At 40.9% G+C, this 72,089-nt stretch overlaps 1 long non-coding RNA gene and 1 pseudogene across 1 annotated transcript; one reads left to right on the top strand and one right to left on the bottom strand.

The window, feature by feature from the left end:
• Nucleotides 1-19,825: 19,825 nt before the first annotated feature.
• Nucleotides 19,826-61,799, bottom strand: LOC714722 (transmembrane protein 132B-like; annotated as a pseudogene).
• LOC114670996 (uncharacterized) lies at nt 32,859-37,801 on the top strand. The gene is made up of 3 exons (XR_013401759.1): nt 32,859-33,096; nt 34,070-34,239; nt 36,747-37,801. It is a non-coding gene; the product is annotated as an uncharacterized LOC114670996 (long non-coding RNA).
• Nucleotides 61,800-72,089: the final 10,290 nt, after the last annotated feature.

Here is a 72,089-nt window from a genome sequence, read left to right as displayed (position 1 = left end):
AGTCTAAAAGGGGGAGGAATCTTCAGTGTTTCTTTTGTAGAAGAAATGATGCACAGCGTAGACAGAGAAAAATGGTAGATCTTGAATTAACTGGCAAAAAAATCCTATAGGCAGTAACTAATATCTGGACCAGTAAATTACCGGGACAAAATAAGTGGCTTTGTTGATGTGAAGAGATTTAAATGGGCGTAAACAGCTGCAAATGAGACAGGAGAGCACTCAAAGAATATAAATAAGAGTAAGGTAATTAAAGTCAAGTGTAGTCGGAAAAAACATGCAAAAGGCAATGAGTGGTCGTATTTCTTGAAGGGTCTCTCCCCCACACTGAGTACACAGCAAAATTCAGATGAAATCCCTGAATGAAGAGATCTCAAAGGCTAATCACAAAAGAGCTCTCTAGAACCACATGGAGAGGGAAAGGAGGATTTCCAAGAAGAAGTGGCCAAGGAGGTCTTGGGGAAAAATAAGAGAATTTCTGCCAAGAAAGTACGTCTACCATTGACACAACCAAGAACCAAGAGATTTTTAAGCCTGTTAGAAGCCAATGTAGACCCACCGAGTTTCTGTATTAGGCAATGTTAAGCCATTTGGATTCTGAGACACTTTTTCTTCCTTTATGTTCAATTGAAATAGAATTGGTTATTCCCTCGGTGAATATTTAATGAGCTCTCCTTTCAGTCTCCCCATGTGCCAGGTGCAAGGAGACCAAAAGAAACGAGGTCCTTTCTTCCCTCATGGAACTTAACAGCATAGAAAACAAAGATTTCTTCCTCAAAGGTTGTTTATAAAAAGCAAATTTGCACATGTGAAACCTGTTATGAAAAAGCACACTGAGAGCGACAAAAAGTGACAGCATGCATCAATAAGATTGGACATTAAAACACCAAGAGAAATACCCCAGAAACGTGCTTGTCTGACAGCAGTATATAAAGCAACAAACGGGATGAGTCAGGCAGCTTCAGAGGCCTCGCTGCATCCAATGCTGGTACCCGACAAACAGCCAGTGCTCATGGTGATGATATTCAGACGCACAAACACACACACACATGCACACACAGTGATACACACACACAGACACACACACACAGACACACAGTCACACATACAGACACAGAGTCCCACATACGAACACACACAGGTACGTACACACACAGACACACAGTGATGCACACACACACAGACTCAGATGCACACACACAGACACAGTCACACACACACACACATGCACACACACAGACACACACAGTCATATACACAGACACACACAGAGACACAGACACACACATGCACACAGATGCACACACACAGTCTCACACACACACAGTCACATACCCACATACATACACACAGACACATGCACACAGACACACAGACACACATAGGCATACAGACACAAGACACACAGTCACACACACAGACACATACACACACAGAGTCATGCACACACAGACACCCACACACAGAGTCACACGAGCACTCAGATACATTATCATACATTCCTCATCTTCTGCTTAAAGGACAAGAAAGCACAACACATTAAGGATACTCCAAAATATGGTTGTATTCAAGTTTTGTTGCTTAAAGTATATATGTGTCAGAGGTGTTGGAAGCAGTGCAACTCCCATGTTGAATAGGGGCGGGGTAAAAAGAGGCCGAGACCTACTGGGCTGCATTCCCAGAGGTGAAGGCATTCTAAGTCACAGGATGAGATCACAGGTCAGCACAGAGACAGGTCACAAAGACCTTGCGGATAAAAGGATGCAGTAAAGAAGTCAACCAAATTCCACCAAAACCAAGATGGCGACAAGGGTGAGCTCTGGTGGTCCTCACTGCTCATTATATGCTAATTAGAATGCATTAGACACTCCCACCAGAGCTATGACAGTTTACAAATGCAATGGCAACATCAGGAAGTTACCCTATATGGTATAAAAAGTGAGGAACTCTCAGTTCCAGGAATTGACTACCCCTTTCCTGGAAAATTCACGAATAATCCACCCCTTGTTTAGCATGTAATCAAGAAATAGCCACTCAAAATGGGCAACCAGCAGCCCCTGGGGCTGCTCTGTCTGTGAAGTAGCCATTCTTTCGTTTCTTCACTTTCCTAATAAACCTGCCTTCGCTTTACTCTGTGGATTCACCCCGAATTCTTTCTTGCGTGAGATCCAAGAACCTTCTCTTGGAGTCTGGATCAGGACCTTTCCAGTAACATGCATATTTGGTGTATATTAGAATCACATGTTGTTAACAACATTAGATACATGGGTTTTCCGAGCTGTGATCTGATATCTGTTTTGCCTTATTTGTTGTCAAGCATTACACATAAAAGTTACTCAGGCCAAGATGGTGAAACCCTGTCTCTACTAAAAATACAAAAATTAGCTGGGTGTGGTGGTGGGTACCTCTAATCCCAGCTACTCAGGAGGCTGAGGCAGGGAATTGCTTGAACCCAGGAGCCGGAGGTTGCAGTGAGCCAAGATCGTGCCATTGCACTCCAGCCTGGGCAACAGAGTGAGACTCTCAAAAAAAAAAAAAATTATTCAGGGCCAGTGTGTCTCACACCTGTATTCTCAGCACTTTGGGAGGCTGAGGTAGGAGGATCCCTTGAGCCCAGGAGTTCAAGCCCAGCCTAGACAACATAGGAAGACCCCATCTCTACCAAAAAAATAAAATAAAAACGATAGCCAGGCATGGTGGTGTGTGCCTGCAGTCCCAGGTATTCAGGAGGCTGAGGCAGGAGGATTCCTTAAGCCAGGGAGGTGGAGGCTGAAGTGAATCATGATCACACCACTGCACTCCAGCCTGGGCAACAGAACAAGACCATGTCTCAACAACAACAAGTTGTTTGTTGTTTAACCCAGGATTTCTTTCTCCATCTGATGTGGTCAGTGACTCAGGTATATGAAGATATTGAGCAGGAGTCACCAGTTCAGTAGGGGCTACTCAGTAAGTCAGAAATAAGATTCAGAGAGGGGGTGAGCAGAACTAACCCATGACCTCAAGTTCATTTGTAGGATAGATTCCAGGAGACACAACTGCAAGGATAAAAGCTACCACACCAAGAAGGGTTAACCCAGTCATCAGTTCTTGACACCCAAGGTCATTCCTGATGTTCCTGAAGCTCACCTGGGCCCAGCGGGCATGCATTTGGAAGGGTGGCACAAGGGTCTAATGTCTTGTCAGCGCGTACTTCAAAATGAAAAAACTCATTTTGGTCACTGAAGGTCTCATTTACAGAAATAGATTTCCAATAAGGAGGCATTGGTAACTTTATTCAGAGCTGTGCGGAGAAATGCCTTCCAGAATCTGAAGTCGCTAAACGGCTTTCTAAAACCAGAACTATTAATGTACTATTTGGAAGCTTTGGAAGAAACTTTTCGGCCTGATTGAGTTAAATACCAAAGTTGAAATTCGGAAAAATGCTATTAAATTATAAACTTAATGCAGGTAAAGGGTAGAACGAGTTCCCCCTCACTCTACTGCAGATGGTAAAATACCACCTAACATTCTGTATCATTTTGTATGGCTCCAAAAATCGAGAAGAGTGAGCAGGGCTGACAACTCTCTCCATGAGACTCTGAGCATCCACGTGGGGAGTGCATTCGTCAGACATTTGAACCTGAGCAACTCCATCTTAAACAGGAACTGGGTCAAATGAGGCTGAGACCTACTATGCTGCATTCCCAGGAGGTGAAGGCATTCTAAGTCACAGGATGAGATAGGAGGTTGTCACAAGATACAGGTCACAAAGACCTTGCTGATGAAACAAGTTGCGATAAAGAAGCCATTGGAGGCCGGGCACGGTGGCTCACACCTGTAATCCCAGCACTTTGGGAGGCTGAGGCGGGCAGATCACGAGGTCAGGAGTTCGAGACCACCCTGGCTACAGTGAAACCCTGTCTCTACTACAAAAAAAAAAAAAAAAAATTAGCCAGGCGTGGTGGTGGGTGCCTATAGTCCCAGTTACTCGGGAGGCTGAGGCAGGAGAATGGCGTGAACCCGGGAGGCAGAGCTAAGCACAGATCACACCACTGCACTCCAGCCTGGGTGACAGAGCGAGACTTGTCTCAAAAAAAAAAAAAAAGAAGCCAGCGGAAACCCACCAAAACCAAGATGGCGATGAGCATGACCTTGGTCGTCCTCACTGCTACACTCCCACCAGCACCATGACAGTTCACAAATAAATGCCATGGCAACATCAGGAAGTTACCATATATGGTCTAAAAAAGGGAGATGTGAATAATCCAACTCTTGTTTAGCATATCATCAAGAAATAACCATGAAAATGGGCATTTAGCAGCCCTCAGGGCTCCTCTGTCTGTGGAGTGGCCGTTGTTTTGTTCCTTTTCTTTCCTAATGAAATTGTTTTCACTTTTCTCCATGGACTCTCCCTGAATTATTTCCTGCGCGAGATCCAGGAACCCTCTCTGGGGGCCTGGATCACGACCCCTTTCCTGTAACACTCTGACCCTCCCCAGTGTCAGGACCTGTGCCAGTGCCCAGAGGCTGGAGTTCTCAAGAGGTTGCCTCCTCTGGTTTTCTGAGAATTGTTAGGCCAGCTCCTGCAGGAAGGTGGAATTCCTCTCCTTTGCAATTACATCAGCGTCTCTTGACTCTTGTCATCAGAGAAGTAGAGAGTAATCATCTTAAAATTAAAACTGTGAGTTCCCAGTAAATTATAAAAGGTGACTCTTAGTAAAGGAAAATAAAGCTTTAGGGGAAGGGCAAAGCAGATGGAGTGAAACAAAGTATGATTAGGAATTTCAAATACAGGATACAAAATTAAAATAGTGGCTGGTTTATAATATGCATGAGTGAATTAACTACAGATCACTGAACACATTTCCCCTCTGAGGACATTTCTCTCTTCTTCCTCTTTGTTCATAAAGAAACACTAATGTGTATGAAGGAAGGAAAAAAGAAAGGGAACGAGAAAGAGGGAGGAAGAGAGGAAAGGAGGGAGGCAGAAAGAAAGGAAGATTTTCCCTATATACTTTTCAATTTTGTCAATAAAAAGCATATACTTCTTTAATCCTTTAACATGAATCTTGCTAATTGCAACAACTTGTTATTTCTCATAAAGGATGCATCATTTTCTGTGATACGAGTGACAGGTAACAGGATAAAAATAGTAATAAAGAGAAAAAATGTGATGAGAATCAAGATGTACAGCAGTTATTTTAACTTTAAAAGTCAAATAATTCGCTCACTCATAGGGTTAACTAAATGTTGAAAGCACTCTCTCATTCCTCTGCTGGGTGGATGGTGTATAGAAAATGCAAACATCACTTATTTTTTACAGAATCATTAATCATGGTTCAGGGTTAACATATGAAGACCTAGAGATTAGGTCTAATTATTACTTGGCATAAAATCCCTTCAAGAAATATGTTTTCATAAGAAAAAATGTACATTATGAAAATATTTTGACCTTTTGCCTCTGCTCCATAGGACTTCAGGGAGCAAAGTTATGTAGATGTCCTGGTTAAAATGGATTTTTTTTTTAGGGTCAAGACATTGAGGGTACAAAGAATCATGCATCCTAGGAGGTTAAGGCAAAAAAAAAAAGGATGTTAACAGATTTTTATGTTCTTGTTTTTTCCCCCTTCACTTCCATAAAAGCTTGATTTACAAACAAAATATACCTACCAGGGAAAAAACAAAGAAAGAAAAGGAGCTGATTTTGTCTTCTTGGACCCTTGGTGCTGAATTTTTGTCTGTTTACTGGTAGTTAGAAGACACTAAAAGCTGAGAAAGCATCACAATGGAATAATCAAGAAATTGATAATCATATGGGATGAAATAAATTAAAAGCTTACATTTCATAGCCCATTACACTGTGGTCTACATAACATTAAATTATCCAAATGAAATTGTAAAAAAGATCGGTTAATCAGCATTTAGTAAAGATGTCAAATTGTACCCCCCCACTCCTTCCCAAACACCACTAAAATACAAATATTGATTCTGTTTGTAAGTCATAAACCCAACAGACAAAGGGAAAAGGAGAGGATGTAATACAAAACAAACAAGAAACGGAAGTTGGCAAACAGTGAGGGCCCCAGCCAGTTAAATCCTATACCAATGGGGAGGGAGCGGGAGTCACACAGCAATCACATTTATTCCACAGAGTTCAGCCCCCTCCCCAGTTCCATGCACCTGGATACTGTGGAGGAAAAGGTAAAAATTGAACATGAGCTCAATTGAACATGGACACAATGGTCACCAAGGCCCGGAACAGGTTGTGTGAGCCCCTTGAGGCGTTCGTCCAGCGTTTCAGAGGAATCTCTATTTCAATCTATTCCTATACGTTAGTTATTCAAAACAATAGACAGCAGCAAAAACGAGTTGACTTTTTGTGTTCCTTGAGCCAAGTCGCGAACGGCCCTGGTGACTGGGCCTCATGCCAAACAACTCGTTACAAAAAGAGCTCAGGTCCCAGACCACGCCAAAGCTTCATGAGACCTCTCCTCGGCTGGGCTGTGCAGGGACGAGTGGCCGACTCTGGAACCCAAGCTGTTGCTTCCCGGTCTGGTGGTGAATCCTCCAAAGGCTGGTGAGTGTAAATACGTACATCTTTTCCCTTCTCCCCTTCCCAGTGTAATGTATTATATCATTTGCTTATTCTATGATTTGCTTACTGTATCTGTATTGCCATATACTTGGGATAAAGGCTGTTTACCCTTAAAGGTATTGCGTGTGTGCCTTTTCTTCTCCCCTCGCACGTTTCCTGCACAGAACAGATACTGCCTTCACTGATGTTGGATTCTTCTCTGCAGACTGCGAAAGAGAAAGCCTCCAGTATGGTTGGAAATGAGCGTCCATACTGAGCAGATGCCAGGGTGCGCTGAACACTGGGATGCACAGTCTTTCCTCAGCCGTGCTCCAGGGTGATGAGGGCAGATCAACACCCTCCTCGCAGGAGACCGGATGCTCCTTCTCTGAAGATATTGACCAAGGCAAGAAGAAATGCCTAAAGCAACCGGCATGAGGGCCTCTGGAATGAAACAGCCCAGCAGACCGCCCCACAGGGATCAGCCCCAGCAACTAGCCACAGACTCCACTGCGCAGTTCCCACTTTCTGATATGGACGAGCAACAAAGACCACCACACACGAGGACACCCTTCAACATAAATGACACCAAACAAAAAATAAAACAAGCAGACACACATTGGGAGTCCAAGGCAGGAGGACAGCTTTGAGCTCAGGAGTTTGAGACCAGCCTGGGCAACATAGTGAGACCTCATCTCTACTAAAAATAATAACAATAGAATAATCAGCTGGGCATAGTGGCATGCATCTATGCATTCTTAAGAAAATCACAGAAGTTTGTTTTCTCAGCCTCTCTAGCAGTCACAGGTAGCCATGCTGACCTAGCTTTTGGTGAATGAGATGTAAGATGTCTGCCAGAAGCTTCTGGGGGTGGGGGGCAGGGGGGAATTCTCTGATAAAAAGAAAGATGCGGTGTGAAAATTTTGTCTTCACCCACCCCCCTCCTTTGTGGTATGTGAGATGTTCTTCTGTCTGGAGCTGCAGCAGCCTCTTGCATCCATGGGGAGAAAACCTGAAAATGCAGCCATAGACTGATAAAAATAGAATAAAAAGAAAGACCTTAAATGCCTAAGGACATAGCTGAGCAACTAAAAGTTCCAGTAAATCCCCTTCCCCTGACTTGTTCTCATGAACACCATTGGTATTGCTGTTTAATCCACTTCCCATTATGTTTTCCGTCTCTCCAAGCTCAGTGCAAACATCTGAAAGAAATGCCTTTTCCCACAGGCTTCCCCTCCCTTCCCTGGTCACTCCTGGTCATCCATCCAGACTCAACTCATCCGTTCCTTTTTGGGAAGCTTTCCTTGATGTCACAGAGAAATTGCTCCCTCTGCCATTTTCGTAAATGATTTAGATTTTTTGTTTTTTGAGATGGAGTTGTGCTCTGTCACCCAGGCTGGAGTGCAGTGGCGCGATCTCGGTTCCCTTCAACCTCTGCCTCCCCGGTTCAAGTGATTCTCCTGCCTCAGCCTCCCAAGTAGCTAGGATTACAGGCATGCTCCACCACACCCTGCTAATTTTTGTATTTTTAGTAGAGACAGGGTTTCACCAAGTTGGCCAGGCTAGTCTCAAACTCATGACCTCAGGTGATCTGCCTGCCTTGGCCTTCCAAAGTGCTGGGATTACAGGCATGAGCCAGTGCTGCTGGCCAATAAATGATTTAGAATCTTTAATTGCAACATTTATAAGATTGGTATTACAGTTATTCATTTACTATCTACATAGATAAAAGATGGGCTCCATACAAGTCAACATGCATTATGATTTTGACACCTCATCTCCCATCCTCCTTTGTAATCTCACAGCCCCTTGAATATGTTTAGATAAATCAGACGCCCACTCCAGTCTCAGGCCACGTGCTCTGGAGGGTGACATCACCCCAGGCTTCATGGGGACCATGTGACTCAGGTCTAGCCAATCAGTGCACAGAATCCCTTTGGGGGTTTCCCTCATGTCTGGCCATATAAATGTGTTCATGAATGCACATGTGATTGTGGACACCTCAGAATAGAAGGTTGATGGCCTGGGGAGAGTAACGTCCTGACATAAATCTCGGAGCATTGTCAGGGCCTCACACAATATACACATATTTCAGAAGATATCCAGGTACGTGTGTTTGGTGGGGGAAGTTTATTGACAATCTCATGTCCTCAGGGTTAATGAAGACGGGACTCTTTCTGTCCAGGATGAGGTCCTGTCCGTTATAAGCACATGCCAAGTGGAATTTACCAAGATTCTGATTTCCCCAACCTAAGCACCCGAACATACCTTAAAACATAATTGATCACCTGACATATTTGCAACCACTGCCCTCAGCCAACCACTTTTCCTGGACCTCATGCCCAGCAACATCTCACCATGCCACCTGCATCAGCCTGAGGACAATTACACATCAATAACCTATCAAAGTGCCCAGCTGATGTGAAACTATGCACATTTCCTACTCTGGGGGCACAGGCCGTCATCTGAGGGCCTAAGGAATGTAGAGCCTGTGAGACCTGCCCAGGATCTGTTTGCAATTAGAGTGAATCCCAGTGTGGCAGGGTCCCCAGGACCACGACCAGGTTCAATAATTGATAAAGATAATTCACAGGACTCAGCATAGAATCAACCCCTGACTATGACTTATTATTGAAAACGCAAAGCATAATTAGCAAAAGGAAAATGTGCATGAGATGAAGTCAGGAGGAAGCGAGGTACAAACTTTCAGAGTCCTCCTCCAGTGAAGCCGACGGGAAGCACTCAGTTCCTTCTGTAACGTGTCTCAGCATGTCTGAAACGTTGTCTTTCAGAGAAGCTCATCAGAGAATCAGCACCTGGAGTTTCTATTGAGAGCTGGTCACATTGGCAGTCTCTGCCTGGCACATACCAAAATTCTAGACTTTGCCCCAAAACACAGGAGGTCACCATAAACCACATTGTCTGCATAAATAATCTTGATGCACTGAGCCATTCTTATTAGGAAACGGTGGGAACTCTCTTGAAATCCAAGTTCCAAGATGGCAACCAAGCGCCAACCTTGTCAACAGGCCGTTCCAAGGACAGCAGTCTAGGGCAGTTATGTTAACTCTCTTCTGCACACCCCAGATGTCTAGGACCTCTGGGGGTAATAATAACTTTCATTTTTGCTAGACTTAAAATTAGAGGAACTACAGGTGGCCCTTATTACCTTCACAAAAGAAGTGTGACTTGGATTTGGCACAAAAGAAGACTAAACTTAGAGATGATAAAAGATAAACCATGTCCTTCTGAGCCCCTGAATACAGCCGCAGCTGAAACTCAAATGTACCTTGGATGCTTGTGTTGTAAACCAATAAATTCCCTGTCTTCTATCTAGAAATAATGTGATTTTTTTTCACTTGCTAAAGAAAGAGACCTAATTTTAAAATTTTATACAGTTAGAACCACATATTGTTTACCATAGGACAATGTAGTTCTTAGGAAACACCATAAGCTATTGAAAAAAGGTTTGAAGAAAGTAAAGAAGGAAGGCAGGAGTTAAATAATGGCCAGGGTAAGAGGGAGAATGAAATATAGGTTTTGTTTGTTTGTTTTGTTTTGAGATGGAGCCTCACTCTGTCACCTAGAGTGGAGTGCAGTGGCACAATCTCAGCCCACTGCAACCTTCACCTCCTGGGTTCACACAATTCTCCTGCCTCAGCCTCCTGAGTAGATGGGATTACATGCACGTACCACCAATGCCCAGCTAATTTTTGAAATTTTAGTAGAGATGGGGTTTCGCCACGCCTAGGCTGGTCTCGAACTCCTGAGCTCAAGCGATCCACCCACCTTGGCCTCCCAAAGTGCTGGGATTACAGGCATGAGCCATCTAGCCTGGCCAAATGTAGGTTTTAATTAAATAGCCAATCTGAGAAACCAGGAGAGCCTATATAAAGAGCCTGAAAATTTCCTTAGAAATCTTATCCTTCTGCCCCCAGAGGATGCCACCCATGAAATAAAATACACTGTGGATTACACTGCCATCTCTGAACGGAAAACACAACCTTTAAAAGATCATTAGTGTGAAAAGAAAGTAATTGGATTGTTGAATGATAAAAAGAAGTAGGTTTTGATAAGGAAAATTGTTCTAAGTTGACACCCTAGGGAAATCATTTCTAAAAACAGTTAATAATGAGATAGATTTCATGCTTCAAGAGAACCCTTAATAGAGGTTTCATTGGATGAGAGACAGAGAATATTTATAACCTTAATACAAATGATCCATTTGTTAGATACTGGCCCGGGATAGTTTTTTGTTGATTTGTTTGTTTTTTCTATCTTGGCACATGGGAGAAAAAGGGAAGAAGTGCTATAGGCCTGTATTTCAGTGAAACATCTCTTGAAAAAATAATTTGAACAGTGGAGTCATTCATTGCTTTTGAACAAGCCAGTGTTCAGATATGCAGACATGCGAAAGAGATGAATAAAGAATGAAATCCATATTTCCTAAACTTGACAAACATGGACATCTTCTAAAAGGTTCAATAATATTTTGATATACCAGTAACGTTTCTCAAGTTGCTAGTGTGGAAGGAAAATCCTGAATCGGTAGTTATTCACCATCAGTCTGTGGCGGATGTCACACAGTCGCAAGGGAAAGAAGGTAACACCAGTGAGTGAGGGTGGCCTGGTGGACCAGATGGGAAATTTAGTGTTTTAGGGACTACCTATTAATCTCCTTCAGTCCTTTCATAAGAGAGGAATATGAGCCCAACAGTACCATTTTTTTTTTCAGAACACTAGAAGTTCAGATTTTTAATAAAATTTCTAGAATTTATAAATTTTATAACTAATTTGAAAACTTTATCACATTGACAGGTGAAAGAGAATTCTACTGAGGTTCAGCCTGGCTACTGAGAGATTGCTTTAGGACATCTTCAACATTATTGGGATTCTGAATAAAAAATGCCACTTTGGACATTGAAACCATGTAACATTACTCAGTCACAGAGGTCTGTATTATCTCATTGGCTTAAATCAAGAAGGTTTTGATTCTTGTTACATTATGGCTCAGTAAGGGTGGATGGGAGTTTCTGCTCCATGCAGTCATGCAGGAATCCAGGCCTTTTCCATAATGTGGCTACTTCATTTCTTGGGCTTCATCCTCTGTAATCAACTGATGGAAGAAAAAGGAGAAAGAATACGTACTGGATTCAACTTTAGCATCTTAAAGGTGATAAAATTTGATGTCAAACCATTATTATAATTTCTATTTTGTCGATTACTGAGCTTAAATATTAAAAAATAACTATTGGACATTTGCAGTTCATCTTTTATCAATTGCTTACTCAGTGTACTTTTTAATTTGTATACAATTTTTAATTTTAATGTGAAATTTATCTTTTTTTTTTTAAACATGTAAAATCTACCAGATTGATTGCCTTCAAATTCTCACAAACAACCACATGAATCGGACTCTTTTTACAGATGATGAAAGAGAAACTCAGATCTGTCATGCCAAGATGATGCCACTGAATGGGAAAGAGTGGGGACTTGAAACTAGGACCATAAATCCCATGATATTTTCTGTGTCTCCTTTTCCTTTCTCCCTCTGCAAGATCCATCACAGAAACTAGGTCAGCCTGTAGGAAAGAGAGAGGAAAAGATGTAAAACAAATCCTCCTTCTGCCCCTGAAGTGTGGGAGCTGGGAGAGTGTGTGAAAAGCCAGCATGGTGTATTGGGACTGCCTTTGATCAGGGATCGCATGACTTTCATTCTTTGTTCTCGCTCTGGGACTGGCACTTTACACTTATAACCCCTCTGGCCTCAGTTTCCTCATAATCAATACAGAGGTGATGGCAGCTTCCCAGCCTGCTCTACTAGAATGCTACCAAATGGGGGACGTCAACGTAAAAATGCCGATAGTGCCAAATATGGTGTTATGTTAACAGTTATGAGGACTAGGAGTTGAGGGACAAAAGGTCTACTATTACTGTTTTAGTAAATAATTGACATGAAGTTTTGATTATTTACACGAAAACATTTTGTAAACTATATAGAGTTTAAAGCAAGTTAATAAATTACATTTGAATGATTACTTGGACTAGAGTTTAAAACAAGTTAATAAATTATGTTTGAATGATTACTTGGACTAGAGTTTAAAACAAGTTAATAAATTATGTTTGAATGATTACTTGGACTGAGTGATCATTCTAAGTGTTCAGTCTATTGTTTCAAGTGAATTTGCAAAGTATAGGGACACTTTAAAAACAACAGATTCGTCTTTATAGGCAAAATACCTCCAAATAATTGAAGAGTATGTGATTTCTCAGCTCTACAAGATCATCATCAAAATAGTCTCACTCCAACAAAACAAAACTCCCTCAGTTCCTAAGGCAGTTCCTCAGTGAGGGGGCAGCTTTCCTCCCAGGAGAATCGCGGATGGTCTGGAGTCGTTTTGGTTGTCATAACTGGGAAGGGAGTGCTTCTTACATCTAGTGGATATTGGGCAGGGATAACTGTAAACATTTTACGATGCACAGAACAACCACCCACGAGAAAGAATTATGCCGCCCAAAATGTCAATAGTGTTGAGATTGAAAAACTCTACTACATGCCAAATGGCAAGACCCAGAACCTGTGTATTTTGAAAGCTGATATATCTGAATTTCCTTTTTTTTTTTAACTTTACTACTTTTATTTTTGCTCTGAGTCATACATTTTTTTGTTTTGTACTTTTAAGTTCTGAGATACGTATGCAGAACGTGCAGGTTTGTTACATAGGTATCCATTTGCCATGATGGTTTGCTGCACCTATCAACCTGTCATCTAGGTTTTAAGCCCTGCATGCATTAGGTATTTGTCCTAATGCTCTCCCTCCTCTTGCTCCCCACCCCTACAGGCCCCGGTGTGTGATGTTTCCCTCCCTGTATCCATGTGTTTTCATCGTTCAACTCCCACTTATGAGTGAGAACATGCAAACATATTCCCTTAACACCAGGAGATACCCCTTCTAAAGAGGAAAATGGGGCTGCTGTCACCTGGAGCTTCTGTTATCCAGTGATCCGCCTACCCTATTCCCCAGTGGTTAAGATTATTGAGACTCTGATTATTTCAAAGAACAAGAGAAATTCAATTACTATCAAGTCATTTCATGGAGCTCTATAAAATAGCCCACTGAAAATGACCAAAGTGAAATGCACAAATCTGAATGCTGCTGATTCAGTTTCAGAAAGGGCAATGATGCGTCTGTGTTTCCAAACCACAGTCTCTCTTTGGGAAACCTATTTGGTCTTTAAGGCTCAGGAATCCCCGAATTGATACCCGTTTCCATCAAGACATTATTGATTATCTCACAAGAAGAGTAAACACTCATGCCTGTATCAGATAATTGTTGGGAATAGGCCCCCAAAATCTGGCCATAAACTAGCCCCAAAACTGGCCATAAACAAAATCTCTGCAGTACTGTGACATGCTCATGATGGTGATAATGCCCACACTGGAAGGCTATGGGTTTACCAAATGAGGGCAAGGAACACCTGGCCCACCCACGACAGAAAACCGCTTAAAGGCGTCCTTAAACCACAAACAATAGCATGAGCAATCTGTGCCTTAAGGACATGCTCCTGCTGCAGTTAACTAGCCCAACCCATCCCTTTATTTTTGTCCATCCCATAAGGGATACTGTTAGTTAATCTAGTATCTATAGAAACAATGCTAATGACTGGCTTGCTGTTAATAAACATGTGGGTAAATCTCTGTTCGAGGCTCTCAGCTCTGAAGGCTGTGAGACCCTTGATTTTCCCCTTCACACCTCTATATTTCTGTGTGTCTTTAATTCCTCTAGTGCCACTGGGTTAAGGTCTCCCTGACCGAACTGGTCTCAGCAGATAATAAAACCTGACCAAAAGAAAATACCCTAGAAGTTGTTTTCTGTCTTTTACAAAGATTTAGTAAATCATAAGCATTCAGAAAATGTTGGCTGCATTAATGAGTGAAGATTTCCCTATATCTATTCTCGAATACATCAAATCTTTCCACTTACTAAAAAAATCAGATATAGTTTAGAGATAAAATCCTATAATTTGTAAATGTTAGCAGTAGTATATTGTGTGGTTTAAACAGAACTCTCTTGCTTGTCAAGGGAAGCCAGAGTGAAACCTCAGAATTAAAGATTGTATGTTTTTTTGTCTTTGTTTTTCTGTTTTTCCAAAACAAAGGGCTATCACATTCAGCATCTTTAACTTCAGAAAACAAGATCAACTCTTGTTAATTTTAGCAGGAAAGGGCATATTAAGAAATGCTAGGAAGCTCATGCATTGTCAAAGCAAAGGTAGCAGAGGTTTGCTTGCGATTCCAGAAACAACTCCAAGAGACACTTCAACAGTCAGCCAGCATGGTAAAGAGAAATGAAAAGTGGGAAGACCAGGAAACCAGAGCAGCCACAGGATGGAGGGAGCCAGGGAGGTGACGGACTGTGGAACGGGAGTGGCCATTAGTGGGAGGGGTCATATGTGGGAGGAGCCCTGAAGGAGAGGGACTATGAAATGGGAGGAGACATGGATGGGAGGAGCCATTGATGGGAGGAGCCTCGAAGTAGGAGAAGTCATAATGGCTCTAACACTTGAGAAGATGCCACCACCACTTTTGATCCAGGAATCATGCTACCACATTTGTGACTGTCTTTCACAATGTTGATGCCCTGTGTCACAGTTATTTCCTAATGTAGCTTCCATATCAAAATCTCACGCAAAAGCGTCTAATTGGCAGAGCTCAAGTCTCATTCTTTCCCAACTGTGACAATGAGGTTAAAAAATACAGCTTTTGGTGTTTGTATTCTATGTTTGGAAGCTGGATTCACAATTAAAGAGGGCTATCAAAATATAATGAGTGTATGTTAGGGCTTGCTGTATGTCCACAATCTCTGAATCCCTTTCTTCCTGGACATACAGGTAAATTTCCTGGCCTCTATTGCAGCAAGCAGAGTATGTGATGTATGATTTGGTCCCTGCTAATGAACTGTCTGGCACATTCCTATGTGGCAGTTTCAGGTGTGTCCCTAATATCCTCCCATGTAATCTTTCTAATAGTCTTTCTTCATCTGTTGGCCCAAGGCGCAAGGAAGCCAGACAATGCTTTTGAGATCTTAGGGGCTTCCCACAGTCACTGGAAGGGAGAAGCCTGGATCCCTAAGTGACTGTGGAGCAGAGCCTCTCATATTCCAGCAGCCAACTGGACTCTAAAGACACTTTAGCGGGCTGACTGAAAGTACAAGTTTATCTGTTACTATTGCTAGGTTTGCTTTAATTGATACAGAGTACAATGATTAAAAATAGTAATACCCAAAGCTATAACCTCCAAAGAAGTAGGACAAATTCTGACATCATTGAAAGGGTAATCTCAAGTCAAATTATTAAGGTTTCATGAAGTCTTTGGGGTTTATTTTCTGCCAACATACCCTGTAACATTTGTGATAATGTTATTACTGAAGCAGTGAGAATCATCAGAAACACAGATTACAAGATCTAATAGAACAAAATGTTAACCATTTTGAATAATCAGTCTGTCTATGAAAGCTTTGGAAAACTTCCATCAAGAAAATGCAGCTAACTCCTTTTTATACATGCTCTGCTATGGATGATATTGTTTGCATATTTAAAATCTTATGATTGAAAAGTTACTTCTTTTCTTCTTTATGGGCCATTTACTCTACTGTATTATATCAAGAAGATGCAAAACAAATGTCTAAGATGTAATTTACTCTAATATGTTACTTAATGCAAGTATGTATGAACTGTAAATCGTTTTCTTATAAGTGCAGTAGGTGTGAACTCAAAAATATTTTTGCCTTAAGGTCCAGAAAATGTTCTTAGAATATTTTGATAATTGACCTTTTCCTGTGATTGACATTTCTAGTTCAATTGTCCTATTGTTCTCTAGATAGCAATCACTCACCACTATTTTTGCACTGAGGAAATGTCACAAGAGGTTGCAGAAAATATTAAATGTCACCCATACAGATGATAATGATGTTTTCTAGAATGGGAGCCTCTGCCACCAGAAATAAATAAATAAATAAATAAATAACTGTTAACGCTGCTTGGCCCTTAATTTTGATTCCCTGACCCTTCTGTATTTGTTGTAAGAGTGATAAAAGGTGACATTCTGGAATTATTTTAATTGATATCACAATTAACATATTCTTCGGGTAAAGAGCCAAGTTCTGGACATAGATGGCTTGGGTATGATTTGAGGCTTCAACTCTTGCTTATTTCATAAACATTTTCTATGGGTAAATGAATCATAAACCTGGCCCACATGTGAGGAAATACAACTTAGATCTCATCTCTCTGTGGAAGTTGTGGGAAAACAAAAAGTTGTTGTCCTTAATCTAACACAGAGTGGGAAGGCTAAATGTCACCCCTGACTTACTCTCTCTCCCCAGGGCCCTTATTCAGTGACCAACCTGAACAACTGCACAGAGCAGCCCCGCCCATAGGAGTCCCAAAAGAGAACATTTGATCTTCTTCTCAACATAGTTATTCTTTGCAAGTGATTTCTCCCTGACTGACCAGGAAAGAGAACTGCATATCTTAATTTTCTGATTCCAAGTGTAGCAAGGTTACAAGATATTTGTTAATATTATAGTTTCACATTCAAATAATTCTTCTGTGCTCTAGTAAATCATTTCAGAAAATGGCATCTAATGAAGCTAGTAAAAGTCCCCAGTTACTGGCCACTCCATTTTATCTTCCCCCATGAGTTAACACCAATTTTGACTTTAAATCACTCAGGTGAGATGAACAAGCAAAGCCTACTTAGATGAAACTATCCAATAGATACTATTTTATGGCTGTACTTAAGGGCAGGAGTATAAATCCAACACTAACAGATGCAGTGCCTATAAGTGGTCTGGGTCTCTGCTCCCTCATTCTGAATTACTGGGAGTTTTATAGTTCTTAATATTCTTTCTTCACCTAAAATAGAAGCCATGTCCTTTCACCAGTAGGTGACAAACACATTAGATTTCTGAGGAAGGCACAGTGCAAAATCATAATTGCCTTAGAATAAACGCCTTTGGATGACAGTCACAGAAGGGGTGGAGCAAGTCCGAGTGTAAAGTTCCTGTAGCTGAACCTGATGTTTAGCCTAGTGGCTCGGAATATAAACATCCATTTGGGCATCACAGTGTCTCTGAGCTGTGTGAAATTCTCAAGCAAGCCTGGAACCTATTGCTTTAGGGAACGGATGACCCTCTCAAGGTTCTTTGTGGCATAAACATCCAATGTCACCTCCATCACATACATATCCTTGGAAAGAAAAACTCGGGGCAGACAGCACAGAAGGCATCAGGCGTGAATGGGTACAGCTGACCCCTGGTATCAAGTTTGAAGCTGAATCAACTGTCATTCCCACCTGATGTCCATGACTGGTTAAGGTGATAACCCAAGACAACCAGCGTGTAGCATTGCATAACATCTCCCTAACCACAGAGACAAATTGAAGGGTGCAAATAACCTAAACTAAGTCCATCAGTGAAATCAAAACTTTCCTGTGCCAGGAGAGGGAATTTCAAGAGAGTGTGTTGGAAGGAGGACTGGAATTGCAGCAGACATGAGGATCAAGGTGACATAAGGAGGAGAGAGCTCAGAGAATCAGCTAAGAGCATTACACTGAACCAGACTTCTGATCAACCATCGTCTCTGCAATCCTCAATTTTCCTCATCTGAAAAATAGAAATAATTGTGTTAGCCAAAATAGGAAAATTTGTGCAACGCGTAACCACGAAACTCAGTGGCTTAACACAAAGAGGTTTATTTTTCAGTCACAGTCTAACATGAGTCAATGATGGGGTTCTTCTCCATGTAGTCACTCAAGGGCCCAGGATTCTCTCACTGTAGGGATTCTTCTTCTCCTGTGGGCCTCTCAGGGTCCTGCACTGGATCATCTGTGGTCATCCAATGGAGGGAGTAAGGGAGAGAATAGGAAGAGCTGAGCAGGAGGTTTTGTAAACCCAAAACAGAGGTGACAACAACACTTTCACCCACTTCCCACTGACCAGAAATCAGTTTTATCAGTAGGAGATGTTGACTAGGTGGAGGTTCAAGAAGAGAGAAAGAGTTTGGTGGACTTGATGCCTCTCCTACAATCATATCCCCTACCCCATGGGGTGGATGAGAAGATCAAAGGGGAGAATGCAAGGCCGGAGTCCTTAGCCACAGCACTACTGACATTTAGGGCCAGCTAATTCTTTGTCGGGGAGAGCTGTGCTGTGCATTGTAGCGTGTTAACAGCATCCCTGGGCTCTACCCACTAGAGGCCAGTAGCGTCTCTCCCATTGTGCCAACAAAAATTGTCTTCAGACAATGCCAAATATCCTTTTAGGGTAGAAATGGACCTTCAGTGAGAACCGCTGACATATGGCCTAATAAATATGTTTACTTTTTATTGTGTTATCTGTATTAAGTGTGAGAATTACACTGGAACATTTTTGTAGGACTACTTGCCACCAAATTGATGCTTATCAATATTAGCTATTACAATGTTGTTTTTGCTGCTGACATCACCATAGTGGTTTCTACACCATGCCATTTATTTAGAAACCTTTATATAAGTCACTTATTGAAGTGTCAGGAAGGTATAAGTAACATGAATATATCTATATATTGACTTCATTATTTTGTAAATTCGGTAGTTTGTTCACTTGGTATTGATTCAAAACTGTTTGATATCATTTTCTGCAGAGATTATTTAGCACAGATAATAAAATATCCGTGGTAATAAAGATTCTTCCTTTACAGTGATATCTGCTCTCTCATCATGTAACAGAGTCCAGTGCTGTAATATGTTATTTTCTCCAAATCCCTAAATTATTCCTGTAGGGTTAATGTATAGATAGATAATAGGCAAATAGCAGATAGTTATATAAGAGACAAATAGATGTTTATTTTTAAGGGTAACTAACAGATCCGATACATCAAAACAAAGAGGGTTCATTTCAAATACTGTAGAATATACATCTTTTTATTAATTTTTGGCAGCACAACTCCCCTGTCTTCAACACTAGCTGATATTAGGATACAATCTGTGGAATTGTTTATGCAAGATCTGGACCTCGAAACCAAGGACCAGTATTCTACCAGTTGCAATAGAAAAACACAGATGATTCCACCCAGCCTTTAAAGACCCCCTGTATATACCAACAGAAGCCACATCAATCAAAGGTAAGCCAGTGTATCCCAAAGCCATCAAAAACCTCCCCTGCTTCAGCACACTCTGGGAGAAAACTTCATCCCCGAAGGATACTCACCAATCCGGGAGTGTCTTAAAATTTAAGACTCCTTTGCTTCCATAAAACTCTTTTAAAACCCCTGGGAGTCTCTGCCAAAACGAAAAGCGTGCTAAGTCCCTTATTGGTAAGATCTGAATAAACAACCTTTGATGACCTTTACAGGTGGTCCTCATTCTGTGGGTGGATTTTACAGAATAAAACATCACAAAAGCCAAAGAAAGGTTGGCGGGGTGGGCAGAGTAAGTAGGAAATTTTCTTCAGATCCCAAAGGAGAAAAAAAAAATGCCTAAATGTGCAGCATTATTTTCAAAAGAGATTTTTGTTCTTAAAGAGTTTCAACTCATCAGCTTCAGCCCTAAAGCTTCAATATAACAAACGGTGTTTGTTAGGTAAAGATGCCTCATGTATCTCTCCTGATAAAAGCAGCGACTCTTTCATTGCATTTCATCTAGCTGAGTTGCCTAGAGATTAAATGCCTTTTAATAATATCTGCTGAACTTTTTCTATACCCCTGTGCAGCCTTAGCCACAAAATCCATTTAGCCATTATTCACTGCCAGACTAGAAAGAGGTTTCCCTGAGAAGAAGAAATTCCACCTGTGGGCCACAGCCTGGAAGAACCACAGGACCACAGCTCCCGGCCCTTAGAGTTTCTTGCCTGCCCTTTCTGGCAGCCTGCCCTACAGATTTCAGATTTGCTTAGCTAGTCCCTAGCACGTGAGCCAATTCCTTGGAACCTTTCTCTCACTTTCTCTTTCTTTCTCTCTCTCTTTTTCCCTGCCCCATGTCCTACTGCTTCTGTTTCTCTGGAGAACCTTGACTATCTACTGATAGGTCTGTTAGTTAGAGTCACTAGGCTCTGATCAAATTCTCATTCTGCTAAAATCTTCCTTCAAATTTATTAAGTCATCAATTCCTGCTTAGACAGGTATATGGGGAATAAAAAGGGTAGGTGCCTGCTGAGCAAGGTGTCAGATCTCTGGCAACAAAAAGTGATTTACTCACGGGTAGTAAGAAGAATTTACCAACAACAGTATAGGTTTGAAAAGGAAAGGGTTTTTTTAAACTTTCATTTTAAGTTCTGGAGTACAAGTGCAGGTTTGTTACACAGGTTCGTTAGTTTGCTAAGGATAATGGCCTCCAGCTCCATCCATGTCCCTGCAAAGTACATGCTATCTTTCTTTTTTATGACTACATAGTATTCCATGGTGGCAATTCCTCAAAGACCTAAAGACAGAAATACCATTTGACTCAGCAATCCCATTACTGGGTGTATACTCAAAGGAATATAAATAATTCAATTATAAACATACATGCGTGCATATGTTCATTGCAGTACTATTCACAATAGCAAAGACATGGAATCAATCTAAATGCCCATCAATGATAGACTGAATGAAAAGGGAAGTTTTATTAGAAAGAAAGAACACTGCAGAGGAGCTCAGCGGGAGCCTCAGCAAGAGAAAACTGAGCCCACCACAGTGGATGTTCCTTAGGGGTGTGTATGGACCTTAAAGCAGCAGCTTAAGGGTAAGTTTGGACCATATTAGCCATGTAGGTCATGATAGCTGATTACATTTGTAGACATTCTGGTGCCTTGATGTCATCAAGGGTTGCAAAATGAGGTCTGACGCATATGCATTGTGGAGCGTGTAGAAATTCTAGTTACTTATACATTTTGGGGAAAGAAGGCTGGTACCAGATGCCTGCTTTGGATAATAGGGAAGTCTAATTACTTCTGAATTCCACAGGTAAGGAGCTTTGCCTCTAGAAGTCCTGCTTGATGAGTACCAGGTGGTCTTTGCTCTCCTCAGTGTCTGCTCCTGGTCAAAACTCTCACTCTGAAACAAACAAGCAAACTAACTAATGAAAATCCTGAAAACTGGGCCGCTAGAGCTTTTCCAAAGTTCTCAATTCGTTAAAATTCTTCCATCAAAATTACAAACCTCATGCATTGCGATAAAAATGTAATGTATATAAATGAATTATTGTGGGGTGATGTGTATGTGATAAAATTATAAACTCACTCTTCCTTCTCAAGCAATGTATTTCATTGATTAGAGGATGCTCTGTGTGTGTGTGTGTGTGTGTGTGTGTGTGTGTTTCTTTCAGGAAAGAATAACCTATTATTGGAAGTATGAAAATTGATTTTAAAGATTCCCACTGCCCTTCATAATTCATCATTGTATCTAACAAGGTGAAATTTATGTTACCTAACTGAATTTGGTGGTGCAATTTGGCAGTTAATTATTGTAAAATTGTGTTTGTAACCAACAGTGACTGTAATCAGATGTCAAGTTTAATTGTGTCTTGAAACCTAAATGGCATGTCCTGGGAGATACCACGTCCTAGACAAGGCGCCTCAACGTCAGCCAAATACCTCCTCATATGGGCCGTGTTTTTGTTCACAAGATTGGGAAAACATATGCTATGGCTGATATCATCAATATGTCATGAAAACATATGCTATGGTTGATATCATCAATATGTAATCAACACAAAATAAAGCAGCTCCCAAAAGAAAGGCGTGACCCGGCCAGACCATAACATTCCAACGTGGAAATGAAAGACATCATTTTTTGCCTGCCATGAAAAGAAACTAGATCTACAGAAAGAGGGGGAAATGCAGGGGGGCAGAGAAAAATAAATCTCAGAAAAATAAAGCCTCAGAGCTTTTTGTTTCCCTGTTACGGAGACCCCATTCCAACTTAACTTTTGTATTCCATGGGACATCTTGCTTCTCATAATAAATTGTCCTTTTAAGCTCTGCTGACTTGAGAAGATCTCTTTTATATATAGCTGTAGGATGCTAACTTAAGTAAGTATCTGGTGGGTACTAGACTGGTAGAATGGCTGAAACCAGAGGAACCTAGTCAATTACAGTAAAAGCTCAGAAGTCATAAATGTGTCATACAGCAGTAGAATTTATCTCTGAAAATTGGAAAGTTTATATATATTTCTCCCATGGGTTCTTATTTTAACACACTTGTTACTTATAAAATGTTAGACATAGAAGGACTTTTTAAGATTATCTAGTTCTGTAAATCACACTATCCAGAATAACTGTTGCTTTGGGGGACATTTGACCCATTTTGGAGGGGAAGACGGCCTCGCATCCAATCAGCCTTTCGTTTGCTGGGTGGTCCCCACTGTGTGACTCCTGATAAGGGCTGAGTTTTAGATCCGTTTGAAGATGTCAAATGAGACCACAAATCTTCTTCCTGCTTTCTGCCAGCTCAGGCACGGGAAGGAGAGCTAGACGTGGCCCACTGAATTCCTGCCCTGACATTTGCATCCAGCAGCAGGGACACGAGGACAGAACCAGTGGCAGCTCCAGCATCCAGTTCACAACCACATTGCTCCTCCGCTACGCGGTCTGCCCAGCCTCCAGCAATTCCAGCTGGCTTCCTCTTGGCTGTTAGTGGATTTGGGGAACTACCCATTAATTTTCAATAAATTCATTTCTGTTTAAGTCACATCAATACCGTTACTGTTATTTGCAGCCAAGTTCCCTGGCTGATCCCATAACAGAGGATCATTCAGCTCCCCTGTGTCCTGCCGGAGACAGAGCTCATTTTCCAGGGTAATCCAGTTCTCTTTGGGGTAGCTCTTGGTATGAAGTCTTTTCCCTAATGCTTCTACCCATTGATTATAGTTTCGACTTTTGCAAACATAAATCTATGCCTTCATTCTTTGGTTACAAGTAGCATAGGTTTCTTGGAGGTTACATAAATTAGGATATTTATATGCATGAAAGAGAGAAGAAACAAGAAAAAAAAAGAGAAAGAGAGAAAGGACAAAGGAAATAATAAAGAAAGGCCATCTAAATGGTTCAAATGTGCTGTCCACACTGAACAGCACATCGAATGCCCCAGAATGAACCCAGAACGCACGTAATGATCCTGTTGTCCCCTCTGTCTGGGTCCCGTGCTGTCTCTGAGTCTGAGCGTCACATCACCCTGGACATGATCCTCGTATTTTCACACTACCTGGCCCTGGAGTGCCAGGCACCCTCTCCCTTTGGAGATCAGCTGAAGATCAGCCATTCAGCCTCAACACTGGAGGGAAATTGGCTGCCCTGGACATGCGGAGAGATTCCCTTGTCCTGTACTTTCAAGTATCTTAAGGGATGCCCAAGGGTAATTCTGACTGCTTTTGCCAAGCAGTATTTTTCTCTGTATAGCCACGTGACTTACTTACTCCCCGTCTCTCTCAAGTCTTTCCTCCAGTGGCAGCTTATCCAAAAGGGTCTGTGGACCATTACGTTGAAACAGTAAACCCTGTTCCTGACCACTGACTTCAAATGTACATTCCCTGGATACCTTTCTCAATACCCTGTTTTTCTGTCTGCCCTGCCATATTCATTTACCTGTGACTTAAGAAAAAAATTTTTTCCCTCTACAAAAATATAAGCTTCTCGGCCAGGCACGGTGGCTCACGCCTGTAATTCTAGCACTTTGGGAGGCCGAGGTGGGTCGATCACGAGGTCAGGAGATCGAGACCATCCTGGTCAACATGGTGAAACCCCGTCTCTACTACAAATCCACAAATTAGCTGGGCATGGCGGTGCGTGCCTGTAATCCCAGCTGCTCAGGAAGCTGAGGCAGGAAAATCGCTTGAACCCAAGAGGCAGAGGCTGCAGTGACCTCAGATCGCACCACTGCACTCCAGCCTGGCGACACAGCGAGACTCCATCTCAAAAAAAAATATATATATATATATAAAAAATATATAACATATATATAATATATATATTCATTTATATTTATTTATTTATTTATATGTATATAAGCTCCTCAAGGACAGAAGACACATCATCCTATGTATTCTGTAACCTCTGCAGGTACAGTGATGGCTGTCACAGAGCAAGTGTACAATAAACACTAAGAGAGCACGTGCGTAGATACCTATTATATAAACTCAACTATCAGGCAGCCTGGGAGAGCCATCCCCTCACTCTCTCTCTTGCTTTCCGAAAAGGCTCCCATACAATATTTATTTCTTCCTGTGAATTCTCTGACCTTTCCCACTGGATTCATTGGTGAAAACCTTTAACACAGACTGAACAAATTGCAGCTTCCATGAGAAGGGAGAGCTGTGTGTATGTGGGTGGGGAGGGGGTCAGCTAGAAAGTGGTTGCTGGGAAACCACAAACAATGTTCCTCTGAGTTGCAATGATAACAGAGATGTCAGATTGACTTTACAGTTAGAGCTGCATCTTAGAGAACCTAAAAGAAGCTGGGCACAAATGTCTAGGCTGACTTTGGAGAGTTCTACTGATGTAAACATATCCGTTGGCTGAAGTCCCAAGTCCCTCACGGGCTATGTGATAATGAACAATTTTGTCATAGCTCCGTGCCTCTGTTTCTATATCTCTAAAATAGGAATGAGGGAAGTTTCTATAATACCTCAGGGGGCTAATGTGAGAATTAGATTCATTCATGTATTCACAGATGTCTATTTAGAAACTCCTATGTTACAAACATTGCTTTACTTCTCAGAGATACAGTGGAGAATAAAATAGGAAGAACCTCTAACCTTGAAGTACATAAATGCATAAATAACAAGGGTGTTTCAGGCATTGAGAGGTGCTGTGTAGAAGACAAATAGGGACCAGTTTAAATCCATGTGCATTTGTTAACTGTGGCCGTGATGGTTCTGCAACCAACCACAGCACCTCAGAGCCCAAGCAGTCATCATTTGTGGCTCAGACATTTGTGGATTACCTGGGGACTGGCTGATCTATGCCGGACCTGGCTGGGGTACCTTGTCTTCAAGGGGTTGTGCTCTGTATGGCTGTCACTTTTGTCTTAGAACCGATCAGCCCAGGCGTGTTGTTGCACAGGAATGGCAGAGGTTTGTGACAGACAGTGGAACATTCAAGGCCCTTTAAACCTACCTTAGCACAGGCACTCTGCCCCTTGCACCTCATTCTATTGCAACCCAGGTGACATGACTGAACAAAAATCCAAGGGATGAATAAATTCATTCTGCTGTTTTGTTGGCAGGAATTTGAAGCTCACTGATCCCAGAGGTCCTAAATTATGTTTATATCAATAGAACTCTCCAAAGAAAGCCTAGACATTTGTGCCCAGCTTCTTTTAGGTTCTCTAAGATGCAGCGCTAACTGTAAAGTCAATCTGACATCTCTGTTATCATCGCAACTCAGGGGAACACTGGAACATGGTATACACACAAGGAAGGCTTAAGGAATTAGCACCAATGATGCAATTGATCCCAGAGGCCCTACTGAATAGTCACGCTCAGCAAAAGCCTGAATCGCTGGAAGAATCTGAGCTAGAAAATATCGGAGTTACAGATGTCCAGGTTGAGAAAAATCCTCCAGCCAAGGAACTCATTTAGGGAAAAGGTTAGACAGTAAATGGAATATAAAACGGCTGGCGAGTCCCAAGTGTCTTGAGGCAGGGAAAGGCCAGGGATTGGTGGCAGCTGGCTGGACCCTGGGCTGGGGGTCCGGGGCCATGCTACTTTTGCATGCTTAGAGGACATGTAAACCACAGACAGGGAACCTGGTCCTGAAAGGTTCATTTTTCCCTGCTTGCTCTACTGCAAATAATGACAGCGTATAAAATATCATGTGTATATTATATAGAGACCTCTTGAAAAGGTAATAAATTCTTGGGATTTGGGGCACAAAGGTGGGAAGCAAATCTTATTTTATTGCTCAGTGATCCATCCTGCTCAGCCTGTCTCCCTCCTTAATTTCTGACAATCCACAGGCTCTTCCCGAGTCTCTGCCTGGGGCTGTGTTTGGAAAAACAAGGTCACATGAACCACTGGGTAAAAAGGAGGCAGGGATTTCTCAGCATCACTGACTCTGTCCTTAGTGGCAGGGAGATTCTCTTCTGCAGGGGTGTAGGGTCTTGGGTGCAAACAGGTTCCTATTCAGTGGCAGGGACTACATTACTCTCTTGTATTGGTACAGATGCCCCTTGTGTGGGGCATTCTCAGGCATTCCAATTCCAACTGACGTGGTAGCTCAATTTATCTATTAAGAATTTGCTCAAACGCTGTTTCATTGCTTGTCTAATGTTATAGCTGCCTCCTTTGCCTGCTGTGCTTTGCCAAAAGCTGTGTGTCTCGCTCCTGTAAGCGGAACTTGTCCCTGGAACTTACCTCACCTCTTTCCACAGAGGTCTCAGTTTTCAAAGTTATTGTGCTTATGTTGATTAGCCATTTTATTTCCTTATTGTTAACATAAGAGTAACATATGCATGCAGCTTTCATTTTTCTAAAGGAAAACCGAACTTCATAATTTTTTGAATGGAATTAATAAAAACCAATTAATCACGGTTATGCCTACGGTGCCATGTTCAACAACAGATGCTTCTCATAGTAATTAGGTTGGAATAATAACAGGAGAGGAAAAGCCCAGTCATTAGTACTGCCAAGAGTGCTAACAAGACTGTTTCATCAATAAAACCGCTGGGAGAGGAGTTCTTAGCATCCAGGGCTGGCAATGATTTACTGTGTGCCTTCAGTGGGGCCATTCCAACTTCCTGGGCCTCAGTTTCCTTAACGAAACCTAAAAAAATAACATAGTTCCTTTTTCTTTTTTTCTTTTTTTTGAGATGGAGTTTTGCTCTTGTTGCCCAGGCTGGAGTGATCTCGGCTCACCACAACCTCCACCTCCCAGGTTCAAGCGATTCTCCAGCCTCAGCCTCTGGAGTAGCTGGGATTATAGGCGTGCACCACCACGCCCGGCTAATTTTGTATTTTTAGTAGAGACAGGATTTCTCCATGTTGGTCGGGCTGGTCTTGGACCCCCTACCTCAGGGGATCCACCCACCTTGGTCTTCCAAAGTGCTGGGATTACAGGCATGAGCCACCGTGCCACCCATAGTTCCATTTTAAATTTGACCACAAAACAGCTATTTGGGGGAAATTGGTCTGCGAAAGGGTGGAGGCAATGTGACAATTCCCTTGTAAATGGCCTGCATTTTTTTTATTTAACGGTTATCCTTTGGATTCTAGATATACAAATCTGTCCCCTGAGCAACCTTGGGTTATTCATACACATTTTGGCTGCGGTCTATAGTTCATTGAGCTTTTGTGTTTCCATCTTTTGTCACATAGAGACAGTATAGCCAGATACAGAGATGATTTCAAATCCTTACTTCCCCACTGTCTCAATAAGAAAGGGTTATGCAGCTTTTTGCATTTAGCTGGCCCGTGTAGGGAGAGTTATGGAGCATCATGCTCGTAAAACACTTAGCAGACCATCTGATGCATTGTGCGTGGGGACACTCACCAAATAAGTTGATGTTACCGTCATGATTTTGAGGCTTCCTGGAGTGTGCTGGGGCACAAAACTAGTTGTGGCTACCTCACCAGATGCCAGAGACAGGCCCCAAATTCTCCTGCTGTTTTTGTTTGTTTGCTTTTATGTCTTTATATATAGTATCAGGGTGTGTGAGCAGAGTTTAAACTCAAGCCCAAAATAACAACCAGCACGGGAAACATCTGGGTCCATCAGACTGGTGAGAGGGACCCTATTATGGGCCTGGGTCAGGAGGACTGGAGACTGGGGTGGGCTTACCTTCAGTATTGGGTGGAAGAAATTTCATCTCGCGCCATTCACAAGAAAGCCTTGTGCTTTGGAGGACTTACAAATGCTTCAGTGACCTTCCCATTCTGGCTGGTGGGGATTGTGAGCTCTGAGTACTTTTGTGAGCTCTGAGTGCTTTTCCCTCCCTCCCATTGAGGTGGTTCCTCCTTGGCTAACCTCACGTGCATGTGTGGATCAGAATCCGGCTGAGGACTTCACCTGAGCTTTCTGTATAGCCCAAGAGTTTCTTCTAGGTGCAACTTTCCTCATCTTTGTTAACTCTGCTTGCAAATGTCAGCTGCCATTGTCCCCCCAGAATCCCTGCTCCACGGCAGCAGCTGAGGAAGTTCACCAGGCTTCAGCTGGGTCCTCGCTCTGTGCAACGTACGCAAAAGTCTCTCTAGGCAATGGACGGGGGCAGCCATAGGGTCCACCCTGATCATTTCCCATCTCTTAGGGAATCACTGTCCTACATTGTCTGATGCCTAATGTCTTGAAGACCATTATTTTATATAATTTTGGTTTTTTTCCAGGTGAGATCATGAATCTAGTCTTGATTACTTCATCTTGACCAGAAGGAGACTTTCCATCTGTGTAGTTTGCTGAGGTGAAAATCCAGATTTTTGCAGTGGCATTGGGCCAGCACTGTGGCTCCATGTGATACAGTTTCCATTCTGCCCCGTTCTCGGGACAGTTTTTGAGGCACCACACAGTCACCTCTGTCTAGTCTGTTTACCCACCCCCTCACCCGCCTGGTTATTCTGCCTGTCCATCCTTGCTTCTCCTTTTTTCTAGTAACTGCATTCCATGTTGTCCTTTGAGGAGCTGTCATTTGACCACTCTCCTTTCATGTGGAAATCCTTTAGAATTGGCTTGATCATCAGAATGTGTCCTGTCCCTTCCTATAATGATGGCCTCAGAAATGCATATGTGACTGAACACATGTAACGAAGAGTCCTCCAAGAGAAGAATGTGGTCCCTAATGGTTCCTGTGGAGGGAATTTTTGTGGAGGGTTCTTATTGCAGGCATTCAATTACGTGCCTTGTTCTGAAGTGACCACTGTGGTTAGGAGTAGGAAGCTCCACTTCACCTGTGTATGTGTGGGGTCTGAGTATGATTTGCTAAACTGGTAGAATAAAAGCATGGCACTGCACATTCGTTACCAAATGGAAAGAGAATACGGCCAATACAGGAGAGCGAGAGAGACAGAGGGATTGAATATTTGGGAAAAGAAGGAAAATTCCTTAGGAGACTGTTTAGGACATTGAGGGCCTGGCTCAAAAATATATCAACAGTCAACTAATCTAAAGAAATTTTCCAGGTAAATTTTATTTCCATTTGTTTGTTTGTTTGTTTGTTTGTTTGTTTGTTTGTTTTTGAGAAGGAGTTTCGCTCTTGTTGCCCAGACTCGAGTGCAGTGGCTGCGTCTTGGCTCACCACAACCTCTGCCTCCCAGGTTCAAGCGATTCTCCTGCCTCAGCCTCCTGAGTAGCTGGGATTACAAGCATCCACCACCATGCCCGGCTAATTTTATATTTTTAGTAGAGACGGGATTTCACCATGTTGGTCAGGCCGGTTTCAAACTTCCAACCTCAGGTGATCCGCCGGCCTCAGCCTCCCAAAATGCTGGAATTACAGGCGTGAGCCACCGCACCTGGCCTTATTTCCATTTCTTATTGGAAACTTTGTCTGTGTGTTTTTAAGCCAGAATGGTTGGGATTTAGTTATTGGTACATAAAATAATCCTGCTATGACATTCATCGTAAAGCTGTTCACACCGCCCTTTGTTAGTTAGCCCTGCTTGTACAGGCACAGTGTGGGTCGCAGATTACGCCAGCACCTAGAAACCCCAGTCTGAAGGAGGAGTGAGGCCCCAGCCATCGCTGGAAGGGGTGGCCTGTACAATTACTGGGTTTTTTCTAAGAGTTCTGAAGCACAGCATGGAGGGTTTGGAAGTTAGGTATGCCCTTTACTTCACAAATAACAGCAGTTAGATTGGCCCTGAACTGCCTCCTTGTTTTGATTTGTTGAAACTGGATGAATTCAGGCGTGAGAGTGAAGGGCTCCCAAATCCTTAGGTTATGCAGAATGTGTACACTAAGACCTACCCTTAAATATCTTTTTCCCTGCTTTCCTCTTGCTACAGAGAGAAAGCACAAAAGATTTTTATAAAAGGTGATACTGTTGGCATAGGAGATGGGGGGAAAAAACAGTTTTCCAACTTGGTGATCATCTGTTGCTAGTTCTCTTTCCTTCTCCCGGATCTGGTTATCGGTGGATCACCGTGTCCTCTGAAGGCTCTCCCAGAGCTGTACTGGGGATTGCAGGGATATGAGGACCACTTCATAAAAGCTCGCTTTTTTTTTTCTTTTTTTTTTTAGATGGAGTCTCTCTCACTCAGCCACCCCGGCTGGAGTGCACCGGCAACCTCCGCCTCTCAGGTTCAACAGATTGTCCCATCTCAGCCTCCCAAGTAGCTGGGATTACAGGCACCTGCCCCCATGCCCGGCTAATTTTTGTATTTTTTTTTTTTTTTTTTTTAGTAGAGACGGGGTTTCACCAAATTGACCAGGCTGGTCTTGAACTCCTGACCTCGGGTGATCCGCCCACCTCGGCCTCTCAGAGTGCTAGGATTACAGGCGTGAGCCACAGCGCCCTGCCAAAAGCTCACCTTTAATTCAGCTCCGTCTAACTTGTGTTTCTCCTGTGCATTTTTTTTTCTCAAGGCGTTGAGATTTCTGCAGTGACCAGAGCTGCTAATTAGTTATCACAAGCTTTTTCCTTAGGGGAGATAAAATGGTTTTGATAAAATCAAAGTGCTTCTTTCTAATTCTGATTCCATTCCTTTGTTCTTTTTTCTTAGGTCCCCAGCTTACAAGGGGACTGGCTGATGCTTCCTTTTACTTTAGACTGTTTCTTCGCCAATGTTAAATGGTAAATCCATACCTGATGTATCTGTCATTGATAAAGTTCAGGTGGTATTTCAGGTTTCTATAGAAGCTTTCTCACTTCCTGCGTGAACATTTTCTAAATGGAAAGATTCTTCCTTGCATAGGATATTTTCAATTTGAGTTCTAAGAAATGTATTTGTTAGATTTTTCTTTTTCTTTTTTTTTTTTGGTTTACTATCTGTCTTCTAGTTTTTTCCTGTAGGAGAAAGTGTTTAAAAGCATGAAAAGGTTTCTCAAAAGGAACTTTGCCTAATGGACAATGTGGTCTTCATTTTATAATTCACTCTTTATATTTAATTTCAGATTTCCACCTTCTACATTATTTTCTATTGCCTGGTAGATACGTGATAGTCAGAAACGTTTCCATCAGACACTTAAACTAAATCTATCATTTAGGGTTTGTGTTTTGTATCCATGAGAGTTCCAATAATTTCCTTCTGTCTATTCAAGTCCTTCTCCCTTTCTTTCCAGCCTTCAATTTCTTGTAAAAGAAATTTTCAGTGTTTTTAAAGACCAGAAAGTGCTTTCTTAGGTTGTGAATTATTTTTCTGCCAGGCTGGTAAGCTGTTTTCACTCAAGTGACTTAGAATGGCCGGGCTTCATCTTACAGAAACCATATCTAACTTTGAAAGTGACCCATATACACACTTCACCACGGACAGAGGGGGCTCACCTGTGGCTTATTTTCAACAAGGCCCCTTTTATCATTATACAAAGAGATAGACCTGTTCATATTAGTACTAACTGATGACAAGCCCAGTGTTTCTAACTCACTCAAAGAGCTGGCCTATCTTGAAGGAAGCTCAAGAATTTCCTGGGTTTATAATCTAGTCAAATGTGTTAAGAATTTTACAACATTTTTCACTTTGCCAGATAGTCTTTTGATTACTTGCTTTGTCCGTGTTAAACTATGTTTGTTTGTTTGTTTGTTTGTTTGTTTTGAGACAGAGTCTCGCTCTGTTGCCCAGGCTGGAGTGCAGTGGCACAATCTCAGCTCACTGCAAGCTCTGCCTCCCGGGTTCATGCCATTCTCCTGCCTCAGCCTCCCGAGTAACTGGGACTACAGGTGCCTGCCACCACACCCAGCTAATTTTTGGTATTTTTAGTAGAGACTGGGTTTCACCTTGTTATACAGGATGGTCTCGATCTGCTGACCTCGTGATCTGCCCACCTCAGCCTCCCAAAGTGCTGGGATCACAGGCATGAGCCACCACACCCAGCAAATTATGTATTTTTTAAAGACTATTAAGAAGGATTACTTACCATCACCTCCCCAGGAACCAGGAGGACTTGTGTATCCCCTGAGCCTTCAGACACCCCCACTGCTAATGCAGAGCTGGGAGTAAAGGCTTGTGGCCATCAGCAGACCTAGTACAGTAGCCAAGGCCCTGCATGCCTGCCTCTGGTGGCCAGACACCAGCTTAGACACAAGACCACACTGGACCCTGGGGAATGTGGAGCTTGGAATGCAAACAAGCACCCGGCAACCAGGACAGGCTACCAGGGACTAGAGAGCCAGGAGGCTTCATTGGGTAACAAAGTTCTACCCAAGCATTCTCTTGCATTCAACCTGGGGAACGAGACAGCACCTGGTTTCACACTCACAAGGCATGAGACTGTGTGCAGCCAGAACGACCAGCAGGGGGTGCAAAGGCCACTCCAGGCACCTGCTGGCCTCAGAGAAATCAGCAAATCAGGAAATCAGGAAGCCCACTCCTGCTATCCTTTCTCTGCAAGGAAATGTGCCAGGGGACTGCAGCCCAGAGAGTCTGCAGTAGAGGACTCATGAAGGTCATTATCACTGCTTTTTCCTCCTCTTATTGAAACTCTTCCCTCTGCAGCCCTGGAAGCCTGATCCTACCTACAGGTGTCAGAGAAATCTCCCTCCCTCAGAGTCCTTGTCTGGTTTGTTTTTGATCCGGCCACAAATACTAGGGCAGAAAAATAATGGACGGTACAAAGGTCTTTACTGTCTCTTGTTGGTTTGTTTTTATTTATTTATTTTTTTTGAGGTGTTTTCCCATGATAATGGGTGCAGTGGAGGCATAATATATTTCACGTTGTAAACCAAAAAGTATCTGAGACAAGACTCAATCAATTTAGAAGTTTATTTTGCCAAGGTTAAGGACATGCCGTGACACGGCCTCAGGAGGTCCTGAGAACAAGTGCCCATGGTGGTCAGGCCACGGCTTGGCTTTATACATTCCAGGGAGACAGAAGACATCAGTGGTCCAGAAAGGCGGGACAACTCAGAGTGGAAGCTTCCAGGTCGTAGGCGGATTCAAAGATTGTCTGATTGGCAGTTGGTTGAAAGAGGTTGTCTAAAGACCAGATATCCATAGAAGAGAAGGTCTAGGCTCAGATAAAGGGTTGTGGAGACCAAGATTCTTATCATGCAGATGAAGCCTCCAGGTAGCAGGCTCAGAGAGGATAAATTGTAAATGCTTCTTATCACACTGTAAAAGGTGTCAGACTCTTAAGTCAATTCTCTCCAGGATCAGGAAAAGAATTTTTAAAAATGTTTATAAGCTCAATTATTTTATTAATTTATTGTTAGCAACTTTGAGATCTGATTAAGAAATCTTTCCTAAACCCAAGATAACAAAGAGTTTTATCTTCCGTTTTCTCTCAGAAGCTTTATTCTTTTAATTTTAACACTTGGGTCTATAGTGTCTCTCAAAATCAAGTAATGGGTCACTTCAGTTCCAAGTGTAACAATGAAAAGTGAAAGCTGTGAATTACCTCTTTCCCTATATTTTCACAGTATCTTTGTGCAAAGAAAGCAGCAAAGAGAATTGCATCATATAAAGAGTGAATTAAACCATCTAAAGGAGTAAAAAGTCGTCATCACATGGACAACAAATTAAGACATAGCATCCATCTCACTATTTGCAAAGTGGTTTATTCCTACAGACAATGCAGATATGTAAAAAGGTTTTTCTATAGTTTCATCCTTTGTAGGACCTAAGGAAATAAGCCCACATTTTGAAATAAAATTTTTAAAAATCGTGTAAAAAAATGACCTACTGTAGCAATGACGTTTTGAAGACATCTCGTAGAACATGAAGACCGCCCAGTATTATGAATTGATAACATGATTGCTTTCTTGGACTGGGAGGATAATTTCCCTAATGGACATTAAAGCATTTGGATCGTTATTTTCCATCTGGAAAGTGATAGTGTCCTGATTGTGTCAAGTAAGGGCACCCCATGAAACATAGGCTCAGGTCATGTCCTTCTCCAAATTTTCCTCCATTAAAAAATTCTAAAAGATAAACACAGCAAACATGGCACCATAACTTATCTAAATTTTACAAATTCATAAAGAGATCATTGATGCATATTAACGATGTGAATTTTAAAAATCTCATATGTAGTATTTGCATTTTGCAAACAAAAGTCAAAATAAAGGTATACTTTTTTTCATGAATGCCATTTTTCATTTTCAAATTCCACTTTTTCTTCTTTTATTGGAACTGCATTTACTACATGGCATACATGCATAGTGAGATCTGGAGAGAAAATGCTGGGATCTGTGGCTCAGGTTTTCTATATTCTAGGGGGAACAAGTTTCCCCTAAATTACCTAAATTATGTTTACATAAATAATTATGTAAATTTAGATTGTTTGTTTTTAGGAGACAGGGTCTCACTCTGTCACCCAGGCTGGGGTACAGTGGTGTGATCTTAGCTCACTGCAACCTCTGCTTCCTGGGTTCGAGAGATCTTCGTGCCTCAGCCTCTCAAGTAGCAGGGACTACAGGTGTGTGCCACCACACCTGCTAATTTTTGTATTTTTTTTTTTTAGTAGAGATCGTATTTCACCATGCTAGCCAGGCTGGTCTCGAACTCCTGACCTCAAGTGATGTGCCCACTTTGGCCTCCCAAAGTGCTGAGATTACAGACATGAGCCACCACACCCAGCCATAACTTTGTGTATGTGTGTGTGTGTATATATATATATTTAAACATATATATGATTATTTATATTAAGAAATTATTATTAATAAAATAATTTATTTTTATAATTATTTATAATAATAAATAATATATATATTTAAATAATATATATATATTTGAGACAGAGTTTCATTCTGTCACCCAGGCAGGAGTGCAGTGGTGCAATCTCAGCTCACTGCAACCTCCGCCTCCCAGGTTCAAGTGATTCTTCTGCCTCAGCCTCCCGAGTACCTGGGATTACAGGGGCCTGCCACCACACCAGGCTGATTTTTGTATTTTTAGAAGAGACGGGGTTTCATCATATTGGCCAGGCTGGTCTCGAACTCCTGACCTCGTGGTCTGCCCACCTCGGCCTCCCAAAGTGCTGGGATTACAGGAGTGAGCCACCATGCCCAGCCTTTCAGGATCATTTTCTGCCAGCTTTTTAGATTCATAAAAGCATGCAGTTTCACAGATGAGTTTCACAAAGACAATTTTTAAGTTGTATGTCTATTATTATATGATGATTGTGATGTTTGGAAAAGGGGGAGCCATTGATCATTAAGACATCCAACTAAGACTTCCCTTTCCATACCAATGACAAAGGATGGCATTTGCCAAAATGGCAAAGCTGACAGTTTCGTGAAGTGCGTGGTAGCCAACAGGATGGCTTGTAAAAAGTTTAGTAAATAACTCGCCCCCTAATCCTGAAACATCTGCAGCAATCTTCAGGGATCCAAGCAACTCCTCAGTTGTCTTGAGTCTTTCTTATGTCTCCAGAACTCTGCATGTCTGGGCCAGTAGCATCTTTCACTCTTGGCCCATACAAAACTCTTGCCCTTACACATATACATAATCAAGCTATTAATGCAAAAGAGCAAAATGGGAGCCAAGGCCTCAGCCACTAAAATGCTAAGTTTTTAGGTAGTTTGCTCTGCTGATTAGAAAGTAAGAAATATTTGTCCTGTTTCTCTTATCATCAAATGGGGACATCTGGAAAAAAACTTTTACTCAGGTTTGTAGGAAAAAGGAAAGTTAATTTTTTAGAGATTCAACTTCTTTATGCCTTTTCAGATTAAACTTTCTTTTTTTGAGACGGAGTCTTGGTCTTTTAGAACTGTAGTACATTGGCACAATCTCAGCTCACTGTAACCTCCCCCTCCCAGGTTCAAGCGATTCTCCTGCCTCAGCTTCCCGAGTAGCTGGGATTACAGGGGTGTGCCACCACGCCCAGATAATTTTTGCATTTTTAGTAGAGATAGGATTTCACCATGCTGGCCAGGCTGGTCTCGAACTCCCAACCTCAGGCAATCGGCCCTCCTCAGCCTCGCAAAGTGCTGGGATTACAGGTGTGAGCCACTGCACCCGGCCGATTAAATACCTTTTAAAATTGTTTACATTACTTTCAATTTCTGCAAAAAGAGCATGTGTGGAAAAAAGTTAATGCATGTTTATAAATCTAAATGTCAAATTACACAGATATTTACTTTTTCTTGTTTTCAGCAGCTGGAAATCTAGGAGCAGAAGCCCAGCATAATGATCTCTGAAAGCCTGGATGCACGGATTCCTCTCTTACTTCCCAAAACCGTGGGGTAGAAATGGGAGTATCAGCATGCTGCACAGACTTCCACAGATGTCCAGGGAACTGAATTTCCAGAAGTTATCATCTATGTTCTTTCCCAACCCCCGCTTCAGTTTACATCTCGCAGGCGTGTTTGTTGAAAAGCAGTCAGCTAGAAAATAAGAGTGGCTATAACCTGTGCTGCCCAGTGATCAGGGAAAGAGAGCGGATGAAACTTCGATGACTTTCTGTTAGTCTGATGAATATCCATGCCAAATGTAAGATTAGTTGAAGGCCTTATCGCTTCCCACCAAAATATTCCTTCACTTGCTGTATAGTACATTGAAATGTAAAGTTATGGGTTTGTTTAACAGTTTAATTTGTCAGTGGGCATTCAACTCTTCTATTTGTGTTTTTACTTTGAGCTTAGTAGGAGCAAACAAATAGAGGTGACCCCTGTTTTCTTCCTGAAGCCATTTTTCAGGGCAGAAGTGCCTTAACCACTTCATTGAGAAACCACCTTTGCATGCAGTACCCTGAGTTGGCTTCAGCACGCCAAGCTCCACACCACGGGAAATACCCTGCTTTCCATGTTGTTTTAATCCCAGTGCTCATGAGTAAGGACATGTCCTGTCTCTTGTCCATGAAAATACTCCCACAAAACAAAGTCACACCCAGGATCTGTTAACGGAGATACCCAGTGGGTGAAGGAGACTCATTCCCTGATGCAATTCAGGTCACACAAAGCAAAAAAAGAAAACAAAAACCCTTTTCTGTTGAGGATACAGATGCGAAGAAAATGGAAAATGCCTTTCAAAATGCACAAGCCTAGTTTTCTAATTATGTTTCGGTGAACATGCCGGTGAACTTACCTGTGTGGCTTGGTATTCAGGTGGGTTTTCAGCTACTTCTCCACCAAATCCTTTGAAAAGCAGCAGTGGCAGAAACAAATAACCCAATTAAAAACAATAATAGCAACAATAAAAAAAGAAAAGATAAAGAAGAAAGCAGTGGTTTTCTTTGGCTAGCTGAGGAACTTTCTACTAGGCGTTAGCAATCGCTTTGCAAACTTTTTTTTTTTTTTCAGCAAATGCTTCATTCTCTAGACAAATTTCAAGAATTTTCAAGCATCAGCAGACTCAATTCTTCACCCCCATTTTAACAAAGAATCAGCTGAATGCCTGTGTTTAACAGTCAAGCCCATTAAACCTGTGATTTGTACGTTGCTCACACTCTTTATTCCTATTAGCAAGAGATGCTAGGAGAACTTCTTGGTCATCAATTTGATGAGTTCTGAGGGGAATGTGGGTTTAGGTTGTGGCGTTCATATACATAGACATCTGGCTGAACACATGTACCTAAGAGTCCTCTAGTTTTCCTTGCTCTACTGAAAATAAAGACAGAATGTGTAAAATATAATGTATATATTATACAAAGACCTCTTGACAAGGTAATAAATTCTAGTGATTTGGGGCACAAAGGTGGGAAGCAAATCTCATTTTGTTGCTCAGAGATCCATCCTGCACAGGCTGTCTCCCTTCTTAACTTCTGACAATCCAGGGGATCTTCCCAAGTCTCTGCCTGGGGCTGTGTTTGGAAAAACAAGGTCACATGAACCACTGGGTAAAAGTAAGGCAGGGATTTCTCAGCATCATTGAGGATGGATGACTCCTATTCAACATAGTATTGGAAGCCCGGGCCAGAGCAATCAGGCAAGAGAAAGAAAGAAAGGGCATCCAAATAAGAAGAGAGCAAGTCAAACAATCCTTGTTTGCAGATGACATGATCCTATATCTCCAAAACCCTACAGTCGAGACCCAAAAACTCAATAAGCTGATAAGCAACTTCCGCTGTCTCATTTGTAAGTGGGAGCTAAATGCTGAGAACACATGGACCCATAGAAGGGAACAATCACACTGGGTCCTGTTGGAGGCTGGAGGGTGGGAGGAGGGAGAGGATTAGGAAAAATAACTAATGGGTTACAGTAGGTTTAATACCTGACTGACAAAATAATCTGCACAACGAACTCCCATGACACAAGGTTACCTAGTAACAAACCTGCACATGTACCTCTGAACTTGAAATAAAAGTTATATTTTAAAAATAACAATACAATAGATGACCTGAACATTTCTGTTTTGAATAGCTCAATCATCAGCCCTTTGTGGTCATGAAAATGTCCAAGGTAATTCCTCTATGTCCTTCCAGGTTTATTTATTAAATATGCCAATGGCTTGATAGAGCCCACACTGAGGTCTTACTAGCCCAATATCTGCTCTTTTAGCCATCTCGTCTTAATAAATTAAAATACTGTCTCATTTTCTTATTCTAAAAATCTTGATTTGCTTAGTATTGTATTTGCTTAATATCAACAATATAATACTATTATTTCAACAATAATTTCTATTTTAAAAGCTATTTGAGATTTGAGTAATTTCTTTTTTCTTTGACAATTATTTTTCCAGTCCCTGTGTTCTTGACAACTGCCTCTTGAGCTTGAGCTTCAGAGCTCATTCATATTTTTCCTGATCCACTCATTTTCATGACTTGATTGAGCATACTTGTTGATTTTCAATCTCAGTACACATCCCATGAAAGTTTCAACTTTGCTAGGATTATGGATGTGAATGCTTTTCTAGTCACTGAAAAGATGGATTTCCTCACTGCTAAGTTGAAACAGAATTTTGTTCATTTCTTATTTTTCTTTTTATTTTTTTAAATGACAGTTTTAATCTGCAGCTGTTTCCTAGGGGTTTTCTTTTTGTACTTATTAATGCTGGTTTTATATTTGAGCCTGGGTGGCAAAATATGTTTTTCAGAAAATACTCATATGAAAACAGGTGTTTTCTTTGAGATTTTTTGTTTTCATACTTTTCCAATGAATGTTCAGCCACCAGATAACAAAATACAAGAATTGCATGTGATTCACAGATATTCCCCCACCTTTGCAAAATTCATGTTGAAAATTGACCCTTTCTCACTGGTTGTTAATATTGGTAAGTAAGATCTCTCATGCATTGCCAACATAAGATGTCAATGAGAAAAGGAAGGAAACAAAGTGAGGATAAGTTGATTAGTTTCTATTAATAGGCAGTACAGTATGGAAAAGTAGAGAAAACCTGAAATTCAATATGGATTCCATTAATTAAAATAAAATGGCTAATCTCTTGGAGCTAGAGACTATCATTCTTAGCAAACTAAGGCAGGAACAGAAAACTAAATATCACATGTGCTCACTTATAAGTGGGAGCTAAATCATAAGAATTTATGAACACAAAGAAGGAAATAACAGACACTGGGGTCTACTTCAGGGATGATAATAGGAGGAGGGAGAGGAGTAGAAAAGGTAAATATTGGGGCCAGCACGCTGGCTGAGGCCTGTAATCCCACACATTGGGAGGCTAACGTAGGTGGATCACCCGAGTTCAGAAGTTCAAGACCAGCCTGGCCAACATGGTGAAACCTCATTTCTACTAAAAATACAAAAAAATTAGCTGGGTGTGGTGGCACACACCTGTAATCCAAGTTACTCAGGAGCCTGAGGCAGGAGAAGCTTGAACTCGGGAGGCGGAGGTTGCAAGGAACTGAGATGTGCCACTACAGTCCAACCTGTGCAACACAGTGAGACTCTGTCTGAAGAAAAAATAAAAGAAAAAATAACTATTGGGTACTGGGCTTAATACCTGGGTGATGAAATAATATGTACATCAAACTCCATGACCTATGTTTACCTATGTAAAGAACCTTCACAAGTATCCCAAAACCTAAGACAAAAGTTAAACAAAAATAAAACAATAAAATTTTAAAATTTAAAAAATAAGTAAAAAATAAAATTAAAAAAGCCATGGCTAATCTCAATGAATTAAACTTCTGTGTAAACAAAGCATGTCTCAAATAAAACATAATATTTTTACAAATAAAAAATATTTTTACATGTTTTAAAAAGACCTCTAGAAGTCAAAAACAACAGAAAAAAACCACAAGAACAAAAAACAAAAAAAGCAAACAACAGTAAAACCCACAACAAGCAGATGTTGTTATAAATGTCTGTGAAAACAATGAGCAGTGTTTGTTACAAATAAGGCAGCTACATTCTTATTTCCTTCCACGGGAGGCTGGGGGTTGTGCTATTTGTGGTACGTTCCTCTTGGCCAACAGGTGCGCCATGTTGGAATCATTCCTGAACCACTCTCTCCTAGTTTCCTTAATGCTCTGTGGGATCACGGAGGTGGTCTTTATAGTCTCAGTGTATTCTTTCAGTATAAGGGCATCAATTTCACACAAGCCTAGTCTCACACCAAGGGCAATAACTGTCCACTGTACCTTACCGGTATCAAAGAATTAAACATCTGTCAAATTCTTTCTCATTGCAAACAGCTGTTTGTCATGAGATGGGTATCAAGGCCTTTGGCTGAATTTATTTCTATGAATTAGCACTGAGCCAGTACCAGGTCATATATAAAACCATTCCTAATACTTCAGCAATGCCTATGTGGGCTGTGTTAAAAGCACACCCTGGCTTATTACATATTTGCATTTGATTTGCAGGCCTCTGACACCAGAGATCTAATTAATAATCCCCTGACAAATTATTCTGTGCTAGATTACCCTCTATTGGTGACCAAACTCACAGCTCCAACTCTCTGAAAAACAGAAAGCGTGTAGTAGAATTCAAACATAAGAAAGTTTTGTTCGTTTGTTTGTTTGGTTTTGAGACAGGGTCTCCCTCTGTCACCCAGGCTGGAGTGCACTGGTGTGATCATAACTCACTGCAATTTCTGCTTCCCAGGCTCAAGCAATTCTCCCGTCTTAACCTCCTGAGTAGCTTGGAATACAGGTTTAGGCCACCACACCTGACTTGGTGATTCAAAAAATTAAAAAATTGTTTTAGTTTTTTGTAGAAACGGAGTCTTACTATATTGCCCAGGCTGGTCTCAAACTCCTGGGCTCAAAGGATCCTCCCACCTCGGTCTCCCAAAGTGTTGGGATTACAGGCATGAACCACCATACCAGGCCCATATGAAAACATTTTAAATCTGCAAGTACCCCAGCCCCATATCTTCGCAGACCCACTTGATGTTATTGCTGTCAAACAGGATGGAATTTGTGTATGGTCCGCTGTCCTCTGGCAGGATGGTGGTGTAGGAAGTGAACTTGACTCTCTTCCTCTTTGGGCCTGAAGAATTCATAGGTTCATTTTTAATTTCTTTCTCATAGACGTAGTCAGAAAGTCTAAATAGTTGGCTATGAGAAGTCTTCTGGGAACTGCTGTTCAGAAGGAAATTTCTCTCCTTGAACTGCAGGCCCCTGTCTATCATGGTTGTGCACTCCTCCGATGGGAGTGTAATGCCAACAGGGTTCTCCAAAAGTCTCACTTCATTCCCAAGCCAGACCCAGTCGTGAGAATGGGGGACATTGCCCTGCTCACTCACAGCAAACCTTTTGTGTCTGTGTTTCCAGGAAAACGCCATGCAGTTGATCAAGAAGACCAGAATGGCCAAGAAGGAGATGCAGAGCAGGGCATACATGCCTATCTCGAACTCCGTTAGCCCCCTTGAGGTCACTAGGATTACTGGGCTCCAGTGACTTCTCTTGAGTGGGGAAGCTTGTGAAGCTGTCTGGACCACCATTTTTGAGTCATTTATTATTTTCTTCCATGGGAGACTGGGGGCTTATGCGTTTGTTGGTACTTTCCTCTTTCAACATGACCAACAGGTGACCCTGTTGAAATCATTCCTGAACCGCTCTCTCCTGGTTTCCTTCACTCGCTATGGAATCACTGAAGTGGTCTTTACAGTATCAATTTATGCCCTTGATATCATTGCCGTGTCTTTGGTATTCATTGCTACTTGGTTCAAATTTGACCTCAGCATTTCCTTTACTCATGGCAAGGACACTCTTCCTCTTGGTCTTCAAACAAGGTCACTAATCATCATGTTTAACTTAATCAAAAGCCCTTGGCTTTCACCCTCCGCAACCACAAAGCATCATCTGAACTCAAGACAGACCAACCACTTCATGTAATAATGAGACAGTAACCATCTCATTGAACCTTAAAGGTGACATTGAAACATCAACATACAAAATTCAAAAAGAACCAAAAGTTTGTGTTATGATAAATATATTTCATACTTGAAAAATTTATTCACATAAATGTTGATGCCAAAAATTATTTCAATATACAGAATTAGAAAAATAACCTCTAGTGCTCTGTAAACTTAAACAGTTCTTGACATGCATCGGACGGTCATTAGTGATGATCTCTATCCCACTGATGTGAAGAACAATACATATTAATAAGTACATGGAATTAGGAAGTACACATTGACTTATTTCACATTCTATGACTGAATTTTATTTTGTCCCTTCTTAAAATATTTTGAAGATTAGGAAATACATCCAAATTATTTTAAAGGGCAACTAATTAGACCACCACTCACAATAATATTATTTATACCAGAACAGATAGAAAAAAATGCAGATAAGGCAATACACTCCTAGCCTGAGGTATTTGGCAAAAGGATGCATTATAATTCCATTCTGCTTCAAAGACATAATGCTGCTGATACTCTTTTTAAATGATCTGCTAAAACTCTAAAGATGTGGGAGCATTTTAGAACTGGCAATAGTTATAGTGAATAGGTAGCAATTTGGTACTTACTTGTAGTACCTGAAATGGAATTTCTAAGTGTCAAAAACTGCCTGCTTTGGTAAAAGTGGAAAAATAGAATCCTTTTGCCATGGTCTAACAGAAGCCTGTCAACTGCACAGATAAACTTGCTGCAAGGAAATGGCATTTGGACCTGTGATGGGTATATAAAAAACATCTGAGAAGAAACTTTTTCCATGTCATGGAGCATTGCTGTAAAGGACAGGACAGACTGAACGAAAAGCAGAGAGAAGCTTCAAGAATTTCCATCTCAGCTGCAAGTACTTGATGCTGATCTTCCTTGCGGGATATGAAAACTGAGAGGGACAAGTTATCCTCTGATATGGTTTGACTGTGTCCCCACCCAAATCTCATCTTGACCTGTAGCTCCCATAATTCCCATGTGTTGTGGGAGGGAGCTGGTGGGAGATAATTGAATCATGGGGGTGGTTTCCCCCACACTGTTCTCCTGGTAGTGAATAAGTCTCACGAGATCTGATGGCTTTTTGTAACTCCTTTTGCTTAGTTCTTATTCTCTCTTGTCTGCTGCCGTGTAAGAAGTGCCTTTTGCCTTTGACCATAATTGTGAGGCCTCCCCAGACACATGGAACTGTGAATCCATTAAACCTCTTTTTCTTTATAAATTAGCCAGTCTTGGCTGGGTGTGGTGGCTCACGCCTGTAATCCCAGCACTTTGGGGGGCCGAGGTGGGCAGATCACAAGGTTAGGAGTTTCAGACCAGCCTGGCCAATATGGTGAAACCCTCTCTCTACTAAAAATACAAAAATTAGCCAGGTGTGGTGGCGGGCGCCTGTAGTCCCAGCTCTTCCGGAGGCTAAGGCAGGAGAATCGCTTGAACTCGGGAGGCAGAGGTTGCAGTGAGCTGAGATTGTGTCAATGCCCTCCAGCCTGGCTGACAGAGTGAGACTCCATCTCAAAAAGAAAAAAACAATTACACAGTCTTGAGTATGTCTTTATCAGTAGTAGCATAAAATCGGACTAACACACCCTCACCAACCTAAATCTCAAGAGTTTCTGGGAGTCACTCATCTTTAGGAACTTGAAGGATATCCTAGGAAACCACTCTCTTGTATCTTTAGGTAAGTCAGCCAAGAGCCACACGCCCAGCTCTGTGTTGATGACCAGTCACCCAGGAAAATCCCCGTCCCTTATCCAAGAGGGAGCTAAGAGAGGGAAAGAGGATATTCAAAAATAAAAGTGAAAACCTGTGTCTCTGCTCCATACGGTATAACCAAACAAAAACTACCAACTTTGAAATATGTATAGGAAATATGTATATATGTATACACATATATATGTGTATATATACTGTATAGGAAAACAAATCATTATAATGGCAAGGATGTTTTATTTTTAATAACAACTTTATAACACCATTGATGTTTATACCAAAATATGTTCCTAATTTACTGCCAAAAGTAGGATTTGCTGAAATGGTTTATTAAAGCATTTCGTAATTGTTTGATTTCACCTGCCAATAGAAAGATGTCTAAGGAGAACAGCTTACTGCATTTTATTTCTTTGATTAAAACTGTAATAATTTCATACATTTATAAAAGGGCATGAATTAGCTTATTAGTAATAATTTAAAATTTCAATAAGAATGCACATCTTGTTGCTGAGCATTCAAAGTGCATGAATCATCACACTAAAAAATTAATATATATGCTGATAAAATGGAGTAAGTGTAAGACGGGTGTGGTGGCTCATTCCTGTAATACCAGCACTTTGGGAGGCCAAGGCAGGTCGATCACCTGAGATCAGGAGATCGAGACTAGCCTGGACAACATGGTGAAATCCCATCTCTACCTAAAATACAAAAATTAGCCAGATGTGGTGGCAGGCTCCTGTAATCCCAGCTACTTGGGGGGCTGAGGCAGGAGAATTGCTTGAACCTGGGAGGTGGAGGTTGTAGTGAGCCAAGATCGCACCTGGGTGATAGAGTGAGATTCTGTCTCAAAAGAAAAAAAAAAAAAAAAGGAATGGAGCAAGTGTAATAAAACAGTTTAAATGCTGGTGCTTAGCTGTCTCTCCCTACTTCATTACCTTCGAGTTTGACATAGATATTTATGGAATGATAACGAGTAGACTCTGAAAACTTTCCTAGGTACCCTAGGAAAGCACAATGGAAAAAGGAATTTTAAAATTTTAATGGCCTAAAGGCATCAGTCTAACCAATTCAATATTCACTTGAAATTTAGTTCTAGAGAGAAACGTACCATCATTAAAGCAGCTATGGAGAAAATGAATGTTAGGCAACTAACTTGTTGGACTAACACTTTATATTAACAATTTAGTTTCATTAAGAGTATCTATTGATCAATCTCCAAAATATTACTCTGTATACATTAGCTAGAAAATATTTTCCATAGTTGTATAAGAAATAATAGAACACAAGACTCTAGTAATTTTACATGTTGTGTCAAAAACGGAATTTTAAATATTTTTAAATATTTTTATTCACTGTCCAACACCAAGTACAGCCAATGGTTCGACTCCAAAATTAGACAGTAAGGTTCCTTATCTTCCATGGGTAATATACAGAAAGTGAGGGTTATGTTTGAAGAAAAATATTGTTTTTATTTATGTTTTCACTGAGCTTTTCCTGTCAACTTAGGTCACATTGACGACGTTAGTTTATTTTCGTTCACTACAATCCTGTGATGTGAAACTGGCTTGTATGTTTACTCTCATTTCACTGATAAGTAAAGGCTCAGAGAATTTAGAAGGTTTGCCTACTCACCCATCTCACAAATGACCTTGGAAAAACCTGATTCCCAAAATCTCTTGGGCCCAAGCCTTAAGTCTGCAGAGGCATCACATGGCCGTGATACGAATTTTGCTCCTTAGAGCTGCCTTCTTCAACAAGGCCACTAGATTCCTTGAAGTCAGACATGCGTGAACTGTGAATGTGTCTAAATGTCCCAGTCCACACTTTATGAGTAGCCAAGTGCAGCCAATATCTTATTACGCAGACAGCTGCACTCCCTGGGCTCAAGGTATCCTCCCACCTCAGCCCCCTGAGTAGCTGCTCCTCACTCTTAAAGACCCTTTGACCACATCAGGTCAGGTCAGCCCGGAATCCAGGATAATCCCCTGATTTTAAAGTCAACTGATTAGCAACATGAATCCCATCTTCAACCTTGATATCTCTTTGCCATGTAATGTAACACATTCACAAGTTTTGGGTATTGGGATACATACGTCTTTAGGGGAGTCGGTTCTTACTTTGTTTACCACAGGAGATAACTAAACCTTCCTGTTAGTCATTTCATTTTGCTGCTTGGCAGTGGAGCATGGCTCATTTGATTCAGGGCCACTCCTGTGCTCTGTCCCTCAGTGACAAGCCCTGTGCATTGACCAGTCTCAGGCCCAAGACGGGGGTGGTCATGCAGCCATCCTCCTAGCTGCAGTGTTTGTGGAAGGATGAACACATAGTCTAGGCAGAGGTTCCTGAGTTCTTCCTTGGGATTTTCCCATCTAGGGCTGATAGGAAAGACCCCTTCTTCCTCCCTGATAGACTGTACTGCTACAGTATGAGTTCAGGACTTCCTGTACTCACCTTTCCTGTGGCTTAGAAAGAACATGTCTGCAGTGCAGAGAATGGAATCAAATTATAGAAACAAAGAGGGAAGAAAGATCAGGAGAAATAAGAAGAATGCTGTCTGGTGATGTTGAAGTCCCAGAATCCAAGGGAGTCTGTTCTCTTGGCAGATCAATTTGTGCATAGCATGGCTTCATGACAAAATAAATTGCCCAGTATGGCTTAAACTAGATTAGAGTGAGCTTTCCTGATTTTCAACCACAGTCCTGAGAAATCCAAACAGAATATCAAGTTTATTTGTTGCGGAACATCAGAGTTGCCAGGAAAAGCTAGAGAAATACTGTTCTGGGGCATGATGAAAAAAAAAAAAAAAGAACAATCTCAAGGGAGGATTTCATTGTCTTCTAAGACTAGCGAAGCAGGGATTAAATCCTCACTCAAACTCTTGAGAAATAGTTTAGATAAAATAATCAAATGCTTATTTTCTACCTTGGTTTTGGGAATCAATGTCACAGGCAAAGCATTGGCATTAGAACTAGACCTTGGCTGGGTACAGTGACTCTTGCCTATAATCCCAGGATTTTGGGAGGCAGAGGCAGGTGGATCACTTGAGGCCAGGAATTTGAGACCAGCCTGACCAACATGGCAAAATCCCATCTCTACTAAAAATTTAAAAATTTGCCAGGTGTAGTGGTACGCACCTGTGGTCCCAGCTACTCAGGAGGCCGAGGCACAAGAGTCCCTTGAAACCAGGAGGCAGAGGTTGCAGTCAACTGAGATTGTGCCACTGCACTCCAGCCTGAGTGACCAAGCAAGACTCTGTCTCAAAAAACAAAACAAAACAAAAAAACACCTAGATCTAGCAGGGGACACAAGACAATGCAAATTCATGAGCTCAGAAATAAGTCTCTGCTCTGCTGGAAAAGATACTTACTGGCAGAGAAATGAAAATGCTTACAGTATGAGAACTGGGCCACAGGAGGTGGGTTTGAGTCCCAACCACTCCCATCATCACTGTATGATGTAAACTGTGCACCTAAACTCTTAGTTCACTCATTTCCACACCTGCAAAATGATGATAATGTCAAAAAATAATTTACAAAATTGTTGGGGAGCAATGAGAGTTAATTCCCCCAAAATATTGCTTAGAACAACCATCTTAGAGTTGGCACATTTTGGGCACTCCGTAATGCATTGGTTTTTAATCATCACTATTATTATCTACACAATCCCAATTTTTACTAGATTGATTCCCAAGCATGACTCTGCTCTCTTCTACCCTTGTTATTATTATTGCTATTTTTCATTTGACAAGCTACCCAATCAGGTAGATGAGTAGAGCAGTCATCAGCCACAAGCCAGGTGTTCAGAGAATCCAACATCCACATCAGAAGCTAAAGACTTTATTCGACATAAGCTCCTTAGCTTCTCATTCATTCTCTCTTTACACAACCGGATAGACAGGCACATGCCTTTGTTGAGCTTTTATTCTGCCTTGGAAATCAGATAGTCAGTCCCAGGTTGTCATCGTTTTTCATTTCTCTCATTATACCCACATGCTGGGGAATCCATTGACTTAAAACACTCCATTTCTTGAGCCAATAATTATTAGTAATGCCAAGGGAAAAAAACACTAATCACTTTTTTCTTTATGGTGCTTAGGGAAATTTTATTTTTATTTTTATTTTTCTCCTCTATTGTGTTTACAGTATACCTGTTTTTAATAGTCTCTCTGAAATAACAGTTACGGAAATACTATTATAAAAAAGTAAACTGCTGTTGCTGAAAAGAATTTTATGACAAAGTTAGAAGGCAAGAAGTTGCATATGCACATCCCAAATGGCCTTCAGAGCAACAAGCAAACCCTGCTCTATAGGCAGCTGTGCTGTGTTGAAGTTTAATCTGTATTGATACGGTTTGGCTCTGTGTCCACACCCATATTTCACATCGAATTGCAATCCTCAATGTTGGAGGAGGGTCCTGGTAGGAGGTGATTCAATCATGGAGGTGATTTCTAATCATTTAGCACCATTCCCCTAGTGCTGTCTGTGATACAGTTCTCAGAAGATCTGGTGGGAAAAAAGTGAGTGACAGCTGGGCGTGGTGGCTCACGCCTGTAATCCCAGCACTTTGAGAGGCCGAGGTGGGCAGATCATGAGGTCAGGGGATTGAGACCATCCTGGCTAACATGGTGAAACCCCATCTCTACTAAAAAATACAAAAAATTAGCTGGGCCTGGTGGTGGACTCTCGTAGTCCCAGCTGCTTGGGAGGCTGAGGCAGGAGAATGGTGTGAACCCAGGAGGTGGAGCTTGCAGTGAAGCGAGATCGCACCACTGCACTCCAGCCTTGGTGACAGAGCGAGACTCTGCCTCAAAAAAAAAAAAAAAAAAAAAAGGATGTGGCACCTTCCCCTTCTGCCTCTCTTTCTTTTCTATCGGTCATGTGGAAACATGCCTGCTTCTGCTTTGCATTCCACTGTGATTGTAAGTTTCCTGAGGCCTCCCCAGAAGCAGAGGCCTGTGTAGTCCACAAAACTGTGAGCTAATTAAACTTCTTTTCTTTATAAATTACCCAGTCTTAGGTATGTCTTGGTAACAGTGTGAGAATCACTAATATATGTAGCCACGGGAAGTTATGTACCATTCCAGCCTTCCCGTCAAAGCAGCATTAGAAACCATTCATGGGCAAGTTTCTGGCCCCTCTTCTCGTGGCAAGTGAATTTTGCTTTATATAAAAGAAGATGAAAAGCTTGGTGTGTGTTGTGTGTCTGTTACTCGCAGCATCTCATTACTATCTGCCCCTGTGCAAGTCTTGAAGACCAGATTATCTATTCCAGGTACCTACTCTAGTGTCCCACATTCAAACCTTGTTACTTGAACCATCAAGTAGGGTTGTGATGGGGATCTCTCAAGTGTCCTGCTCTGCATCCAATCTTTTTCAAAGCACTAGATGGAGACCAGCAAGAAGGAGATGGTCAGTATACACAAACTTCCCTTGCGTCTGTGGTGCTTAGGGATTCTTCCCTATCATGCAATTCTACACTTGACCATCAAGGATCATTAAGATAGCTGCCATTTTCTACTAACAAATTTCTCTGTCAGCTTTCCCTCGGTAGTCTGACTGACTGTGGAATATGGAAGGATGGCATCCCATTGTCTCATACAACAGGAAGTCCGGAGATTGGTGGCTCCCAAATGGTTCAGTAGCTCAGTGATGTCACTTCCTGTCTTTGCATTCTGCCATATTAAGAATTTTTCCTTTGTGAGGTTGAACTTGTTGCCTCGCGGCTACAGGATACTGATCTAAGCAGATGGATAAAGGACTCTTTGCTACCAAGGCACATGTTATCCAGAAATAAAATATTGCCCAGAAGCCCCCGCAAGCTTTCCCTTGCATCTCGTTTGCTGGAACTGGGTGACCTGCCAGTCTCTTAACCAATTAGAAAGATATAATCATGACCAGTTTAAATTTGAGGATTGGACAAAGGAGGGAGGCTTACTTCCTTGAGGGCAAGAGTTTAGTGCCTACAAAATACAAAATCAGAATTCAATGAGCCAGAATGGAAAGGGGTGAGAGAATACAAAAGCAGGTCTACGTATAGCCTATCAAGGTAAAGAAACAATGTCACAGATACATGAAAGACTCCTGCATGCCACTTCTTAACCTCATTACTTTCCTTATCTTTTCAGCAGCAAATGGTTATTCCCTAAAGTGAATAACATTGTAGAATTTACCAAAAATTTAGGGCAGTATTTGAGTTAGATGTAGTAATGAGGGTTTTTTTCCAGGGTTTCAGAATCACCAAAGCTGTTGTTGGTCCATTTGTTGATTATGAAGATCTTTCAAGTAGGGTTTATTTTTTTCAAAGAATGTTTCTTCAGCGTGACCACTGCCCTGAATGTAGCAATATTATTCCCCTTTTTAGGACTTTTCAGCATGGGATGAATTGTTAATCTAATATTGTTGATTTTATTCTCTGCTTCTTTATTTTTCACAGCTATTTTTTTTTTGTGCTTCATTTGAGATACTTCTTATTGCTATGTCCTCAAGTTTACTAATCTTTGATTTTGTAATAGCTATTGTGCTGTTAAGCCCAGCCCATGTCATTTTCTTCTTAGTCATTGTAATATTCTTCTCTAAAGGTTTGTTTTGTGTCTTTTAAAAATTCCTTTCATGTATCTACTGAACCATTACCTTCTCAAACATATGAGCTCTATTAATGATAACTGTTTTAGTACCTTTTCCTGCTTGTTCCATCATTGGTGTCATTCTTCCTGCCAGACCGTGTAAAGGTCACATTGATGTTGTGGGATTTTCTTATTGCATAAATATTCATGCACTTTTCTATGAGACAATTTGGCCTTTTTAATACTTGTTTTTAAGCTTTGTTATTAAGGACCTAGGCTTACTTTAGCTTAGTGTCAATTTGGCCCCACTACGAATGCACTATCTTTCTTAATACTCAACCTGATGCCCCACGTAGTATTCAGTTTCTCCATTTTCATGGTGGAAACACAAACCATTTCTGACACTGTGTGAGAATAATATTTTCCCCTGCATCTCTCTCATTTTTAATATACTAGTCACCGTTATTTTATTTAAGTTCTTATACTAACTCTGTAAGATATGAACTGTCATTCCCAGTTTTCAATTGATACATAATAGCTGAGCATATTTGGGGGGTACATGTGATATTTTGATATATGCATACAATGTGTAATGATCCAGTCAGGATAATTAGGATGTCTATTACCTCTAACAATTTCTTTCCTTACTTTAGGAATATTCAAATTTTTCTAGCCATTTTGAACTACACAAGAAATTATTGTAAACTATAGTCACCGTACTGTACTAAATACCAGATCATATTATTTCTAATTGTATATTTGTACTTATTGACCAACCTCTTCTTCATCCACTCTTTCCCTCTCACCCTTCCGTCCTTCCCACAGCTCGGACCATTTCTCTGTATTCATTCATTGATTAGCACTTAGCTGAAGACTTGAAAAGAACTCTCTGTGGGAATGAGAAATGTCTCTTCTCTCCCTGTAAAACAAAAACAGAAACAAACAAACAAAAACCACCTCTTTTGTCTATGGTATCCTATGAGCTCCAGCTGCCTTGGTCTCTTTGGATTTCCATGTCTATCTTCTCAAATCTGAAAACTACTGAGCGCTGCTTGGATTCCCCTCTCTGTGTTGTGCCTTGGTAATGTTCTCCAGGAAATAAGCTGGATTAATGATAGGACTCAATTAATTTGCTTTCCTTATCATAGGCATTAATATACTGCACCATCTAATGCCCAACGACTAAAAGCAGTTGTTTTATTTTATTTTAGCCTTTTTTTTTTTAGTTATTGCAAGTAAATGGTTACATTTAGTCCATGTTATTCCATCTTGACCAGCTACTGACACATCTCATGAGCTTCTTTATTTTTTATCATTTTGTCCCTGACTTCTGGAGATTAAAAGACATCATCAGCACATGCACATGTTAGCTTAGAAAACGATCTAGGCACTCCTAATTCATTAAATGGTTGCCACAAAAGGGATCAAGACCTGTTTGCCTTGGTAAAGCCTGACATATGGTGCCAATGTGCTTCTTGCATCCTTTGGATCCTTTGGATCACTGCTAACACAGAGCCTGCTGCTCATAGAAGCATTTTTAATTATGTGCCATTGACACAAACACTGAAATAACAAGCTTAAGTGTTCAGGGTTTGCACAGGAAATTCTTCAAAGGAAAAAGAGAAAGAAAAGGTCTATAGGATTCACAGTTTCCAAAGTTTTGTTGAAGAATATTTGTGTAAAGAACTACATTGAAAACACTTGGCAGAAGCATGCTAATGCTGCCCACAGCCAAGAAAAGTTGAATTTTAAAACTTACACTCTAGTGAATACCTCCAAAGAGAAGCCAGGCAATTGATCATCGAGCCAGGCTCACATGGTTCATGGAGGCAAGCTGGTGCAGAGTAATCCCCTAAATATTATAGGATGATTCAACAGAATCCACTCCTTTATTGGACTTTGAATTCATTCTACCATGGGGAAAGCTATTTGGAATCCATGGACATAAAAGTCTTTGTCCTGAACAGCCTGAGATGTTGAGCTCCCAACTCTCACCAGTGTTGTGAAGACATTATAGTTACTCCGTACTTTAAACAACACTTATATATAAAATCTAGATTCACACTAGTGATAAATTACAATAATGCTATTCATTACATGTAAATACATTTAATTAACAATTATGCGATAGGCTTAATTTTCAAGACCCATTATATACACAGAGAATCTTATGAGGTGCTAGTGAAAATAAATAAGCAGTAGTTAAAAGCAAAAATCTCTGCAGGGACAGGCCAGGTAACATCAATCAGAGAAGCAGATCTGCTGTTATTTAATTGGCAATGTAGGGTGTGCGCCTAGCTGGGATTAGAATGTCCATTCCTAGGGGCAGCCAGCACTCACTGCAGGATGTGGCACCAGTGTGTGTGTGTGTGTGTGTGTGTGTGTGTGTGTGTGTGTGTGCATTTTAAATTGTGGTAAGAACATTTGACATAAGATGTATCTTCTTAATTTTTAAAGATATACCTACAGGCACAATGTTGTACAGCAGATCTCTAGAGCTCATTCATCTGGCATAACTAAAAGTCTGCACCCATTGAATAGCAGCTCCACATTTTCTCCTCTCCCCAGCCCCTGGCAGCCACCATTCTGCTCACCGCTTCTGTGAGTTTGACAATTTTCGATATTCCTTGAATATAAGTGGAATCTATGCAGTATCTGTTGTTCTGTGGCTTATTTCACTTAGCATTATAGAGCTTCTAATTTTTCAAGACAAGTTGGAAATAGAGCCTTTCATTGAAATCTGCAAACTTTTCAATTTCAGCCAGCAATTATGAATGAATTATTGATGCATATATCAATGCTTTACTGACCAAAACAAGCCGTTCTCATAAGCTGCTGCTTAGAACCTAAAGAAACTTGACAATATGACTCCAGATGCCAGGGGAAAGAAAAAGATATGGGTTTGTTTGCTTGTTTAACTCTAATAAATTAACTGGTACAAATCTAGGCCTCATTGTCATCATGGTGCAAACATTATTAAAAGTGCTTGTTGACTTCTCAGAAATAGAAAATTGGTTCATCTACCTCAAATATATTTACAGTTACTTTACTTCCTTTTATATGTTTCTTTTCTGTGTGTGTGGTTAAGAGTGCTTCAACTCTGTTAGCAAATTTCCAACATAGAATACGATTATGAACTGTGTTTCTTATGTTGTACTTTGGACTTCTAGACTACATTTTTAGCCTTTTGTTACTATCGAATATTTTATGATTTCATTGTGAATTAATTTATTCATTTTTCTCTTTGTCATCTCCAAAGTATTGATTTTCCAGTGATGTTCTTGTACAACAGACATCCTTTTATGTGGCACTCTAAACCGGCAAGCCTCCCAGTTTTCCTCCTCTCTTATTAAATATTGTCATGGACTTTTCTCTTCTCTCTTCTGGCCAAATCCCATGTCAGCTCATCTCCACCCTTGCCTCATTCACTTGGGTATGCACAATATGCCGAGGTTTTCATCTCCATTCATCTTTTGTGTCTGCTTTACATTTATTAGGATCACCACTGGGCTACATCTTTTCTGATGACAGCCCTGGCAGTGTTGGGTTTGCCTCCTTTCAGGTTAGAAAGCCCAGCTTTAATGAAGCACCCCATTTCCCAAGAATTTTAGCATAATCCTAGCAAAATCTTTGCATGGAGTTCTCCAAAGACCACCAGGATAGCTAAGTAGTAGAAACGAGAGTTTCATTGGTGGTATCAGTTTGCAAATCAGGAAGAAATATCTCTGGCATGTGCTAAAGGTGCTCTCTCTCAGAAGAAGGAAAGAGTAGGTTGGCTTTTATACCTCACACAGTGGAGTCATATATATACAGAAGGTTTCCAGGAAAAGCTACACATATTTATGCAGGGAACTGAGTGCACGCACAATGGGTAAGCATATATGTTACATATATCCATGTTCACTTTGGAGAGGGGTTTTAGCATTCAAATGATATGGAATTTGGCTTCTTACATCAGAAGGTAAATTATAGGGCTTGATGACAGTTTGACAGTTTATGTGCAGCCTCTATAAACCAGCTTAAAGTCTGCAGTTGCTTACCGGAAGATAATGTTTGTAAGGCCAGTCCTCTGTCCAATCAGAGTTGTAGAGGTCTGGGTTATAAATCAGAGTTAAGTACAACACTGATTGAATTTGCCTGAGAGCTCCTACAGTTAGGGAGTTTAATGATAGTGTGGTCTTTTTTGGAGCCCTAGGAATTTAGGAAGTTGCCAGGCCAGCCAAGCCCTGAACTGTGGAACCGTAGGTAACTTTTGTTTCATTAACATTAGGGTCATCTTAGTTGATAAAGGGGTATCTAGGTTGGTCTCTCAGATCACAGTGGTAAAATTTGGATATGTACATTTCTGAACTACTCACTTTGGCCAGGAAGATGGAGTGCTGGCTGGCAATGTTTCATCTATGGCCACCCTGGAATCCAGCCCTTCAGAAGTCATGGGGTATTAGAGGAGTTGTTCGCAAAGAGAAACAGGAGGAAATGTATATAAGGAGAGAATATTAAATGCTTACTTCACCATGCCCAATCTCTATAAAGAGGTCATATTATGCAGGATAAAAGATGCTGGGGAATGAGAAGATTTCATATTTATATTGCATATAGGCATAGTTCTAGGTACCATGCATATATTAGCTCATTAATCCTCTTAAAAATGAGATGGGTGACATTATTGTCCTCAGATTATACATGAGGACACTGAAAAATGGAAGGGCTAAACACTTTGCCTAAGATCACACAGGTAACATATGGTAGACCTGGGGTTTGCACTCAGGAGATCTGGCTCTAGGGCTCATGCTCTTACCCACCACTGTCTCTAATACAGGGACCATGGTTCCTGTTCTAGACACTAACCCTGGGACCTCCAGCAAGTCAATCACTCCAAATGGCAAAGCCCTCTTACGAAAGCATGATAGTAATTGCTCAGCCAACTTCATGAGATTATTATAAGAATACAATTCAACAGTCACACTCAGTCGATAAATAAATATTGATGTCACCAAGCGATGTCTGACACTAGATGCCCAGGTGAATGAATAAGGACATCACCTTGTTCATTCGTAATGTGCAAAACAGAATAAAAATGTAAGACAGTATGCTTTTTTCCCCTTTGCTCTTGACAAGCATTCCTTTGGTTCCTTGGATATCCGTCCACAAGGGTCAGTTAACTAAACTGGGACAGTATTTCCAAAGTGAATTGAAGACATAAAGAAGCATCCTTTCTCCTTCAGTGCTCACTAGGGGTCATGATTGAGCAGGGTTCAGCTGTAACTGGACTTCTTTTACCAGACTTTATAAGGTGCTCTTAGTCACATCTACGGAGGCTGTCAAATTCTCTCTCTCGACATCTTGACAATTGCACTGATATGTAATATAGCACATGGACATTCTGAAGCAAGGCTGACCAGTAGTCATCTGATCAGTGGATTAAATATGGCCACAGAAATGGCAGAGAAGACAGGCCAGCCTTCCAGGGTAGCTGTTTGTAAGTGCTGGTGGTTCCCACTGTTTTGGTCCCATCTTAGAACGCTATTCTTTCTAGTAAAGAGATTGTTTTTACAATGAAGACAGCAAGGGTTGCAGGAAACTAAGTTTTTCCTAACTCAAGAATTGACACTAGCTGACATTTGACAAAGTCTTGACCTATTCTTTGAAAAGTGTGTGTGTGAGCTCCCTGCAAGGTGTTGGCAATTAGCCTGGAAGCCCAGGTGGACATATTTGCACTCTCTCCAATTCCAGAGATACCTGACTCCTCCTTCATTCTGCATGCTTATCTGGAATCATAGAAGCTCTCAGTTGTTCTCTGCTTGTGACATGCAAAGTAATGCCACCCCCACCCCATCCCAAATATTTCCATGTCCTAATCTCCATAGCCTATGAATTTGTTAGTTTGCATGGAGAAAGTAAGGATGCAGATTGAATTAAGGTTGCTAATCAGCGGACATGGATGATATGGTTTGGCTGTGTCCCCACCCAAATGTCATCTTGAGTTGTAACTCCCACAATTCCCACATTTTGTGGGAGGAATGTAGTGGGAGGTAATTGAATCGTCAGGGATTCAGTTACCTCCCTGGGTAATTGCCTTCTAGGGAAAGAGCACAGGGTCTTTCCCGTGCTCTCTTCACATGCTGGAGATCTGACGGTTTAAGAAACAGGAGTTGCCCTGTGCATGCGCTCTTTTTTCCTGCTGCCATCCACATAAGATATGACTCGCTCCTCCTTGTCTTCCGCCATGATAGTGAGGCTTCCCCAACCACGTGAAACTGTGAGATCTCCACTAAACTTCTTTCCTTTGTAAATTGCCCAGTCTTGGGTATGTCTTTATCAGCAGCGTGAAAATGGACTAATACAATGGAGATGCAGAAATTATCCTGCATTACTCAGATGGGTCGAATGTAATCACAGAAGTGCTTATAAGTGGACACAGGAGGCAGAACCAGAGAGATGATAGCATGAGAAAGACTCTGGCTGACTTTGCTGACTTTGAAGACAGAGAAGGGGTCCATAGGCCAAGGAATCTGTGCAGCCTCTAGAAGCATGGAAAGGAAAGGAAAGAGATTCTTCCATAGAGCCTCCAAAGGGAACTTGGCTGCAGACTGCTTTATTTTAGTCCAATGGGGCTGACTTCAGACTTCTGACCTCCAGAACATTTTGAGTGGCTTTATTTTAGTAATCTCTCTGATCTGTGAAATGAGGATCATGTTAGAGTCTGACCCATAAAATGATTTGAAAGGTCAAGTGAGATGTGTGGAGGAAGCGCTGAGCACAGTGATTGGCACAAGGTAAAAATTAATATCAATAACTATAGTCATCATCGCCATCAACATCATTATAAGAAATGAGATGCCCATAACTAATTTAGACCAAGTGCATTATTTCACTTTTTGGAATGTTGGGATGTGGTTTTAAAGGTCAAATTCTTTCTTTCATTGAGAGTATGGCCAATTTTGTTATGAGCTTAACTCTAGAGGGAATAAAAAACTTACATTGGTACATTTTTTAATTCTGAAGAGTTGACAGATTGGGAGCTACATGTATTCTGGGACCACTTTATAATTGTTTTTAAGTGCTGAGTTTTAAGTTTTATTTGTTTTTGAGCTTCTTCTTCCAGGAATATAAATAATCATTCTATTATTTACTTGTTTTTCTATCTCCAAAGATGGGCAGGATGAGTTGCAACATAAGGACTAAGCTAGGTGGTTTTAAAGTATTGGCCTGTTACTCCCATGTCTTAAAAATTCACTCGAAGTCTTGAGCAGAGTGGGTTAGATGGAAAGCCTTCCAGTTTTAGATGCTTATGGATTTATGAACTGAAATGAACCTCCAAGATCCAGACTGGAAGATGGGCTTCTGAGATGCTGGAGCTGGGGCAGAGCAGCTGATCAGGGACCACTAGACCTGATGTCCCCTGATCTTGGTCCAAGAAGCAGGAGCCCCTGATGTTTCTAAATATTTGCTTAAAGGGAAGCATATAGGTTAATGATACAGATCCTTTTAGAAACGTAAATAAACCTTTTCTAAAACAGGATTTCTTCCAGCACTATAGGGAATCAAGATTCCATGCCCAGCAACTTCCTCCCCTCGCCGTCAGAGTCCTGATTCTGTCACTTCTGCTGAACTCTCTTAATTCTACATGTCAGATCAATGTGTGTTTCTTTTCTTCTTGTGATGCCACCAAGAAGTTTGTGAGGATGGAATGTGACCTAGATTTGCATTTATTTGTCTTCTTATTTGTGCCATAAATGAATGACATTTGCATGTGAGTTGAAGCTAACTCTTAAATATTTTTAGTTGCATGACAAACACAACCACGGAAATTGTCTGACATTACATTGGAGAGACAGCTGGACCCTCTGAGAGATTCAGGTCTCATCGATCTCTTTAGCTTCACTACCTCTCATGGTGTCTGTCCGGTGAGCTATATGTTTTCAGCAAATGTCAACTGAAAGGATGAATGGATGACATCCTCATGGCCAAAGTAAAAGTGCTGCAGGAACTCAGTGAGCATCAGTCTTCCTTCACATCCTACCTCTTTCCACTCAATCCTATCCCACATGAATTTGTGGAGCAAATATTATTTGCAAGGCATTGCTGTTTTTGATGCTGGCTGGGTGTGTTATAACCTATTCATTCGTTGGCCTGTTGGCCTGTCCTTATTCTCAAGATGGCATGTCCAGGAGAGCAGGGACCTTGACAATCTTGTGTATCATCATCACTCACCACCCTGCCTGGCACTTAGAAGATATTTTATAAATATCCAATAAGTATTATTGAAATGAAAAGCATGTGTTCCCTGCCCCTAAGGAGCCCATGTGATCTATCAGTAGAGAATATCAGTGCCGGAAGACGATGCCTACCATTGGGGATTAACAGGGATCTTGGAGTCAAGTGTAATTGGGTTCCAATTCTGGCTCTGCCATTGCTCCCTGGGGTATCTTTGCAAATTCTACCATTTAAGGTAACCTTGGTATCAGACCTCTTCTTTTTGTAGCTGTTGCATATTAACCCAGGAAATTCACTGCTATTTAAAAGCCAGTGATTTTCTCCAGAGGTGACCTCAGATTCTATTTCTAGGAAAGGAGCTCCCTGCATATTTCCAGGCAAGCAGCAGGTAACTTTAAATTTCCTCTGAGAGCACATCTGTCAGAAGACACTCAGCCTTGCCTTACTCATCACAGACTAAGTTTGGAAACAAGATGTTTCCTTGGGTGTAGGGAAGGCTTTCAAATGTGAAATCTCTTTTATGATTCTTTAGCATCTCATTAGTGCCTAGTGCAGCCGAAACTGAAAGCTGAAAAACTGAATTCTTGCAGAGAGAAGTTGGCAGGCGCTACCGTCAAGGTGACCATAATTGTACTTTTCTTAGTCTTATGGAAGCAAGAGTATATCCCCTGCTGATAACATATGATAAGCTTCTGGGACTCTAAGAAGCCACAAATTATTGATAAACAATACAATTACTAACACATAAATACATTAGCCCACCACTTATCCAGAACTGTATATGTTTATACATCACATTATAGCCACACTATGTAAGTCATAGCTGTGTTCTTCCTTCCTGTGAAGACATTCACAAAAACTTGGCAAGGAGAAGAAGTCATGCTTTCCAGGTGATATAGTTGGAAGGAGAAAGGCATTTTGCAAGTTTAGGACTGGCGCATCATCAGCTAACTAGTTCCTTTGTGGAGAAATAGAGGAGGGATATTCATTACTATTTCATAAGGGCAACCCCAGGCCCTGTGGCTCTACATGATCATGCTGAGTGGCACTTCATTAATGGCCAGTGGTGAATAGAGTTGGCTCTGGAGCTAGAAAGCATAGTGGGACCCCTGGCTTCACCATGCTCAAACCATGTGGCCTTAGGTGAGTTACTTAACCTCTCTGTGACTCTGTGTTTCTCATCTATAAGTGGTGTCATAAGTAGCATTACCTAACTCAAAAGCTTGTGTGGATGAAATGAGCCAATACCTCTAGTGTGCTTAGCATCTGGCACTTAAGAGCTCACGAAATGCTAGCCATTCAAAATCATTAGTTTGACTGCAATATCCTAAAGAAGAACCACATACATTTCATGATAGTAACTGTCTTGGTACATTGCCCTACACAAAGAAGGTAATCAATATATATATATTTAGAACAAAAACATCTCATGAAATCTGAAGAAGACTTGGATCCTAATCCCTAAAATATCAAGACAGGTCTTCATCCAGTAAAACCTGTTCAACAAAGATGTTCTGATGATGTACACTAATTACTGATATCAAAGATCATGTTAGGATTTTTCACACATACTCACATGTTATTATTAAGCTACATCTGCCACATTATCATGATGCAAAGTAATTGTTGGACCTAATTACAGAATTTACATTCATCCATACTGATTTTACTCCACTAGGCACAAGGTTCCAGACTGCCGATGATTTTTTTTTCCAAATTCTAGATTCTAATACATTTCTTTCTCTATTACCCAGAAGGCATACAGTCCTGAGACACACAAAATATAGTATATTTTCATATTACCATAATTTATATTATCACTTCAATTGATTATATAGGCAAAGGCCTTTAGTTAATGCACAGTCTCTACTATATAAAATAATTTCTTAGATGTGATTTGTAGGGATCTTTAATAATCCTTTTAAGATCTTCCCTGGAGACCAGGTGTGGTGGCTCACACCTGTAATCCCAGCACTTTGGGAGGCTGAGGCAGGCGGATCAACCCTGACCAACATGGAGAAACTCCATCTCTACTAAAAATACAAAATTAGCCAGGCATGGTGGCACATGCCTATAATTCCAGCTACTTGGGAGGCTGAGGCAGGAGAATCGCTTGAACCCGGGAGGTGTAGGTTGCAGTGAGCTGAGACCACGCCTTTGCACTCCAGGCTAGGCAATAAGAGTGAAACTCCATCTCAAAAAAACAAAAACAAAAACAAAACAAACAAACAAAAAATACCTTCCCTGGAAATCACACCAAATTTCCTGCACTGTTGAAGAGTGATGACACCATGAACAACGATCTTATACAGGATGCTAATAAGTGCTTCACACTTTTGGAGGTGCCTCATGATGATTTCAAAGTAATGCAAAGAAGAAAACACTCTTTGGAATTCTCGAGTCATTGTGGAGTCACGGTATAATGTGTTATTCATGTACGCATTAAAATTATAACAAGCACATTGCAGCTAATTAATTAGACTCCCTCAATTTACATAGGTCCCAGGATAAGCAACAGAATTGGCTATCTCCCAGCAAAGTATTAACATTGCTCAGAACATGGTGGCCTGCAGACCACAGGGGTTTCCCCTGGACAACAGGCTAAACTGTAACCTCCTGTCATGGTGTGCTGAGGAGAAACCCCCATCTTCATGCAGTAGCAGAAGTGATAGTTGAGCCGAGGGCTACTGTCTTCCAAAGTGATATATTTAGCAGGCTAGTAGGGGATAATGTAAATAAAGTCATATGGATGAAATTTGTATTAACTAGGATTCTTCAGAGAAAGAACAAATAGGAGATTAGATAGATATAGCTAGATGATAGATAGATAGATAGATAGATAGATAGATAGATAGATAGATGATAGATAGATTATAGATAGATAGATAGAAGACAGATAGATAGATAATTGTGAGGAACTGTCTTTCATGACTATGGGCAATCTGCAAGCTGTAGATCTAGGAAAGCTAGTGTTGCAAATTCCAATCCGAAGTCAAAGGCCTGAGTCCCAGCCCAAGGGTAAGAGAAACCCAATGTCTCAGCTCAGACAGTCAGGCTGAGAGAACCCATTCAACCGTCCTCAACCATTTTCTTTTATTCAGACCCTCAAAGGATTGAATGACACCCACCCAGTCACATTTAAGAAGGCTATCTGCAGCAGGCCAAGTCAAATGCTAATCTCATCCAAAAATACCCTCAAAGACACATTCAGCGTTCAGACACAAACCACATTGAGAAATGCTATTTACTAAGCTATCTGAGCACCCCATGACCTAGTCAAGTTGACATGAAATTAACCGTCAGTGAACTCAACCAAGAAGACTGCAAGAATGGGACAAAGCCCACCATGGGCTGAATCACCTCTTTTAGGTTATGACTGTAAGGGTCCCAGCTCATGGGGCTCTAGTTTAGGCTCTCTGTAGGAAAGAGAAAAGACACAGGGAATTTCCAGGGTGATTATTTTTCAGGATACACACACGAGGACACCAACGCCAGATGCAATGATTCACGTCTCCCTTCTGCCATGACGAGTGTAGGAATAGCAAATAATGTGCAGAGTCAAAGGCAGCCAAGGGCAACAACTCATTCACATTTTGATGTATTCATATTCCTCCATTAACATTTTAAATGCATTCATATTCCTCTGCAGAGAAGAGGAATATGAACGCATCAAAATGTGGATAAGTTGCTGCAGTTCTTTTCAAACCCTGGTTTGTTGCCAATGCCCTTCCACTTGTTTAGTTTCTGTAAGGCTCACATCATACACAGATTGCATCGACATTCCAGGCAGCTATTTAGCTAATTCATCTTGAAAAAGTGGTCTCCACAACCAAGAAATATGTCATGCTTAATTGCAACTTCCAAATTAAAAAACACAAGTATTTATCATGCAATATCATTTGTTTCATATCAACACTATCGATAACTTCAGGGACAGTCTTCAGAAGTTCCCAGGTCTAATTTTAGACTTTGAGAAGAAATTAACTGCTCTTACAACTTTTACACTGGAGGAGAAAACTTTAAGTCTCTTCTGTCTACCTTGAAGTTTTTATGATAGAGGCAAACTTAAATTCAACCTCTGACGAGGAGAAAATGAAACGTGAGGAAATACAGACTCAGCATCGTTAAGGTTTTCAAAAATGAACAAATAGATGGAGACTGAGGGGCTCCTTTTAACAAGTTAAAGAAGGATGTTTCTGAGGACCCAGCTCTGTTTCCTAAGAAGTAACCTCTGAGGTCTCTGCTGGAAAAGGAAAAGTCCAACCAATGTATTTTTTTTAAAAAGTAAATGGAAACACAAAAGACTGTGATTCAAACACACCCTTGGAAAGAAATTGAGAGAACCATGAACTGGATCCTTCTAGAATTTAGAGACATAAAGCTGGCCAACTAGAATAAGAAACAGGAGACATGTTCTTAGGGCAGAATTAAAATGTGTTGATGTTCAGAATAATGTCAGCGGGTACATGGATAAACATTTCATTTTAATAGTTAATTATTTTTATGTGTATTAAAAATGCCAAAGAGCATGATATTATGTGACAGTGTTTATCATTTCGAATTAAGCTAGCATTTGTTGTTAAGTTATAAAGTTGGTTTACTCAAAGAAAACTATCAAGAAGGTAAATGTAAGAGGTCCACGGAATTGGCAATCATTATAGTGATGGCATGTGAATATGGTTTAGGAAATATTCTTTTAATAGGAAGGGCTCAAAAGAGTTACTTCTTCTTGAGATTAAGATCCAAGGGTCCCCCATTCTGGGCAGAGGAAAGTTAATCCCAGGAGAATTTCTGCTGTAGGTTTTCACTCCTTAGTGTAGGCTTCCAGCTTCCAGCCACTCCGAGATTGGGTGCTCAGTCAGAACAGATTTGGGAAGGGCCACATTGACACATGGGATAGTTAGGAGATGTGTGGACATGGCCTGAATTACAGAGTGTGATGGTGAGGCCAGAACTATCTTCTCAAACTGCCATAACATTGAGAGGAACCAAAGAAGCTTTTCCAGTGACAATGGCTGTGAACAAAACTTTTATGACTTAAAAAGAATACAGCAGGACAGCAGACATGAAAATTGTAGGAGGGGCAGGAGAGTGACTAACTCAGCTACCACACTGGCTTTTTTTCCTATGCAATTTAAAAGAGTTGTTACACTTACAGCAAAGAGACTATTATGAGCCATTGGATGGCATTCTGTCCTAAACCTAGATAACCAAGCAGGCTTGCTAGACTAAGACAGTCTCAGTCAGCCACCAGCACAGCAAGGCCAGTTACTACAAGCTCAAGATTTCCTGCTTTACTCAGCCTCACCACCCATAGAATCTTGCAGATACTCACAGACACACCTAACACAGCACAATCAGAGCATGTTTTTTGTTAATTGTTTCCTTCTTTCCTTCCTTCCTTCCTTCTTTGCTTCCTTCCTTCCTTCCTTCCTTCCTTCCTTCCTTCCTTCCTTCCTTCCTCCCTCCCTCCCTCCATCCCTCCCTTCCTCCCTTTCTCTCTCTCTTTCTCCCAGGCTGAAGTGCAGTGGTTGCTCACTGCAGCCTTGACCTCCCAGGCTCAAGTGATCCTCCCACCTCAGCCTCTCAAGTGGCTGAGACTAAAGGCATGTGCCACCATGTGAGGCTAATTTTTTTATTTTTTGTAGGGACAGGGTTTTGTCATGTTGCCTAGGCTGGTCTTGAACTCCTGTACACAAGCGATCCTCCTGCCTTGGTCTCCCAAACTGCTGGAATTACAGGTGTGAACCACTGTGCCTGGTCTTATTTAATATTTTTTCAAAATGTCCACAGAACATTTGTTTTGGAAATGGCCATCTTCTTGTCTAAACTGAATATTAAGTGAAATGAAGTTCTTGTTTCTGCTCAGATTTAAAAGGACAACAGCACACATAAGGAAAGAAAGGCTGACCACTGAATAGAAACAACTCCACACCAGAATTTGCCACCAGCAATGTCCCACCACCTCCGCTTCCAGATGTCCATGGAATCTTTCCCCCAAAACTCTCACCTCAGAGAAATCTTAAAAGGTAACAATCATCAGTTTATCTTTTCATCGTGAGTGGCCCTGAATCATTCTCTCTCAGAGCACTCAGTCTTTCCCTGCATAGTTTTGCCACAATTTGTAATTATAAATATAGGTTTCCTTTTGAACTTTGAAAAACATTAGGCTGCAAGTATTATGAGGCTATGCACTATGTACTTTCTGATCTCCATCCAACCCCAGGCCCTGGAATAGCGTTGGACACTTGAGAAGAATGTCAGAATGAAGGATAAGTACATGGGTTCTGCAACCAAACTCTCTGGCTTGGAATCCAGGCTCAGCCAACTTGTTTCATTGATAATTATGTCAAACTACACTGACAGAAAACCTGATGGAGTGAGTTAAACCAATAAAGGTACTGTTTTATCCCCACTAAATAGAAGTCTGGAGCAATGGAGGTGCAGGCTTTGACTCCATAACCCAATGAGATCAGTTGGCACCTTTGCAACTAGCTTGGACATGCCCTAATGGTAACAAGATGGCGGTCACTATGGCAGGCAATGTGTTCCTGTTCAAAGCAGGCAGAAGTGGAGAGCACATGGGAGATTGAGCATGCTGGTCCCTATTAAGTGAAAAAGTAAAAGCTTCCCCTGAAGCATGCTTGTCACACTGAACGCTATACTCATCTGGCCATATCTGGATCCCATAGCCACCCCCGCCTGCAAGGAAGTCTGGGAGAGCAAATTCCTCTAGGGGAGGCAGCAAGAGAGTAGGGATGGTTTGTTCATTGTGGATCAACAGCTTCCTTGTGAGCCACTATTTCCAGTGTAACTTTGGGCAATGCACTTTGCAAAGAGGTGCCTCAATTCCCTCATCTTAAAAATGAGGATGATAATAGCACTTGTCATACAGGGTTGAGGTAGAGATTAAAACAGTTCAAACAGTTACTCTATGTAAAATGCTTCTAATTGTGTTGGTACGTAGTTAAGTACTCAATGATTGTAGCTATTATCATAATAGGCACTCAATATTAACTCAAGAAATGAATTAAAGAATGATTAAATATTCAAAATTCATGATTAAAGGTTCAAGAAGGGATTTCTGTAGATGTGCCTATTTTTATGTGTTTCTGAAGGGAAAGAACAACAGCCAGATACAACGGGCAACAGAGCTCACAAATGGCAGTACATGAAACACTTGATAATCTGCTCTCACCAAATTTTACAAAACAGATGGATATCGCAGTGCTTTACTCATTTGTAGTCCTAGCCTTATCTCAGTGGCTAAGTAGGTTCCACATACCACTTTGCAAATCAGGCTCTTATTATTCCATTTCAAATCCTAAAAAAGATGAAATTGAAGGTATCAGAATTACAGATATTTATATTATCTAAAATATACGAAGTGCTGTGTGTTAGGTGCTGATCTAAATACTTTACACATGATTGCCTATTTGGCATTCTTACAACCTTGATGAGGTAGACATTATCATTCTCAAATTTGAAGATAATTTGTTTGTTATTGATTTTGAACATGCAATCAATAGCTCTTTATGAAAAGCAAATAACAATTTTAGAATCAATATTTGAAAACAATGGCAATCAAGCTAAGAAAGGAAAGGCATTGACATTTAGCATATGCATAAGAATCACATTCATTCATTCATTTATACAATAAATGTTCCGTTAATATATATTCTTTGCCCAGAGTCATTCTCAGCATGTAGAGGACAAATGTAAATAAAGTACAAGACAGGCCTTTACATTTTATTTTATTTTATTTTATTTTTTTTTTTTGTAGATTTTTTTTTTTTTTTTTAAATTTATTTATTATTATTATACTTTAAGTTGTAGGGTACATGTGCATAACGTGCAGGTTTGTTACATATGTATACTTGTGCCATGTTGCTGTACTGCACCCATCAACTCGTCATTTACATCAGGTATATCTCCCAACGCAATCCCTCCCCCCTCCCCCCTCCCCATGATAGGCCCCGGTGTGTTATGTTCCCCTTCCTGAGTCCGAGTGATCTCATTGTTCAGTTCCCACCTATGAATGAGAACATGCGGTGTTTGGTTTTCTGTTCTTGTGATAGTTTGCTAAGAATGATGGATTCCAGCTGCATCCAAGTCCCTACAAAGGACTCAAACTCATCCTTTTTTATGGCTGCATAGTATTCCATGGTGTATATGTGCCACATTTTCTTAATCCAATCTGTCACTGATGGACATTTGGGTTGATTCCAAGTCTTTGCTATTGTGAATAGTGCTGCAATAAACATACGTGTGCATGTGTCTTTATAGCAGCATAATTTATAATCCTTTGGGTATATACCCAGTAATGGGATGGCTGGGTCATATGGTACATCTAGTTCTAGATCCTTGAGGAATCGCCATACTGTTTTCCATAATGGTTGAACTAGTTTACAATCCCACCAACAGTGTAAAAGTGTTCCTATTTCTCCACATCCTCTCCAGCACCTGTTGTTTCCTGACTTTTTAATGATTGCCATTCTAACTGGTGTGAGATGGTATCTCATTGTGGTTTTGATTTGCATTTCTCTGATGGCCAGTGATGATGAGCATTTTTTCATGTGTCTGTTGGCTGTATGAATGTCTTCTTTTGAGAAATGTCTGTTCATGTCCTTTGCCCACTTTTTGATGGGGTTGTTTGTTTTTTTCTTGTAAATTTGTTTGAGTTCTTTGTAGGTTCTGGATATTAGCCCTTTGTCAGATGAGTAGATTGCAAAAATTTTTTCCCATTCTGTAGGTTGCCTGTTCACTCTGATGGTAGTGTCTTTTGCTGTGCAGAAGCTCTTTAGTTTAATGAGATCCCATTTGTCAATTTTGGCTTTTGCTGCCGTTGCTTTTGGTGTTTTAGACATGAAATCTTTGCCCATGCCTATGTCCTGAATGGTACTACCTAGGTTTTCCTCTAGGATTTTTATGGTATTAGGTCTAACATTTAAGTCTCTAATCCATCTTGAATTAATTTTCATATAAGGAGTAAGGAAAGGATCCAGTTTCAGCTTTCTACTTATGGCTAGCCAATTTTCCCAGCACCATTTATTAAATAGGGAGTCCTTTCCCCATTTCTTGTTTCTCTCAGGTTTGTCAAAGATCAAATGGCTGTAGATGTGTGGTATTATTTCTGAGGACTCTGTTCTGTTCCATTGGTCTATATCTCTGTTTTGGTACCAGTACCATGCTGTTTTGGTTACTGTAGCCTTGTAGTATAGTTTGAAGTCAGGTAGCGTGATGCCTCCAGCTTTGTTCTTTTGACTTAGGATTGTCTTGGAGATGCGGGCTCTTTTTTGGTTCCATATGAACTTTAAAGCAGTTTTTTCCAATTCTGTGAAGAAAGTCATTGGTACCTTGATGGGGATGGCATTGAATCTATAAATAACCTTGGGCAGTATGGCCATTTTCACGATATTGATTCTTCCTATCCATGAGCATGGTATGTTCTTCCATTTGTTTGTGTCCTCTTTTATTTCACTGAGCAGTGGTTTGTAGTTCTCCTTGAAGAGGTCCTTTACATCCCTTGTAAGTTGGATTCCTAGGTATTTGATTCTCTTTGAAGCAATTGTGAATGGAAGTTCATTCCTGATTTGGCTCTCTGTTTGTCTGTTACTGGTGTATAAGAATGCTTGTGATTTTTGCACATTAATTTTGTATCCTGAGACTTTGCTGAAGTTGCTTATCAGCTTAAGGAGATTTTGGGCTGAGACAATGGGGTTTTCTAAATATACAATCATGTCATCTGCAAACAGGGACAATTTGACTTCTTCTTTTCCTAACTGAATACCCTTGATTTCTTTCTCTTGCCTGATTGCCCTAGCCAGAACTTCCAACACTATGTTGAATAGGAGTGGTGAGAGAGGGCATCCCTGTCTTGTGCCAGTTTTCAAAGGGAATTTTTCCAGTTTTTGCCCATTCAGTATGATATTGGCTGTGGGTTTGTCATAAATAGCTCTTATTATTTTGAGGTACGTTCCATCAATACCGAATTTATTGAGCGTTTTTAGCATGAAAGGCTGTTGAATTTTGTCAAAAGCCTTTTCTGCATCAATTGAGATAATCATGTGGTTCTTGTCTTTGGTTCTGTTTATATGCTGGATTATGTTTATTGATTTGCGAATGTTGAATCAGCCTTGCATCCCAGGGATGAAGCCCACTTGATCATGGTGGATAAGCTTTTTGATGTGTTGCTGAATCCGGTTTGCCAGTATTTTATTGAGGATTTTTGCATCGATGTTCATCAGGGATATTGGTCTAAAATTCTCTTTTTTTGTTGTGTCTCTGCCAGGCTTTGGTATCAGGATGATGTTGGCCTCATAAAATGAGTTAGGGAGGATTCCCTCTTTTTCTATTGCTTGGAATAGTTTCAGAAGGAATGGTACCAACTCCTCCTTGTACCTCTGGTAGAATTCAGCTGTGAATCCATCTGGTCCTGGACTTTTTTTGGTTGGTAGGCTATTAATTGTTGCCTCAATTTCAGAGCCTGCTATTGGTCTATTCAGGGATTCAACTTCTTCCTGGTTTAGTCTTGGAAGAGTGTAAGTGTCCAGGAAATTATCCATTTCTTCTAGATTTTCCAGTTTATTTGCGTAGAGGTGTTTATAGTATTCTCTGATGGTAGTTTGTATTTCTGTGGGGTCGGTGGTGATATCCCCTTGATCATTTTTAATTGTGTCGATTTGATTCTTCTCTCTTTTCTTCTTTATTAGTCTGGCTAGTGGTCTGTCAATTTTGTTGATCTTTTCAAAAAACCAACTCCTGGATTCATTGATTTTTTGGAGGGTTTTTTGTGTCTCTATCTCCTTCAGTTCTGCTCTGATCTTAGTTATTTCTTGCCTTCTGCTAGCTTTCGAATGTGTTTGCTCTTGCTTCTCTAGTTCTTTTAATTGCGATGTTAGAGTGTCAATTTTACATCTTTCCTGCTTTCTCTTGTGGGCATTTAGTGCTATAAATTTCCCTCTACACACTGCTTTAAATGTGTCCCAGAGATTCTGGTATGTTGTATCTTTGTTCTCATTGGTTTCAAAGAACATCTTTATTTCTGCCTTCATTTCGTTATGTACCCAGTAGTCATTCAGGAGCAGGTTGTTCAGTTTCCATGTAGTTGAGCGGTTTTGAGTGAGTTTCTTAGTCCTGAGTTCTAGTTTGATTGCACTGTGGTCTGAGAGACAGTTTGTTATAATTTCTGTTCTTGTACATTTGCTGAGGAGTGCTTTACTTCCAATTACGTGGTCAATTTTGGAGTAAGTATGATGTGGTGCTGAGAAGAATGTATATTCTGTTGATTTGGGGTGGAGAGTTCTATAGATGTCTATTAGGTCTGCTTGCTGCAGAGATGAGTTCAATTCCTGGATATCCTTGTTAACTTTCTGTCTCGTTGATCTGTCTAATGTTGACAGTGGAGTGTTGAAGTCTCCCATTATTATTGTATGGGAGTCTAAGTCTCTTTGTAAGTCTCTAAGGACTTGCTTTATGAATCTGGGTGCTCCTGTATTGGGTGCATATATATTTAGGATAGTTAGCTCTTCCTGTTGAATTGATCCCTTTACCATTATGTAATGGCCTTCTTTGTCTCTTTTGATCTTTGATGGTTTAAAGTCTGTTTTATCAGAGACTAGTATTGCAACCCCTGCTTTTTTTTGTTCTCCATTTGCTTGGTAAATCTTCCTCCATCCCTTTATTTTGAGCCTATGTATGTCTCTGCGTGTGAGACGGGTCTCCTGAATACAGCAGACTGATGGGTCTTGACTCTTTATCCAGTTTGCCAGTCTGTGTCTTTTAATTGGAGCATTTAGTCCATTTACATTTAAGGTTAAGATTGTTATGTGTGAACTTGATCCTGCCATTATGATATTAACTAGTTATTTTGCTCATTAGTTGATGCAGTTTCTTCCTAGCCTCAATGGTCTTTACATTTTGGCATGTTTTTGCAATGGCTGGTACCGGTTGTTCCTTTCCATGTTGAGTGCTTCCTTCAGGGTCTCTTGTAAGGCAGGCCTAGTGGTGACAAAATCTCTAAGCATTTGCTTATCTGTAAAGGATTTTATTTCTCCTTCACTTATGAAACTTAGTTTGGCTGGATATGAAATTCTGGGTTTAAAATTCTTTTCTTTAAGAATGTTGAATATTGGCCCCCACTCTCTTCTGGCTTGTAGAGTTTCTGCTGAGAGATCTGCTGTTAGTCTGATGGGCTTCCCTTTGTGGGTAACCCGACCTTTCTCTCTGGCTGCCCTTAAGATTTTTTCCTTCATTTCAACTTTGGTGAATCTGGCAATTATGTGTCTTGGAGTTGCTCTTCTCGAGGAGTATCTTTGTGGCGTTCTCTGTATTTCCTGGATTTGAATGTTGGCCTGCCCTACTAGGTTGGGGAAGTTCTCCTGGATGATATCCTGAAGAGTGTTTTCCAACTTGGTTCCATTTTCCCCCTCACTTTCAGGCACCCCAATCAGACGTAGATTTGGTCTTTTTACATAATCCCATACTTCTTGCAGGCTTTGTTCATTTCTTTTTCTTCTTTTTTCTTTTGGTTTCTCTTCTCGCTTCATTTCATTCATTTGGTCCTCAATCGCTGATACTCTTTCTTCCAGTTGATCGAGTCGGTTACTGAAGCTTGTGCATTTGTCACGTATTTCTCGTGTCATGGTTTTCATCTCTTTCATTTCGTTTAGAACCTTCTCTGCATTAATTACTCTAGCCATCAATTCTTCCACTTTTTTGTCAAG

This window comes from Macaca mulatta, chromosome 11 (genome assembly GCF_049350105.2).
Source record: "Macaca mulatta isolate MMU2019108-1 chromosome 11, T2T-MMU8v2.0, whole genome shotgun sequence".
NCBI classification, from domain to species: domain Eukaryota; kingdom Metazoa; phylum Chordata; class Mammalia; order Primates; family Cercopithecidae; genus Macaca; species Macaca mulatta.
This window is presented reverse-complemented; position numbering and strand designations above follow the sequence as displayed.